Source organism: Pleuronectes platessa, chromosome 20 (genome assembly GCF_947347685.1).
Source record: "Pleuronectes platessa chromosome 20, fPlePla1.1, whole genome shotgun sequence".
NCBI classification, from domain to species: Eukaryota; Metazoa; Chordata; class Actinopteri; order Pleuronectiformes; family Pleuronectidae; genus Pleuronectes; species Pleuronectes platessa.
The window spans coordinates 15,499,479-15,571,567 of record NC_070645.1 but is presented as its reverse complement, the minus strand read 5'-3'; the positions used below and the strand labels follow the sequence as shown (position 1 = coordinate 15,571,567).

Here is a 72,089-nt window from a genome sequence, read left to right as displayed (position 1 = left end):
AAATAAACACTCATTAGTGGCAAAGGTGATGCTGTCCTTGATCTTGAATGGTTTTGTCAGGAGGAAGTTGAATGAGCAGCATTGAGAAGTAAAGTTAGATGGAGCAGCCTTGTCCATGTGGGACTGTACCTGCTATTGTTATGAAAACTGACTCCAACACAAAGCTACGAATCCAAATTCAACTCTCTAACCCTGCACGAGGTAATTTGACGATGTGAAAAGAAGAATTGTCTACAGGCACAAAGCCAATAAAATATAGAAGTGTAGAAAGTGAGCAAAACTAACAGCTACAGGGAGAATGTGCTTTATGCATAAACGTGAAAGGATTCATTTGCCTAACACACCTGTCACACTGTGCACCAGTCATAGTAGACAAGCCTGGACCATGAACCAATTCACCTCTACACCTGCCAACAACAGGACCACAGTTTAGCAGTGACTGCTAATAATTCAGTTTTACATGAACACATTCAGAGATGTGTTATTCCAACTTTGACCATGACTGGATTCATTAAATAAAAATCAAGAGCAAACTAATGTTTTAATAATGAATCATGAGATATGACATGCAGAATATCCGAGGTAAAATTCATGCACACCAAAAACATATTTGATTAAGTTTCTTGTTAGTGTTGAACCCAAAGTAAATTATGAAAAGCACAGAAATTTTGTGCAATATTAATATTTAGTTTTATTGTTGAAGAAACATTAGGTCTGAAACAACACGTCAGTGAATTATTTACCTTCTTACGGTTCATTTTCTACCTTTTTTCATCTGATTCAATTCTTCTATAGTATTGAAATATCTATGGTAGCTATAATGTCTTTTGTTTCTATTGCTGCACTAACCCAGCAATTTACATTTGGGGAAGAATAAAGTATCACATTTATCGATATCTCTCATATGCAAGAGTTTAATCACTATATGAATAAGTGGAAATAAAATGTGTGACTACAAGTGAATAAACAAATAAGAAGAACAATGTTGCTTATACACAAACATATGGAACCAGAAAGTTGTCAAAAATGGTTTAAATAGGAAACGATGAATAAGCCGATACATTAAAATGAAGTGACAGTGAGAAAGTCTGGTGTGATATTTGACAGCTATATCTGGAGAAGTGTAAATTACTACAGAGCTGAATGTGTTGAAACTTCACACATGACAACAAGCTCCTCTCATCCCCGCTGTGACGCAGCAACATCCTGCAAGTACTTTACATTTGATGCTTTTCATCGGTGTCACTTCTAGGAAAAGCTGATGTTAGAATAAGATGGAGAGAATAGAACGAAGCAGCTGAGGGGCTGAGATCTGTCTCATTAAGCTTCAGAGAAAGAAAATTACATTATTTCAAGATAAAATAAAATATTCCAAACTTTAAAGATGTGGCTCGTTCATATAAACAACTGCTGTAGACTTGATATATCATCTCAGGTTCAAACTAGGATAAGACTCAACGTTGGCTTGAACAATCAATTTTAATACATTTCTGGTCCTTTGTAATGATACTACACACTCATACCTGTTTTGGTGCCTTTACACTGACTATCAAACTCCTCACACACACACAAACAGAAGTTCTTTGTACTTTCTGGCTTTGCAATTATTGATAAAACCAGACAGAAGAAAAGTCTGCACAGACCAGATGAGAATCGACAAATCCACAGAGGCTAAAGCCAGAAAGTTAACAGAGTCTTGTTGAGGTGAGTGACAATTAAACAGTTGGTAACACACCGGTGAATCAAGCAAAAGCAGAATATTACTTTAAATGTCTGGAAGTCAGATGCACAGGGTGTATGTCAGTCAATTCTTTTTCACACAGCCGCCAAATTTGAGAAAATTCACCTAATGTATTTGAACTACACCGGTGCAACGCTGGCACAGATGTTGAAACTTGCTTTTCAAGAAGCTCAGATGATCTCACACACACACACACACACACAAGTCGTACAAACAGTAAAAAGTGCTTTGTATTCATAAAGTAAGTGTGAAGTAAAAAAAAAAAAAGAAGCTCTTCATAGAGAAAAGAAATTCTCAACCAGAGCCAGGACTGAAGCAAACTCCTCATTCATTGCCGCATGTGATCAAACGCCATGTTCCTGCCCTGCTAAATGTCTACTCCCCAACATGTTTTTAAAATATTCCGCACTAGATGCAAGAAAACCAAAGCTGCAGCAGGTCAAACTGCACAATCTGACACAAAAAAACAACTCCTCAACTCACACACACACACAAATATTTCCAGAAGTTGCTCAGACTCCCAACTTTCCTGCTGTCTCGGTGAAAACAGAAGCACTGAGGGGAGTTCCCTCACTTTCACCATCACCGAATCCTTCTTCCACCAAACTCTCAATCCTGCACTTCACATTACTCGTCATGGGCAAAGCAAATCTAAATAACTGCGGCACTATAAAGTCCATTCCACTGTGATTCAATTGTGTGTGCGTGCGTCTGCTGGGGGTTGCACACAACTGGCAGACACCAGCTCGGTTTCACAACTGTGGGATAAGTGAAGTGAGTGTGACATACAGAGGGCAGGTGGTGCCAGTCAAGTGAAAATACACCAGCGTACTCCCAATCTGCACTTTCTTAGCACCGTAATTGGTTATTTTTCCATCGCGATCACCAAATTATGTCATCAGGCCTTACAGAGTACTCATTATTCACTGCAACAAACAAGCTGGAAATAACACTCAATCCTATGGAGACCTGAGAACCAAGTTCCAGGGAGGGACTGGAGTCGCTGTGTGAAACCAACAAGAACCGACACGACACCTGGTATTTCCCAGCTAAAGGGGGCTGTTGCACACTGCTGAGCACCGTGGAGAGCCACGCTTCTTAATTGTGCAGGTTTCGAGTATAGTGAGAGAGAGTGATAGAAAGAAACAGATCACACTTATGACTGTCCTTAAAAAACATACAAAGATTGATAAACATGTGTAAAATCTGATCTCCACGTCAGTGCAGATCTGCAGATATTACTCATTTGGAGCAAATGGACAAAAGCATTTAGCAGGAAAACACACAAAAAAAGGAAATCAATAATGAAATGTGGAAACACTTAACAAAACAACAAAAACAAAGAAAGCAATGATTGTACAAAAATGGCAATTATTTCCCCAAAAGTCACTTGTGATTGTAAAGTGCATGTAGGGTGAAAATTCTTATTCTGAGAAAAAGTTATGAAAAAGTTCAGAAATAAAAATACTGAAAGGGACAGTTCTTATTTTATTTTTAATCACAAAACAAGCCACCATTATTTTGTACTTTGAGTTTAAAAACTTTATTAATGTTTCCAGGTGTATTGTTGCGAGTGTTTGGGGAAAACACTACGACAACTTTGATCTGCAAGTGTAGTGGAAAATAGAAACCTTGAGGATTACTGATGGCTGGTGGCTTCTTTTTAAAAACTCAACATATCTCAGCTGTTTATTTGAATAACTTCCTGTTGGACTTTTTCAAAATTTTTCCAAATAAATCATCATCATGCCTAACGCAGTTGCTTATTCAAAAGTTTAATAGTAAACAAACTGATCATAATATTGAGCTCAAACCAAACTCTGAATTAAGATAGGTAGTAAAGTAATGACCAATATCTATATCTTCATCTCTCTGTATACAAGTAGTTCATACAATTTCTGTGATTTGAGAAAATGTCAAATATTATTTATTTAAGTAAATACTTAAATAAAAAATTGCCACCCCTTCACTGCTCATAATGACTTTAGTTTCAAACCTGTTTTGATGATGAAATAAGTTTAAAGGAATTAATGACTAACTTATAGCTACAGTGTAAAAATCTGAAAATGTTACAGTCAGATCATTTCTTTCTTTCAGAAGTTGTATCATGTAAAAGATTTTCCAGTTTAATAATGTGGATTATAGCTAATGAGCAGCTGATTATAAGAAGCAATGAACAGGCTTCATCAGTCCAAAGAGAATTATTGATCATCAATAGACATTGATAACTCACAAAACAATTAAATCAATATTAACGGTTTAAATAAAAGCAATTTAAACTCATATATTTTTACTCAAATAAAATCCCTGTGAACTGCACGTTCCAACACCTGCACTTTAGAAATCCTGCAGCGTGTGCTCTTTAATGAAAGTGACATGTGCCCTGACTTAAAGTCAATGCAAACATTTTAATGAGGGTAATTAGTCAACGGTTAAAAGGCAGTAATCACCAAGTGATGAAGATGAAAAGGACTCAAAGGAAAACAAACTGGAAATGGGCTGGTACCATTCACTTGACAGTCGGATTCAAGAGGTCATGTGCTAAGTCCTGTTAAGAGCCTCAAAGGGCAAACGCTGAGCACTGAGCACTGTTGTGTGAGTGTTTAGAAACACAGCCAGATTTTAAGCACACAAACACCAAAAATATCAATTTCACATTTGGTTTAACGCTTTCACACTTTGTGTCACTGACACCCAGAGAGACGGGCTGTGGAAGACAAAACAGAGCTCCTGGATAAGGATCATGTTAATGCCTATCAATTAGGATCAAAAAGGGATTAACCGGCATGGTTGCAGCGGTGGGACGAGGGCCCATGCAAAGTCACTGAATACTAGGGGTCACACCCCCGACTTCATTAGGCCTGACCTTTCCACGCCATTGTGTGACACGAAAGAGACCCTGCAGTCTGAGGTTCCCATTTATCTACCTTGGCTTACGGAGAGTCAAATATGAAACTCAATGAAGGATGAAATATTCACTCTCAGTCCAGGGAGACTTGTTGGGTTTCTCAAACTCTGTGCAGGTGTTCTTTTTTTTGTCCTCATTAACACGTTCCCTCATTGCACAGAAAATACATTTTTTAACCTTAGAGAGAAGTGAGATTTACTATTTAGTCATGGCGCTGCCTCCCCTTGCTGTGATGTACCGCGGGGTTGATGAGCTCTACCTCCGCCCTGTCGTCTTAATTCACAAAAGGTCAAATGGCAAAGTGAAAACAGGTAGTCCAGGTGCGTTCAAATAAGCCCCAATTAGGGAAAAATGCAAGCACACCCTCAAGTCTCACATTTCTGACTTTAAAGGAAACTTGCAGTAAAGCCCTCGGAGCTGTGGAAATTCTAATGCTGAGCATCTTTACATATTCATTACATATACTGACATATACTGATATTTACACCACATTACTGCTCACATAAATACTGAGTCACCTGCGTTTACTCAACGCAGTCCACATCCACCGCCTACTGCTTCACAGGGCTGCTTCATCATTAAAAGTCTTTGCTGCAATATTTATTTTTTCCACCTGAGATTTGACTCAGCGAGTGTGTGTGGACAAAACCTGTGTAGTTTGGTAGTTTCTCTTTAGAGTGGATGCAACAAGTTTTTACTTTCGTTCAAGCATCTTTGAAAAGGAGAAAAGATTTTTAACAAGACAAGAAATTAACACTTAAATATAAGAAATAATATTCACATTTTAATTCTGGTATAGCCCGACCGATATGGATTTTTAGGAAGGTGATGTCAAAACAGACATTAGGGAGTAACATTTCCAATACAGATACATTGGCTGGTAAATATATATTCGAAAAAAATTGGCTACGATTCCCAATAATATTGTTATCAAACCGTAATGACAAGGGAATGTAACTGAAGGTTAAGGTTCATATTTTGTTCATAGTCTAACCATAAACTTTATTTCAAATGAAATAGAACCAAAACACATTTAAATGACCAGCATTTTAATTAAGATTTTGAATAAAGTTTTCATTCTGGAAAACATAAACGGAGTTACCGATATGTCTGCACCCTAATGATAAATTGGTCGAGCTCTAGCCAGAACAAAGTTGCAAGGACACAGTGTACTCAATGTTCCACCTCTGCTCAGTATCTGGCATGTGTAAAACCCGGGTGGTTAGCAGGGTGGAGCTGGGTCACAAGACGAATATCGACCCATTACCAAGAAGCAACCACAGGGTTTTTGTGTAAAAATGCCAAAATAAATTAAAAAACAAATCCAAACTTGCACACAGCTGATAATCTTGCAATAGATGAGTTAGTTAGTGAACGATTAATTATTAATCAAGCACAGTGCATATGACTTTCTCTCTTCATGTCACTCGCCTCTCGATCCAGCAGGATAGTTTCTACTTTACACGAGCTCAAGACTCAGTGAAAGTTAAGACTTGAGTAAAAAAAAAAAAGCAGAAGTTCATCTCGGGCCAAAAGTTTTCTTCCCAGTAACTAAGTACTTGTTCAGGCTGCTGTTGAATTTAAGCAGGCGTAAAGCCCTGCACTGCAGTCAAACAGTGGTCACCCAGGCCTACAGCCTTCTTTGTAGTGTTCATGAGAGTGTTATAGACGAGCACACTCCATTTAAAAGTCAGTGGTAGATTTGCAGTCAAATGAAAACAGGAAGTGTTGCTGAAGCTGTCAAGGCTACGCAGCTGAGTGGGAACGGACATGCTACATGTGCACATCTTAAGACCGGCTGAATCACAAACAGTGGAGACAAATGCAGGCAACGCACAACATTTACACTCCAGTCAACAAACGCAAGTTATTTATTTACCAGCTCGCACAGCCGAGAAATAAGAGTTTAACCGCTGACATTTAGAGTGTGGTCATAGGTAGACACCCCATTGCTAATGAGGATGTGATATTCATGAGCCGTTGGAACTGATGTTGTGGCTGAAGCTTAAATTCAGAATCCCTGCTTGCTCAGTGACTGGTGTGGTGACTGTTTGTTTTAATGATAAACAAAAGGTCCGCAGACTCCAGGCAGAGAGATCATTGTTGACCCAACATTCATTTCACGCACAAGAAACTGAAGACCAGATAGTTTGCAAAACCCACACGAGAAACAATCCCCTTATTAATGCATCGTTAAAACAGCAAAAGGAAATATAGTCAGAAGTAACAATCAACAGAAACATTAGATCTATAGAATTAAAAAGAATAAAGCGTTTGTCGAAACGCCCGAATACGACACAGATAATTAAATACAATCACGATTTCAATTCTAAATGTCACAACAGCTGAAAAAGTCAAATTTCAAGTGCTTGTTTACAACTGGAAAATGTCCATATTGAGTGAAATTTGCAATATGCTGGTGAAGTAAACTATACTTGTTTTGTTCCAACAACAAAAGGTCAACAGGTTTGCGTGTGGAAAGAATAGAAAATGCTCAATCTGACATTAATCTATAGGTTTGGTAATTCCATCCTCATAACCGCACAACACATGCATGAACCCACAGTGGCTTTTCTCCCTCCATGTTCGAGGCCACAGAGCAGAGGCCCAGCTTTATATGTTACTGACAGCCACTGTTGTGTTGGGTGGCATCAGAACACAGTCTGGCTTTCACGAGCTCTTTACAGTGCACGAAAACAAGCATTCAAGGGGGTTAGGGTCACCTAAACCTTTTAGCAGTTCTACATCACAATATACAATACTTTTAAATAACTGTTGCAATGGGTGGACTATTAATTTAAGGTGCATTCACAGCATTAACATGATAAAAAAGATATAAATATTACTTTTAATTTTAATTGAATGCAATAAAAGTAATAGTAAAGTAAATCGCTTGGATTTTCAGTCACTATAATGTACATCAAGATTTAAAATTTGAATTAATTACATTTATTTCATCTGCATGTACGTGTATTATAATTTTGGTAACAATTAAAATGGTATAGGGCGTAATTCAACAAATACTAGGAAACGGATATATAAATAAAACGATACTATTCTGAAACAAAATAGCGATCAAACATTTTAATGTTAATGACAGCGAAGAAATACAAAATAATCGTCTTAAAAAATGTCAGTGACTCGCAAGATATATACTGTATTTAAAGTGCTTATATCCTTTACATGTTTTTTTTTTTTATAATCCCCTTAAAATGCTTTCTAGTGAAATCCAGAACTAATGATTGTTTTAATATAAAACAAGATAAAACTTCCTCTTCACAGAACCAAAGCTCCAAACACACGAAAAACCATATGTCATAAATAGTTTTAATTGCTTTTCAATTCGTTTTAATCCAAACAAAAATACTCTTCATGACTTACTCTATTGATGAACTTTTGCCTTCGCTAATAAAGAATAAAAAAGCTAGTATACATCGCACACAATATAAAGCAGCATTAATTGTACAAATATTACATTAGTGTAGTATGCTATTATACCTGTGGAATTTATTTGATTCAAATCTTCGTCGATGTATGTTTTGAGAAAATCATATTAAATATTTCTTTAAAAACATTTGTAAAATGTCATAAAAACAGAGCAAAGTTTTACGATAAAATCACAAAGTACTTCCAAAATATATATTTTCACCGTGTTCGACAACAAGTAAAACTGTGAATCATAAACCAGAAATCAATAGAAGCATTTACACAGCATTCGTTCATTATCATCTTCATATCTCTTCCTTTGGAAAGTTTGTCTACCGCTCCGAAGTTGCACCTTTACTAGATTTCTGCTCAGATTCCTTTCTCCAAAAGCTACATTACAGTTCATCTCTTTCGCTACTGTCTAAAACACAAAATGGACGCTGCTGGCTGAGTTATCTGTGGCTAGGTCTGGCTAAGGGTCACAGCTGTGCAGCTATGCTCTTAGGAGAGAACAGGCAAATGGATCCATGTTTTGGCAGACTGCCAGGAGACTCCTTAAAAAGCAGGGAAGGCCTTGATTTCAAATATGCCACATCAATGTCAAAGGAAACCGCGTCATTACACAGCAGAAGCTGGTGAGGTAAACAACCCACCGTTTAATACAGACAATGGCAGGTGCTGCTGTCGTACTGAGCAATGCTTTGAAACATGCTCAAATTTTACTTTGTGTGTGCACAGAAATAACCCAGGAAATATGTTCATTGTAGCTCAAGACGCATTAGAGCCGAGATGAAAGCCTGTTTTCTCCAGACATCATCATAACGTTGGACCTCGTGACTGCACTGTGGGTGGAGACAATGAGCCAATGGAAGAACAGGATGGAGATCCACAGCCCTTCTTGCATCAGCATTTTTCCGGCTAAGCCTCAAGTGAAAGTTACTAGATCCATATCTATGATTATCTTATGAAGAGATCAAAAATCTGCGTTAATAAAAAATGATTGCTGCTGACGAGTGAATGACAGCGGTGAATCTGATTAGCCACTTCTCAGCATCACATCATGCAGAATTGGCATTGCAAGCCAGGGCTCGACCTCTGTAAATACTGGAGTGCAGCAGACTGATATTTCCCTCAGGCAATCTCATTCACTCACTGCAGCACCTTAAAGCATTCCTAGAATTGTTTTTCTCAACTTTAAACGGGCTTTAATGAACAGGTCAACACAGATCTTACCATTTGGGCCGACTGCACTCCAGCGTCAGAGACATGAAGGGGTGACAGGCTTCAAGAAACCATGGATCTCCTGAGAAAACAAATGAAAAATCTGAAATAAGTAACTTTACGGCTTAGAAATAATCAAATAGTCGCATAGATACACAGACACACATTATGTTGTTACACACAAATAGACTAGATTTTAATTAAACTGCTTTTTCATTAAGGCTTTGTCACAGATTTGGCTTGTAAATACATTACAACTAAATTTGAAGGCAATACTTTTAAATATACGAACAAACATTACGTTGCGTATGAATCAAGTGTCACTGAAATTATTTGAAAGCAGCTAATAATTCTTTAAAGTAGTTTACAAAAAATGTTTGAGCCGTACGCATGTTATAAAAGTTCCGATATTTAATTTGTCTATTTAATTAGACGTTGTTTTGAGGTAATATGGAGTACTGCATGACTTTAGTGATCACACTAATTCTCACCCATTTACAACTGCGATCACGATTATAAATACGGACGAGCGATCAATTTCCTAAAATAAACGAAAATAATGAAACGTACAACATAAAACAAAACAGCCGAATAATACTTGATATCTTGTTTGTGTTTTGTGCGCAGAAACGAGAAATCTAGACCGCGATAGACAATTGCAAAACTAAAACTGTTCTTTGCATGTCTCTCTTACCTTTCTCATTGCAAGACTCTGGATCAGGTTTGGGACAAGCCTGCAAAGACAGTGCATGTTTTCAAGTGTGGCTGCACGCTCAAGTGGAGACACAGAAAAATAATCTGAAAAATCAACAAGCACTCAAAAACCATTAAGGAATATGAAGAGATGAGACTAAAGGAGCTGTTTGACAGCAGACGAGTTTGTACTAAGTAGGTGATAATGAAGAGATCTGTCCAGGCTGGTCACTGATATGGCAAACAGATAAACATCACAGACTCACTGAGTGAGAGTAACTTGAAATGTCAAAAAATGAAGCTCGAGGTACTTTTCAAAGTCAGAGTTAATTTCGCCTCAATCCTCCCTCACTGAAAGAGGGCGGAAAAAAAAGGCTTCCTATGACTTTAAAAACATTCGCAGTAACGTTTCAAATGTAATATTGTAATTTACATTATCTACTTTTCTGAATGTAAAGGTTACGGTTTATAAATGATAATAAACCTGTAAAATAAGAGATTTGATCTAGATTCATCTTGTATAGCACATTATAATAGTAATAATGGACGTAAGATATGTTTTATTTGCAGTTAATACACAACTGAATGGCATCGAAGGCACAAATCTTAAACAATAAAAGCAACCTGATTCAGATTACATTTCCTTCTGCACTGAGGAGCCATGCAATCATAAATTTGAGACTGTGATTCTGTTATTTTTCAGTGTGACTCAGTCCACCATCAAACAGATATTATCTGTGTATAAAAACACAAACTTTACGTAATGAAGTGGCCGTTTTACATTCTCGTTCATGTTAAAACTATTTCAAGGCGTTAAGAAATATTGCCAAAATATCGCTGCCATCACAATGTTATGAAGCGCTAAAATGTTACAGGTATTATATCAGACTGCCTGTAAAATAAGGTGATTATCCAAGATAGAAAGAGATAGCTACAGTAAGTGTGTGTATATGTATATTCAACAGAGTCTTCATGAGAATACGTCTTTCCAACGATGCTTAGTAAAATGATATCCCTACTAAAACTGTACAAATCTCAATCAGAAGCCACCACTGACATTTGTATATCATTCAGAGAGATTATAATTGTTCAAAGCAGATTGTTGGATATGCCACAAGGCTTTGGCAGCGATGAATCAGACAAAATGGCTACCAGAGAGCCCCAATAACAGACGAGAGAGGCGACGGTGGAGAAACTATCCAGGCAAATACTTCCGTCAAGACAAGAATCGTGTGACAATACCTAGCTGGGTATAAACAGAAGGGACGGAGAATGGCGACTAAATATTCATCCAGCCCATTCAAAACATCGCGTTTATTTTAGAGATACCTGTGAAGAGTTAACATTCTCCGTCCCTTCTGCGTGCACTGTACAGTCAGACACATGACGCCTGTTTCATTTAAATCCAGCGTCACACTATATCCCTTCCCCTGGTGTGTTTTTTCCTCCCCTCACTTTAATTCATATACGTCATGAATAACAACAATGCTATAGCAGCCATCTTGCCCCAAAAAGCTAGACACTGGTAGGGCGGGGGGGAATGAAGCTCCCCCAAGTCATATGACCGCAGCGTCTGCAGACAACTGCAGTGACAGAGCTAAAGCGTCTAGACGAGTCACAGGCGGCAGCACATCAGGTGCACACACCTCACTTTTACTCCCACAATGCTTTTGGTCAAATAAAAAAACTTCTGCCCTTTCATTCTGTCCAATGAGATGCAAAAACGCTGTATTTAGGGTCCACGGATGAAACCATTAACCTCTTCTAATGTCAAAAGAAGTGTAGAACAACGCAGAGGGTTTCATCAATTCCCAATATACACAGTAAGTCAGACTTAAAATCAGATAAAGTCTAAAAAATACCTAATTTAAAGAGTGATGATGCTGCTACAAAATGCCATTTGAATAATTGTGTAATAGCAAGAGAGTAAATATAGTTACAAAGAAAGTACACATGCCTAGTTTTTGCACTTCGAAACTACTTATGAGAATTACAGAAAATTACTTAAAGCTACAACTGTTTTGAAAATGGCCGGAATGAGATTAACACACTTTAAACCTTAAAAAGGGAACATGCCGATTCGTGTCTCAACCTCCATAGGCCAAAACAGACATTTTAACTTGTCATACTAAAGCCTCAGGTGTTACGGATAATATAAACCAGGGCTTTTTTTCAGTTCAACTGTCCCTATAACACTCGTTTTTGAATATAGGACTAGATGGTGAACATCCCTTTCACGTTTGAAGGTCTCCTCCACATCTACCAGTAGATAACCGTCCCTACAGTAACAATAAACCTTATTTATATAGCACGTTTCAAATCACAGTTACAAGGTCCTTTACACGCTCAAACGAGTGATCCAAGAGGACACCAGACACATCACTTATTTGATCATTTACACCTGCTTTTCCTGCTTTGACATGGCAACATGTCTGCCATGGAGGGGGAAGAAAGGCCTGTAGTGTGCAGCAACCAACCTTTGTGTCCTGCTGCATGCTGGAAGCTGGAAGCTGGATGCACTCCTCTTGAACTCTGGGGGCTGAAGGGCTGATCCCCTGCGGAGCAAAGACAAGGAGAGGGAAAGAGTAAACACTTCATTACAGGGTTTGATTTGACCTCACCTGCAGGAAGGAGCGTGCGTCTCTGCGTTGTTAATAAACACATGCGCATTAAAACACACACACACACACACACACACACACACACGTATTGTGCCTGGGCTTTCAAATAAGACACGAGTGAATGAAGGGTACGTGAAAAGAGGAAATCGCAGTAACCTCACGCACACATCACGCGTGAGAGGGAACCCCCCCTCAGGTGTGTGTTTGAGGAACAGGTGCGTTCAAGAGCATCACGTCAGCACAGGTGCGTCACCTACGCATCAGGCTGAACTAGCGTGAATGGGTCAAGCACTGAAAACAAACCCGGCTACGCTGGAGTTTACGACACATTTTTTTAAATAGATACATATCACACGCAGTATTTTTCCCAATAAAACAAAGATATAGCAGGATTCTTAAATTTTCCGTTGTGGTAAAGCAGGAGAAATTCAATTCAGAGCAGAACCAGCACAGCTAGCACACACACAAACATTTATATTAGCGTAAATACAACGTACTGCGTGAGAGAAGTCCCGTGGACGCGCCTGTCTCACCTGCCCGAGCATAAAGACCTGTCTGCTGTCACACTGCGGGAGAAGAAACTTTCACTGCGTTTATCCCACAAATGTTTTTGTTTTGTTGGCTCAACGCGGGCGACCCCTCCGCAAGTCGTCCCCGGGCAGGAGAGAGAGGGTCCCCGGCTGCGGTCGTCACGTTTCACCCCCCCTCCCTGGTCCGAGCGGAGGGACGCGTTTAAAAAAAAAAGTCTCCATCTTCAATTTTATCAATTTCAGACAGACTCCAGACAGTCTCCGAGCGGGGGCGCGCCTGCGTTGGCTCGGCGCGTGCACGGGGAATGGCGCGGGAAGCAAGGCTGCCAGTGGAGGCGGGGAGCGACGGGGCAAGGGGCCAATGGCGGCGGGGAGTGGAGCGTGGTGGGCCAATCACAGCGGCCCGGTGAGCAAGGAGAGCCCGCCCCCTCCTCCTCCTCCTCCTCAGTGTTGACAGAGGAGGAAAAACAAGAGTCTGAGTTAAACAGTTCACTGCTTTGAGATGTGGGTCAGTGACTGCAGCACATTCGAGATGCTGATGCAGGGATCTTATTACAGAGAAATGATTCATAATTACACTAGACATGTGCAATCATTATTACATTAACATACAGGAAGCAATTCACTTTAACTGGAGATAAGGTAAGATGAGATATAAGATCAGATCAGATCAGATCAGATAAGATAAGATGGGATATCATAAGATAGGATATAAGATAAGATGAGATGAGATATAATAAGATAAGATAAGATAAGATGAGATGAGATACGGAATAAAAAAAGGCAGTAGCCCAGAGAGATTGCTTGAGGATGTGTACTGTATTCGTGCATTTGTATAAGGAGATGTGGAAATAGATACATGCATATATACTCTGTTTATACATATATAGGCAGGTATGGTGTGAAGAGTGCAAAATGCAATGAATATGTGTATAAATTGGTATAAATACACCAAAGTATACTAAATCGCAGTATATTTTATATCATACATCTGAAATATCTAGGTATAAACTCACAATAGTATGTAATATGATAAGCATGTAAAAAGGTATGCAGGTATATGTATGACTGGGTGAATTTCACAATATGAGGCAAACATGCAGAGTAATATAATATGATATAATTGGTAATTGTTATATGGATAATGTGCAGATGACAGTAATATCAAAAGGACAATTTCATTAAAAGTGTTCAAGTCATGGTAAGTAGTTGCAATGTGAAAAATATATTCATATACATTTTTAAATATATACAGTATTATACACCATAAAAGACTGTAAATAGAACTTTAGGTTATTAAGGCATAATACATATTTCCACATGACCCTGAAACTGATGATATTTGTTTTTAATTGAAGAGCACCAAATACAAATTTCCCTTCACATTTACTAAGTATTACTTTACTGTTCTTACATACAAATGTTCCCCATAGTGGGACTAATACGGGGTTTTCTTATCTTATCTTAATGTCTACAGATCTGTATTCACTGCAGCCACTGTGTGTCACTTAGATTCCAGCAATGTTCCTACAAATTAAACTGATCCCTGCTGCTCCATTTATCTGTGGGAATAGTAAAAGTTCAAAATGAAATTGGAATGCACATTATATTTTATCAGATAGTTAAACTAGAGTAACTGGATCTTCTGTGTGAAAGATGCAAAAACTTTAAGCCCAAATCCCTGACCAGTGTCCAGTGAAAGATACAGGATTCAAACCGCAGTCTCCCATGTGGGATTGAAGAAGACACTTACAAATCTGCCAAAAGCAAATCTTCCTGTTGGAGTGTATTAAGCTAATAGGTCTTGGATATGGCCACATGCTAATACATTCCTCTTACATGCTCTCAGTGAGAAAACTGCTCCAAATTGGACTCGAAATTGGTCTCAGAAGGTCTTAGACAGAGTTTGTCTGCAGCTAAACACAGTTCATAATAATTTTTTAAAAATTACATTTCTTTCATCGTTATTTAATAATCGGTTGCAGGCCTGTAAACTCCTACTCCACAACAGCTTCAGTATCACTTTCTCAAGACAGTTGCCGAGCCTTCTGAATCGACAGCAAAAACGTATTGTCTCGCACAAAACAACTTCCAAGTTGGCACGCTGTCAAAATCTACACAAGGCGTACAGACAAGTTTGTTGTAAAGAACCTCTGTCCTTTGGATGGAAACTAACAAGTCTTGTCTCTCTCCAGCTTTGCACCCTTTAATTTGCATTGTTATGGAAAACCGCTGGATTTGGGTAGGGCACAGAATCATTGAGGTCACCATAATAGAGTGTGACAGCTCCCCTTTTCACATCTATTTGGAAGTAAAATCAAAATTCCTGGGAAAGTGAGTCCAGGGAGCACAGAAATATCTCATACAGCTTTGGAAACAGCTGTTTGGAGTGAATATTTAGTATAGTGTAGAATACATTATTATCATTATTAAGTTGAACTGCACCTGTATTCATTTCAACTGACACATGAGCTTGTGCGTGTACGTACAATATGGACACTTTGAGCGTGGGAGGCTGACACCTAAGGATTTTAAATGGTTTTTAACTTTTTAAAGAAGCAGCAGCCCTGGGCGCTTTTTTTTTTTTTAGGGTTTTAAGAAACTTTTGTACACCTTAAACACAGAAGTAACTCTGCATGTCATAAGAGGAAGTGTACAATACTGAGGATAAATAGTATTCCATATAACTTTTATAAGAGAAAAAGGGGGAACATTTGCCAACTCGACATCTTGTCTGTACTATCCTCCCACTCTTATTATAATTCAACAGACTGTCTTTCACCAGGAAAGTCCCTTTACGCTTTCTCAAATTAAAAATCTCACGGCTGATCCCCTCCATCGCCCTGGCTTTCAGATATTGACCTTGTGGTGCTACAAAATAGCTTCTTCCTCACTGCGGGACACCATAATGAGCCAATACAATGAGGCTCCAGTTCACTGCTCACCTCTCTTTGGTGTCTCTCGGGGTCTTTGTTGACGTTTGTCAGCCCAGGAGGAATTTGGAGGGTTAGAATTTTGTGCTGTAGTCAAGCTGCATAGTCAGACAACAACTCTGACTCCCAGACCTGACCAGGAAAAGAGGAAAGAAAAAAAATGGGTCAGAGATAAAAAAAATAAAACAGGCTTTGACCTTACAGGCAAGAAAAATCAAAGGAGTGAGTTGAATAAAGATTAAGGAGCATTTTAAATTTCCGTCAAAGTGACCAAGACTTAAAAAGGGCACGCACATAAACATCTGGCACCTTTGCTGAAACAGTAAAAACGGAAACTAAGAATGGTTGTAATACTGTAAGTATGACCAATTATCAGGGTTTGATTAATACAATAACCAATGTGCAGTATATGGGAATTCTGATAATATGATCAGGATAATACTTCAGAGATAAATAAAGCCAAGATAGCAAATACAATTACAAATTCTATCATATGTGTGAAGTACAAACCTCTAAATCAGATAATTTTTACCAGAATCGATCATTTGAGAATAAGAAAGTGTTCAATCTGCCGCTTAAGAGGTTATGGTTTCACTGCCATTTGTTTTATATCAGTATTACGCATAAACTTCAGGATGGATTACCACGAAACTTGGTGGAAAGATGTGGTATGGGTCAGGAAAGAGCCTTTAATATGGGCTTGACTATTTTCTAAACAGCCTTGAGTGTCCCACATGTTGTTCATTCCAGCCGTACCAGCCGTACCAGCCCGACCCCTCACCAACTGATCATTTTACAGCCTTGACTTTTATGCATATCTCAGATCCACAGCAGCTCAGTCTGCATCACACTTTGCAACATTCTGTTCTCTGTGTTCTGTCTTTGTAAACTCTCAAAGGGACATTTCGGCTTCTCGGTTGTCATTATTTTTGGTTCCAGATTTCCACAAAACAACCTGGTGTCGGATGTGGGATATCTAATTTTTTCTCATCTTTTTGAGTCCTGGAGAGACGGTGAATGATCACCTTGGAGAGAAGTCCAGCCTCAACCTCCCATAAAGAGTGTGGAGACTTGAGGACCCGGATTCTGTCACCGCTGAGATCCAATAACCTTCTAAGGTGAGAATCTGACTCACAGATGCAACAATTAATCAAGACTTATCAAGTAAGGACTGAAGAAGTTACCTTACGACTGACGAGTCACAATTAATTCTGACACTTAGAAGAATAAAATGGGTTAATTAAGTCACTGGGTAACGAGATTAAGATGTTGGGGATAGGGGAAAGACTTACCGATAAACAAAGCAACTCTTGCTTGTGACTAAGGAAGAAGGAAATGGAGAACCCAAAATAACTCATATCTATATCAGGGGTTAGATCCAGGGCTATTTTTTATTCTTCAGCATTTTCATTGATTTCTTGCGTGTTGGTGTAAAGAATCTGTCATATTTAGAGGTTTGGTATTGACTGGGTGCAATTTTGTGTAGATCCAAATAAAAATGTGGTTTGAAAAGGGTGTGGGCTTTTGGCTGCTGTTAAGTAACAAATAGGTTTAGAAACCTGTCACTACCACTTATTTGTAGATAAGAAATGTAAAGCGTAATCAACTATGAAGCTTGATTTAATTAAATGGGATTATCTTATATAATAGGAAGGCCTATAAAACAAGTGCCGGGTAAGGATGATGTACATATCTAGACATAGAGACGTGAGTCGATGGGAGCAAATTCTAATTCGACATATCCAACAAATGCATTTTCCATATAGAGGTCTAATGCACCACATGCTCGGACACCGCATTCATTGACCTGTGTGTTTACAAGCCTGTGCTGCAGAACCCGGGGTGGAGGTTAAGAGAGAGAGGGGGGGTGGTGGTGTTTCCCTCCCACAATGCATCATCACAGCGCTGCCATGTTTGTGCTCCGGCCGCGGAAGGGAACCACTGTCGCATAGACGCTGCTCGGCGGCTCGGATCGAATCTCGTGTTGTCGCCCGAGTGAACCACGAAACATTAAATGCGACCCACACGCGTGTAGTCCAAGTGAGAGCGGGACGCGCGGTGCACGATGTCGGCCAACGCACAGGGTGAGTACCGTCAGCGGGCTTTTGTCGGCGATGCTACGTTAGCCTAGCTGGTGTAGCTAGAGCGGCTAGCAGCTGGAAACCGCATTAGGAAAAAAACACGGCTTTTTGTGCATATAGGCCACGGATTGAAGCCTGGTTATGGTTAGACAAATATTTGTATTTAAAATAAGTTGTGTATTTATGATTTCGGGATGGCTATGCGACTGGCTAGGTTAGCTAGCAGCTAGCTGTAGGCCTCAAGTCAGACCTCGGCCATGGTTAGCGTCACCCTGGAGCAACACTAGTGACCACCACTGGATGACTTAGCTGTTATTATTATCATTAGCACATCACTTGTATAAACTGTTTATTTTTTAGATTTGGGTTATATTAAGCAAATTAATTCAGCCCCCATTCCGCGGGATAACGCTGACGGGAGGATATCATTTTTCATCGGCCAGTGGTTGTTGGCAGCTGCGTTTGTTAGCATAAGAGCTAGCTGCTCAGCTAACATAAGGTAAAAACAAGCTCCATACATGAGTGACTGACTGAGTGTGTGTGTGCCAGTGTTTTGAATTGTGGAAACTGTGGCAGTGGCCTTTTTAAAGTCTATTGTGGCTACACAGCAAGCTAGCTAACTTTGATTCGTACATTGTTGTGAAAGAACACCCAGTTCTCTGGCAGCTTTGGTCTCGGTGTCCTGGTGTTTTGCTTGGTGGCTCAGTGTCATGGGTCAGTTTCTCTGCATGATCCCCTTATGGAAACCTGAGTGCCACCTCCTCTGTAGGTTCACATTTCCATCAACATGTTTGGCTGCATACTCACACAAGCCAAGTTGTCATTATGTGAAGATCCTCAGTCCTCCAGGTCATGGTGTCTTCAGAAGTTGGACAAGTGAACGTAGGAAAATTGACTTACTTGTGTTTCTGGAAGACCTCTCATCCAAGAGGCTTCTTCAGATGTGATCTGGCCAATGGGAGGTTTCAGGTTAAACACCTTCAACTTCTTCAGGAAACACAAGCAAGTCCTGTTGCCTACGCACACCTGTACAACTTCTGAAGACTGCAGCGAACACACAGGAGAAGAACACAGTTTGAAGAGCTGCGGTTATTTCCTTGTTAAAACATACAGTGGCTTTGTTTCACCATTGTACAAACTGTGTCGCTTGTTCTTGTCTTTACAAATACTTTGATTATCAGTGTATTTTGAAAGGAGGTGTCGTGAAAGTGACACGTGCCAGGTTTGCATGTCAATATATATATTGGCGCTGTTTTGCAGAAGTTGCCTTGCAGAATCGAGTAAAATCATTCTGGATTATTAGATTAAAACCAGTGTTTGGACCAATTTCAGACTGTGCCAAAAAACAAGTGGCCTCCGGGAATAAACTTGGCAATTAACTCACAAAATCTGTGTGGTAGTGATTGCACCTATCCTGGATTGAGACATTTTCAGTTTCTAATCATACATAGTTTGTATTGCATAATTTACTGTTTCAGGTGATTTTCCAAGGAGTAAATGCTTTGGTTGCCTTCTGCGTTTTTTTTCTTCAAGATGTGCGGCTCAAGAGTTTGGTTGATCTATTATTCCCTCTCTAGATCTGTGCTCCCTTTGGGGGAGACAGTGCCAAAAGTTGGGGTGGGAAAACCTGTCAAAATGAGCATGACATAAGCAGCAGCCAGTTTGGCAGACGGCCGTGAAAATAAATTCTTTTTTGAAATCAGGTGACACTAGAAACACATAAATACTGGGTGGGCAACAGGGTGAGCATATACATTTTCCAATTGTATGCAGTCGTGAAACGGTTTTCTGGTCTCTACTCTACTGCGAAGACATTGCATGTTGTTAACATAACCCATTGCTCTGATGTGAATAAGTTAGTGAAACGTACTTCCTGTTGCAGAATATGGCTTCGGCGAATATGACAAACCAGGTGCTGAGCGGTCACGCAGGAGGAGAGGAGAAGATGATGATCTAGAGAGGTAAATGGTTTTACTTATCTCTATGTTCTCATATTTACAACAAGGAGTACTGTACCGTATCAGTACTGTAGTGTTTGTAATTTTCAACCTACTTTTGTAGTCAGGTATTAAGCTGCAAACATAGAACATTCTAGGCCCCAAATAGTTAGGACAGAACCAAATATTAGTCGGTTTAAAATCGCTGAAGCAAGCTGTACTGATGCTTAAATGTTTACAGTGATTTATAGTCTCATGATCCAGAGTCAATGTTAATGAGTTAATCTTCAAACGGTCATCTGAGCTCCTGATTTCTTCTGTCACATCTGTCCAGTCAGAAGTCACAGAACAACAAGTATATTGAACTTATTGTTCGCATTATCATCACAACAAAATACAGATATGAAAGTTATTCCAACCTCCTGACTATGGAACAGACACAATACATTTTTACTCCACTTATATATATATTTCTCCTCATATATTCCTCACATTATATTATTTTGTAATGTCTGTTACAAATTAAGTGGATCCAGATTTTTTCTGTATGGTGGTTTTACTTTCTTATCTCCTTTCCTAACTGTCACTTCTTTCCTTGACCCTGTGATATATTTCACTTGGGTCAAGGAATAATGGTTGGGAAATGAGATTATTTGGACTTTCTGAATGCAGCTCCTGTGTTAAAAAAACAGGGCAGCAAATTTCTTCTTCATGGGAGATTAAGTGTGGTTTCGCTCATTGCTGCCTCTCACTGGTGTAGTTGCAACGCTGCCACTTGGGGCTATCATCAAAATCTATAACTGTACTGTTAATAGAGTACACTCCTTGCTGAAATCATATCTCATACTTTAAATAACTGCAGTGCTATCAGAAGTAAACATCTGCATGTTTTAATAAGTAAAAAAAAAAAAAACAAGCAGACCGTTTTAAATACTGAAATGCTTTGATATTGCAATATGTTTGGCAGCCAAATACTAAGAATTGTATAAGGCAGTGTAAACTGTAGAATTTCGAAGATAACACTCTGCTAACCTGTTATTTGTTGTTTTTCTCTTTAGTGATTTGGAAGAGGAATTGTTGGGGGATGATTGGCTCTCAGGTAAAAAGGTAAGATAAAACCAAATCTCTTAAGTAGATTTTTATTCTAGCCACATAAAGCACTTTCCTTCTCAGCATGGGCAGGAAGTAGAAAATAGCATCTACAACATTGTGTGCTACTGTTGGTAGAACATTTGAGAAAATAGACGTGAGCAGTGGACTTGTAGCAGGTGGCTCCTCCACAGGAGGAACTGTTGATGTGAACCAGGAGGAAGTACAGTGGACAAAAAAGAACTGTGTTGACCTGCCCAGATTGCCTGCACCACATGGGAATAAAGCATCCTTTGGGGTTGGAGGTGGTGCCCTGCCCCCACACCACAAACACACTCACACACACATATACACAGAAACCGAGGAAGAGAGTAATAACACATTTAAAAGAGCAGTAGCAATTATTTCTTTTTTTTGTTTCAGAATCCATCAGAAGTCTCAGACGAAGAGTTAAATGATGACCTCCTACAAAGTGATGAGGAAATGGGGTAAGCTGATACATCAGTGTTGTGTGTATTTTCTGTTGTATAGTAAACAGAGTGAAGCTCCACGTTTTGAACATGTTTCCTTCATACTTCATCTGTTGTTTTCCGGATGTGTAATGTTGTGTTTTGTTTTGTTTAGTGGTCAGGAGCTGAACGTCAATGCCACATACAACCTGGGCACAACCTATGGTCAGCAGGGAAACTTGCAGGCAGCAGACTACACAGATGACGTTGTGAACCTGGGTGCAGAGGGCTGTGAAGTAGGGGAGGAGGGGTACCAGGGGGAGGTGTACACAGGGGAATACAGCCAGGACAACAACGCTGGGATGCCTGAAGACCAGATGGATTACACTGGAGAACTCGCAGAAGATGGCTACCAGGATGAAGTGTTAGACATCCAAATCAATGAACCCTTAGATGGGGATTTTCAAGTGAGTTTTCACATTTGCCTTTTCGAATGTAAAAGCCAGCAGATGAAAACACACATGTCCTCCCACTTTTTCTGTCCAGCCTTTTTCATCTGTCCCCTTCCCGACACAAGAAAGCCGACAGTCAGGACTGAAAATCTATTCAGGGGAAGGAGATGTTGGTTGGGGTTTTTCTTGGCCAGGGGAGGCGGAGATTCACTATCACATCCTGCCAGTTAATTTCACCATCTTGCTGACGAAGTTTGTGTTGACGACTTGTTTGCCGTGAGGTAATTCTCTGCTGTCGGCTCCCAATACCTGTGCCATTGTGACCTTGGGCCGCGTATCTTTAGGGGAGTAAGAAGCTGCTTTGTGTCGAGGAGATGTGCTGCCAATCGGCGGAGGTTAATGTGGGGGGCTTTTATCTCAGGCTTTAGACTGGATCTGATAAAGTCTGTGCAGGTGAAAAGATTATTGACCTTCCTGGGGACACCCCATCCAGTTTTCTAATGATTGATGCGAGTTTCCCTTTCATTCGTTTCCCTTCCCTCTTAGCCCAGACTAAGAGGATCACAGATAAGACCAGATCCATGTGCAAATGTCCGTTATGGTCCATTTACCGAGGTGTGATGGTGTTTGGCACCTGACAGAGATATATTAGCCTGCCTCCTCTCTCCAAACAAAGATAAGATGTTGACCTTCTTACTAAGGGTGCACAGAACGAATGGATGTCTATTTTCAGTTTTGGCAAATGTCTGCAGGTGTGGATGTGTATTTATGTTATGGGCCATAACAGTTTACAAGGTCACTAAACTGCCTGGCCATGACATTTTGCTCACCATGGTATTCAATGAGTACTATGTGGAACAGTTTAAAGGATTATGCTGTTGTGTTCCCTTGGGGCAGCCTGTCCATCTATCAGGTTTACTGAGTGTTTTTTTTTCTTCTTCTTTTTCTGCATTAATGTGTGCCGCTTCTTTTCTGGTTAATGGAGCGCAACACCAAACACCATTGTGTGACCTACAGTCTGACCTTATTTAGCGATGGATTTTTGTCAGCGGGTGTTAAGCAGATAGGCTGTTTGAATAACTAGCAACTACTGTATGAGTTTTGCTGCCCCTTTGTTTACTGGTTCTTCTGAAATGACTCGGATGTGTACGTGGTTTTATATGAAGTGATTGTATCATGGCTGAAATCTTGTTATGGAGTAAGGGGGGGAAAAAGTGGTTTGTCATTTCCTGGAATGTTTGCATCTGTGTCATGTTTTGGGCACGGAGTCATGAACTCGCAGTGCAGCCAATAACGGGAGTGATTTGCGAAGGAGTCAGTCAATGATATTTTCACCATCACTGAAGCGGGGAGGAGTGTTTTTATCTGTGCCCATATTTCTGTATATCATGTCAAACATTTACATCTCATTGAATTTCAAATGGTGTCAGGAATAGTAATGAAGGCTTGCTCCCACTGTTATGGTAATTTGGGTTGGGGGGGGGGTTACTGGATGCCTCCCCAAAATCTTCTCCATAATAATTTAATGTTTGCTTGTGTGCCCTATGTTATTTGTCTTTATATTTCAATTTTCTCTTCATTAATATATGTATATTTTATTTAAGATAAATTATTCAATTTAGTCATCAAAAAAGGGTTAAAACCATAAGTCCATATTTCATGTGTTCGATTTTAATTTAACTAGTAATGCATTTTCTATGCTTGTATATATTTGCCATGCACTGAACAGCATTGCTCGGCAGACATGGATGTTTTTAATTTCAACAGAAACACAAGAAAAGATTGTTTTCCAGCAACGGCTGAAATGCACTGAGCCTTTGCTGATTCTTATCAGAGCATTGTTATTACTGAAAAAATCAATACTTATTATCCATTTGATCTTTTGAAGGGTAATGAATATCAAACCTCCTATGATGATGAACACGGAGTCCAACAGGAGGCGGCCCCCGAGGAGATGGGGGGAGAAGAGCAGCAGGAAGAGGAGGAGGAAGATGCTGCAGAGAGCTCGCAGGTCTTTGATTCAGAGGAGGTATGAGAAGACCCTCCAAACAAAAACATTCACTTGCTCTGGATTAATGCCATTTATTTTTTATTAAATCCCAGTGAAGGTGGTTCAGACAGTTAACCGCCACTTATTTCTTTAAACATAATTGCTCAAAGTACCAAGTATACACTTATGTGGTACATTCAAAGTAGTGTAGCTTCACGTTTTGAATCGATTTTAAGATAGATTATGGCTAAATGTATAGTCATTATTCAGTTGATCTGCGGTTTCATTATTGAGTTAATTGCTATTTCTCAATCAGTTTAACACTTGGTTTGTATAACTAAACAAAATTCACAATTCACAATTTCTGAAAACTCATCTTGTCAATGTCTTGTTCTGTCTCAGTGTGGAAAACGCCAAATTATTAGGTTTAAATTTATAGAAGACTGTATATTTACATTTTAGAAGTGGAACCAGAGATTGTAATGCAATTAAGCAAAATATGTGATGTAACATATTTTTTGATTATTAGAATTGTGGGAGAACAAAATAATTTCAGTAAGTAATGGATTATTGGCTAATTGTTTGGCTCTAGACAACAGGACAGGAGAAGAGATTTAGTTGCATAATGCAGGATCGAATGTAACAAACATCTGAATGTACACAGAGTTTAGCTCATAGTGGAAATGTTTTTAAATTAAATTGTTTTTAACCTCTAATATTTGTTCAGGTTGAAAACGAAACTATGCATGAAGACACAACAAAGGAAGAATCCGATGAGGAGGATGAGGAAGATGAAGAGTCCGGTCGCATACGGTTCAAATCGGAGAGAAAGGACGGCGCTGTTGTGCGGTTGGCTGATGCCGGCAGTAACAGGAGAAATATCCCTGAAACACTAGGTAGTAATGTTTCCTGCTGGGCATAATTTGTCCTTGATTCATGGACAACCATAGTGAATACTCTCATATTTTCTGACCTTGACTAATCTGTTATAGGTTTACTACAATATATGTTAACCTAAGTTCAAATTTGACCAGACACTTAATCTACAAATGCTAAATTTTTGTGTTTTACTATTCATCAGAACTGTCGGAGAAAGCAAAGCGGGATCTGATGGAGTTTGAGGAACAAGAAAGACAGAAGAGACAAAACCGCTACGGAGGTCGAGGTGGTAGAGGAGGAGGAGGAGGAGGAGGAGGAGGAGGCGGTCGAGGAAATAGAGGAAGAGGAGGATTCCAAGGCTTCGGAATGGGAGATTTTAGAGGAGGACACAGAGGAAGAATGAATGACCAGAGAATACCCCTCATGGGAAACATTGGCATGCAGGTAAACTACTGAACAACATTAAGTGGATAATACATAAAGCTAAGGGGAGCATATGGGTTTTACTGGTTAAGATGATTTTAGAATTACTTGATTTAGTTTTTCCCTTCTTCTATCCGTCACAGATACAAAGCTTGTTTGCTTTGTACCTGAAAGTGAAACATGTTTCGCTCACTGCTGATCCTTTAACTCTCTGAGTCCAGAGCAGTGGTTGTTGGCCCATGGAAAAAAGTCAAAACACTCTACTTCCCTGTATCAATGTTGATATTGGGATTATAGCAGAGTATGTGGCGGTAGTCTGCTCAGGCAGTCGGATACAAATTAAATTTGTTCATTGCCCAGGATTAAGTTCCTTGTAGGCTTTTATTATTTGATATCAATCCATCCACTAATCCTTGGGGTTACACGGCTCATCAGTTCATACAAGACCTGTGAAATCTAAGTCACTTCAAACATTTAACGGAAACAACAAAGACGATGATCCTCAGTAACAGAGGGGAGGGTATTTCAGAAGTGGCCCGAGACTTGTCATCATGTAAAGATACTTTTTCGTTTTTTTATATATTTGATCACTGAATAAAACCACATTTTAATAGGTTTGCATTATGTAAAAATGCAAATAAACTATGTTTTACATGAATAATTAAATACCAGTACACAGTTCCATTGAATTAAAGCGGTTCCTCTCAAGGTTGCGTGCCATTTCTCCAGTTCGCCATTACGTTAGCGCGTTAATAACGATAAGAGGCTTTAAAACTCAACATCAACATTGTAAATGACAATTTATAGGCAGATTGATTCTATGCCAATACCACAAAGAATGTTCTGGGTGCTGTTAAAGAACTTGGACTCTTTAGGACAAAGTGTTGTACTCGCGTTTTTATTACTTGACTTGGTCTCTGGCCTGTTTCTGCATCTGTTTGGGAAACTATCAAGTATCCACTTAAAACCTATATATTCCAGTTGTAGCATGACCATTTGCTTCAGGGGAGATGCATTTAAATTACTTTCGGATACCATCTTCAGTTTTACTGTTGAATTGACTTGTTGGCGTGTCATCGCATGGCTGCGAGCGATGATATCAGAATCTTCCTAGACAGAAATGTGTTTTGACAGGTTGTTTTGGTTTTTCCCCTCCTCTCCATTTCCCCATCTCCTTCCAATTAGCAGCAGTCTTCCCGAATGCCTCCTCCTCATCAGTCTCATCAGCAGCAACTGCACTCCCAGCAGCACCACCCTTCACGTCCAAGAGGACCACCTCCCTTCCAAGACCACGGGCGCCCACTGTCCCAGCAGCCCCTTCAGCCCCTCATCCCCCTGCACATGGCTCACCGCTCCCCGCCGATGCGGCCCCAGATGGAGCCGCCACCACGAATGATGAGCTCCCCGCCACCTAACTTCCCCCAGCATCACCAGCAGCCACCTCCTCAGTCCAAAAACATCCACATTAACCCCCATTTCAGAGGGCCCACGTCATCCTCTGTACAAGGTAACTTAATTAACTATCACTCAAATGCCTTTCTCATTTAACTGCAGTGTGTCTCTGGATCCACCACAGCACTCTCTGTTATTAAAGCTGTGATCTTTTAATCTCAATCAACAATTCTGCTACCTCTGTATCACCAAGGTGATTCTATTTAATAAACCAAGCTCTCTTTATTATAACCACAATTTGTCTCAACCAAACTGAATTTACACAATGCGATGAACTATACAAAGACATAACGTCAGAGAGGGATAGAAGATAAAAAGACAAATCTGCTATTTGGAACTTTTTGGATTCAAAGATGAAGTACATTGATAAAATAATTGATTGAATAGAGAGCAACTCAAGATTTTGACATTTAGAGTGATGTGACTTAAAGCTGCACAGTTAAATTAAAATTACATTTCACATAACTGCATTACCTATTTTCTTCAGGAAGATGGAATAATTATGTGATCATTTCTGAAATTTGAGCAAGTTTGCAAAGCCAGGATACCTGATTCTCACAATGTAAACATTAAATGTAAATTACATTTAGACATTGTAAGCCTTACACATAATCATCTTATAGTATCCAACCGTAACACTGAAAGAAAAACAGAGGTATCCTAATCCATCTGACTCATTTTACTTGCACGACACGCATGATAGATCTACTTTGTGACACATGAGTCTTTACCGTCGTCTTGTGTACAGATCAACACAGGTTGTAACACATTTTATTTGATGTGATGATGTAGAGAGAAAAGGGAGCAGGGAGGTTCAAGAGAGTTGTGTATTGCGATTAAAAAAGAAATCATTATTATTTGAGTGAAGTGCATGATAGTGGGCAGGCTATGTAATGCCAGTCTCAAATACTTGGCCAAATATAAATCCAAAAAATAATTTCACTTAAAAAAAAAAAAAGTATTCCGAGTATTAAAAATCATAGTTTTTCATTTTATCCAAAATTATGCAGCCTTAGTTTATCAGCACAATCCTCAGTTGAGGTGTATGATGCTGTTTTGGCAGATATCCTTACCCTGTCCCTAAAGGTGTCTGGATTAGAATGTCATTTTGTTGTTTGGTTGAATGACAAGTGAATAGCTCTCTCAGCCAGTAATGGGTTTATCCTCCCTTTTCTCCCTCCTGGCAGCATCACCATTTCGTTCCCTGAGATAGGTTTATCTAGCCTGTCTGTCCTGGCCAAGATTGAAATTTTGTTAACAAATTGTGTGTTTGTGTGTGTATCACTGTGTGTATCATTGTGTGCCAGTGCGCATGCGTGGGTTTGGGTTGTGCTCCTGAGAGTCAGACGTGTTCTGAAAGATCAGGGATTGCCTCTGGTTATGATTAAGTGAGTGTGTGTACGTGCATCTGTTTGTATATGTCTCTGTTTTGTTGTTTATATATTTATTTTATTGAATGTTTTCCAGTTGTAGACGCTGACGTACATCAACAGCAACCCTTATTTTGAAGCAAATGAAATTGGATTCACTGAATAACATTTTGCCAGATGATGTAAAGCATTTTTATTCATGTTAATTTGTCTTATTTGGCAAATAATTATAATGTATTTCATATTTTCTTTGAGCTCCCCAGTCTTCACCCGCAGTGTAAAGACACAAGGAGCAACTCTGAGATCCTATTTAAGATGAAGCATGAAGATGTCTAACGTTCTCCTCCCTTTCTACTTTTACCCTCTCTCTACCTACTGCCCCTCATTTTCATTTCTCTCCCCCTCCCCCCCCCCCCTCTCTCTTTCTCTCCCTCTCTCATTGCAGTGCCCTTGATGCCTCCTGCTCAGAGCCAGCCCAGACCTGCTGTGGGTCCTCAGAGGTTCCCTGTGAGTAGCAGCTGCTCCTCTCTCCCTCCCTCTTGCCTCACTTTCTCTCCCCCTCCACACGGTTAGCATCCCCTTTTTGTGAGGGTAATATCACTACGGCAATTAGACTGTCCTGCCCTGGCCAAATACTGTTAAAGCAAATCTGTAAACACTGATATGAGTCAGGCTGCACAACTGGAAATGCGTGATAGGGGCTTTAGGCGAGTAGACTTTTGGAGGTCGAGGCTGCAGTGGCGGGACTTAGTTAGCAACACTTCATGGATGGGCTGGGGCTCAGACTACACCAAGCTTGGCACATAATGGAATTGTTAAACCGGGATATATTGCCAGTTAAAATTCACTTTCCACAAGTTTGTGTCCTGAAGGCATGGGGACCTTTTTGGACGGTATTTGAATTAATGAAACATCGTGGTGGTTTGATAGGGCTGTGCTGTGAGCCCCTTGCCTTTTTGCACTATACATTTCGAAGTCTGAATTTAATGTCAGAGAAAGGGGATCACAAGTCAGTGATTTCTTGCAAGAAAAGGTCCTTTTTTTTTCACTAACAAAGAACCCATCTGAGAGATGACAGAAATGCCTATAAAGTAATTACTGTATTGAGGGAAATGGCTCGCCGGCAAGTCAGCCAAAGTGCCTGAAGTTACTCTGTCCTCTAGTTAATGATGCCCGGGCATCAGGTGGTGCTGGTACTGACTGACATTTTCCTGGAAAGAACATTTTATATGGATTTATGCAAATTAGCCATAGCAAAATAGCTGCAACCAATTGCAATCATGTGGATTTACAACCCCGTTGCCAACTGAGCCAGAAGTCAATCTTTAAAAAAAAAAAAAAAATTATATATTTTTATTTACCCCTTTTCATCCTTCTGTATCAATATTGGGCAATTCCTCTTCCCTGAGACCTGTGATGGTGCTAGATATCGATAGTGTGGAAGCAGGGGGCTGTTTGGGCTCTTATCACCCAGTAGAAGGTGGGGTTGTAAAGGTTTGGGCTGATGAACAACATAGTGTTGGATCCCCCAGCTGTCAATTGCATTTAGGCTGCTGTTGCCAAGGACACAATTTGAAATGCAGGTGACAGACCAGGCCACATCATTCCATTTACCAGTGGGCACCTGATTACTCACGATTATCATACATTATCATCCCATCAAATTTAATTGTTAAACGGCCAGGAGGAAGGGGGGTTGGGTCATTGCCTCTAGTATTAATGCATTGAATTTTTTTCTAGTGGAGTCTGGGTTTTTAAATATTAATCTCGGTGCCAATTAAAGTTATTATAATATTTAATCCGTTTGGATGAGGACATTCAGTTTAACCATGAAACAGAGAGGCCACCCTTTACGCTGTTTGGACATATATTTTTTTACGGACTGTAATTTAGTATATTACAATATTAAATTTTTATAATTAAATTCTTCCTTTATAGTCGATGGGATCAGTCACAGACCCTTATTCTTACGAACCATTATCACATACTTAAAACAAAGGAAAAATCTTTTAAGTTTCCACAAAACCCCCAAAACAAAGCCCACTTTTCCATTCTTTATTAATTATATGGCAATTGCCCCCTCTATTATATGTGTCGTTGTTATCCCTTCACTGCAAAGAGCTTTGCCTGCATCAGTTACATGATGATCACCTGCAGCCTTCTTATCAAGGATTAGAAGTGAGGGGATGAGCCGTGTTATTTTCGCGGTGTGTCTGGACACCAGAGTCCTCATTGTGCAAACCTGCCTGTCTTGACCTTATAAGAGCGGTTTGATTGTGGCCCCCATTGTGATCCCCCCTGTCTTAGTAAGCCCCTTTGATTAACTTTCTGTTAAGCAAGTTTTTGGGACTGTGGCTTCCAGCTTTCGAACACCTCTTCTCTCTAAATACCGCCACACAGCAGTGGGATAAAGATGGATTAAGCCTTGATAGCATCTTAAGTAATTTACAATAGGCTTGGAGGAGGCAAGCAGCCCATTTGTGGAAATGCCACTTGTTGAATAGCAGGTTAATTTTTTAACAGAGATGGATATTTGAAAGAATAAAGGAGACAGTTATGAGGGGGATTTGAATTCCAAGGAGGGATTAAAAGGTTGTTATCTACTTTTCCTTGTAAGATGGATAGGGAGTAATGTGTATGCAGTGAAAGCTGTCGAACATGCTAACGGAAAAATAAGTGGAAACAAAGATGAGGGCACTTATCCCCTCCTGAAATAGCCTTTCCTTGTTAGAGATGGGCTTTCAGAATGTTCGAAAGCAAAGCATTAATTCAGGTTCGCTCACAAATTCCTGCTAAAGGGTTTCTTTAATATTGGCATACATATTGATGTTTACAACTCAAGATTCTGTGTCTTTTTAATGACCCTGGCCCTTTTTAATTATAAGCGCTTCCTGCCCAATGCAATACTCCACGGCAAATTCTTCATTGCTTTAATTTGTTAGCGATTATTGAGTACCCAGTATTGCCTCTAATTCATGAGTTTTGTGTTTTCCCAGGGACCGGGAGACTTCCAGCAGCACATGCCTGGTAATTTTGGTCAGCCCCAGCGGCCCCCTCATCACATGGAGCCCTTCAGAAACCAGGATAGGGAGCCCCTCTTTATGACAGGTGAGTCTAACACCCACCAATGACGAGGATTACAACGCTCTCTTACTATTATGTTTAACCCAATTCGACATTAGCTCAGGCGGTATACCTAGCGGGTATGCTGCAAGCTTTCTGCTGCTGCTCTATAAGAGGCAGCACTCATGTTAAATGCATGTGTATATATATACATTTGAATGAGCCTCGGTGACTTGAAACATGCATTAAACATATATATATTTGAGGTTTCTCATTCAGTGTTGATGTAGAATTAAATACAACCCACTTTGTTATCTACCATTTCACCTTGATAGAGTTGTCTCGTTTCGTTTTTCCTTTTTGTAACACTATACATCCGGAGAGGGAGCTGCTGATGTTTTGAAATTTGCTCACAACCCAAAAAACTTGACATCTCTGTTTGGTGTTGTTGTTTGGTCTTTCTTGCGTGGGCACAGAGCGTACAGAGTCAACACGGTTTCCAGGGCAGCACATGTTTGATCACCAGGGCCCCAGCCCTCTGATGAACAGCGGCAACAACCTCCACCACCAGCACCAGCAGCAGCAGCAGCAGCAGCAGTTGCCCGGACCGGGCCACATGGGTTTTGGCCCACCAGGGCCAGCCTTCAACCAGCCGGGCCAGGGCCAGCTAGGACTGTTTCCAAGAGAACCCCCAAGAAACAACCACCCTCCCCACCAAGGTCACCAAGGGATGGTCGGCATGAATCAACAAGGTGGCCCCCCTAACCAGCCCAGACCTTTCATGGGCCCTCGTCAGCCGTTTGGCCAGCAGGGGAGCCTTTTCCCCCCGCCACCGGTTCCGTTTGGAATGCAGGTACGAATGAGAGTAAGTGTTTTTTTATATCTAATAGAAGTCAATGTAGTTTAGTCTGTTCGTTGTACAGCAATTGGGTGTTGTTTTATCTTTTTCTTCTCGAATTGTGATCCGTGTATCATGATTCTTTTTTTTTTTTTGTATCTTTCCATTTTTGTAAATGAGTCTGGCATAAAACCCACATGCTTTCTTTGCTGTGAATGTATGAATTTCTGTTTGGCTTTTCTCTAGATTATTAAAATGGATTTGGCAACAGCGATAACTAGCGTACTGTACACATGAATAAGCCAGACTAGTTATCATATTCATGGCCACTGAAGCGTTACAGAAAAAGACTCATGTCTGTTTGGCATCTCAGCATTTTGTCGAGACATAGACACGAGCTCCCTCTACTGACCGAATCAGCATTGTAGTAGAAGCCATGTGGATGTATGTGGGCACCCGTCTCGGAGGTTAATTATATGCAGATAATGCCTGATATTGTGTTGAAAATAGTGTTAATAAGAACTGATAGTGTTACTGTTGTTAGGGGAAAATGGGGAAAGGGGGGAAAAAGGCCACTCAAAGGGACTCGGCTTCAATGTGACAGGTATTGATTCTTCAAGTCCCTGGAAACTGGAGGGATTTGATCACCATTCTTTCAAATCGTATTCTCTCATTTGGTGTGTTGATGGTGGCGGATGGCTTTAGCATGCCAGTCCAGTTTAGGTTTGGTGACTGCAAAGGCCATAGCATATGTAAATATATATGAATGGCAGCCTTGTCATTCTGTCTTTGATTTTATATATAAACAAAATTATGTGGGATATTAATTTCCTCGTGTTATAGCTCATAATCTTTCCTGTGATTTCAGGGCTTGATGCACGCTCCTCCCGTCTCCCAACTTCCCCACCACGACTCGCTGCCAACCCATCAGCCCATGCACCACCAGCAGCAGCAGCAGCAACATCATAGGCAGGACCTACCCCATCATCACCAGCAGCAACAGCTAAATCTCGGTGAACCTCGCCCCATGATGCACCACGGCCAGATTCCCTTCCATCAACAGCAGGCACACGGCAGCCCCAGGCAGATGACTCCCCGTCCTCTGAACCCCCAACAGCGCAACATGCCCAACAGGCAGAGGATGGTGAGAGATTAACATATCAGTTTATTACACTATTTGCATATTATGTATATTATGCTCAACCTGATGTAAAGCAGGGCTCCACATTTCAATACGAGGTCATTCTAATAATGTTTTTTTTGTATTGCTCTGTCAGCATCTTTCCCAGCATGGGGAAAATGGAAAGAAGTAAAAGTGCATTAACCTGAATGTTTACATTTGGCCCTCTTTAGAACGCACCTGGCCCCAAACAAATGCAGCAGCGCAACAGCAACCTACGGGAGCTCCCTGTAGCACCTGGCAACACAAACATGAACAGTGCCCGCATCGCCTCCTCCCCCGCCGCCAACGTCAGGCCTGTTGCCAAGGCAACGCAGGGGGTGCGTCCTGGGCAGAACACTCAGCCAGTGTCTGACCGCGGCAGAGGAAGAGGCCAAGTTGCTGCCAGGACTGAATTTCAGCTTGGGGGGGGAGGCAGGACAGTTGTTCGCAAGGAGATCCCTACCTCGGCACCGCAGGTCAGTTTTTTAACACATGAGTAGAAAGACAAACAAATGATAAAATGGTGAGCTTTTTTTGCATAATGCACAAACTTTCATGTAATTGCTTATGTTGTGTGAAATGTTCCCCTGAAATTGTTCTACAAATCTAGTCACTTTTAGTGTTTTCCCAAGTTAAATTCAGTGGACCCCCGAAGTTGTGAGCTCATCTTATCAGTGTGCTGAGAAGGACCCCCCATTTATTAAAACCCAATCATAAGGTTGTTAATGACAATAGTCTCCTTTCATTGGAAAGAACAGATCGATACCATTGCATTTTTCTCTTGGGTCCTGACTTTAATTACATCTCAGTGTTAGGCCATGTAATGTGGTTCAAAAAGGACACAGTGGCTCAGGGGGGGCCCTTCACAAAAGTGAGGATAGGCAGTCATATTGTCAGCTTGTGTTTTGCGCCACAGGACCCCAACGAGGACGAGGAGACGCGACAGTATCGCCTGAAGATTGAGGAGCAGAAGCGTCTGAGAGAGGAAATCCTGAAGAGGAAGGAGATGCGACGGCAAATGCAAGCTGGCGTCAGGAAGAAGGAGCTGCTGGAAAGACTTAATTCCCAGACAAACGCTCCATTGGAAGGACCCCCACCTACACTGATCCAACCTGCACAGCAAAATCAGCAGATACCACACCCTGTGCCACAACGGCAACTTCCACCACCACCGCAGCAGCAACAACAGCCAGAACAGAGACAACTGCAGCAGCTACCGCCACAACAGCAAAGACAGTTTCCTCCGAGAACTCCACAACCATTTAATCAGTCATTAAATAAAGTCAATCCCATTCCTCCTAATGGAGCCGCTCAGCCCCTTACGCCACGTCCCAATGTGAAGACACGGCTGCAGATGGCGAAAGGCGGCGCCCCGCAGCCACAGATACCCGGGCCTGTTCCCGACCAGCAGTGGAACCAGCCCCCGCAGAATCAGTTGCAGCTGCAACAACAGAGGAGCAGCGGTCCACAGAACGTCAACAGGCCGGGCGCTCAGATCCAGAAGAACATACCTGTAATTCCTGTAGTGGGGTCTGGCCAGGCTCTGAGTCAAGGACCAAAACCCGGAGCTAAAAGAACTGTGATGCAGCGAGCCAGGACTTCTATCGACGAAGGTCAGCCGGTGCCGCAGAAAGTCAGAGTCGTCAAACTTTCAGGAGCGGTGAGCAGATCATTTTTTTTTTTTTTTATATCTGTCATCCTTAAGTGTTCTGGTCCGACATTTATTTTATCTTCTACCACTGACTTACTCGCTTGGGAAGGTACATAGTTTTGAAATGTAACCGTTTGAAAGGCCACTGATTCCCCTCACACTGTCCATTTTGTTATCCAAAAGATTTCTAACCTATGGGAATGACAAGATGATGTCTGTGTCATTTTGACAAAATTGATCTGTTAAGAGTTGCCTCTCTCAAGCTTTGGTGTCTGGTATTTGAGCCACGGTGCCTTAACATACATTTTACCCGGGAACACAGAAAGGCTGTAGACATTAAAGAGAGCGGTATGACATTTATCTGTAGAGATGGGGACGCCTCATCGCTGCTCTTAAAGGTTGGCATCCTCTTTAAGGGCACAAGTGTTCTTTTAATAAAAAGATGGAGGATAAAACAAGATTGACAGTAACACCAACAGTCCAGAATTACCACTGCCTCCTATTTCATACTCCCTTGATTCTGCCGTGGCCTTAATTACCCAGTAATCTTTATTGAAAACCTACAAAAGCATGCATGTTAAACATTCATACTTGTCACTGATGAGACACGTTGGTGGGATGTGATAGTACTTGGAATAAGCCGCTTTCTGACTCCATCCCGGAGGATCAAGCGGCAGAGCCAAAAATCGCGGGCTGGCTGCAGATGAAGATAACTGGGTGTCAGTGCCGTAATGGAAACCTGCGCAGAGCTATCTGATGTGCGGCATCACGGAGAGAAAAGGGGAGCGGGATGTGAGGTGGGGAAAGAGAGATGGAAACACAAGGACACAGCTAAGGCCTGTAGCCACAGTGAAAACAAGATTCTCTAGATGCTCCCTCTCCCACATTGTTCCGCTGTCATCAACGGGGGCTCTACAATGTTATCTCCTCTCTCTCTCTCTTTTTCGTCTTGCTAGCTCTCTTCTCGTGTCATCCCTGACTTGCTTTTCCCCCCGATCAACCCATCTCTCAGGTGCAAGGCAACAAAAGAATGCCAATCCAAGAGCTTTGTAATTAATCTTTCTTGGTTGAAGGGAGAGCAACATAATACCTGTGTAAGAAAGTTGCCACTTTTGAGGATTTGGATTTGTATGGCTTAGGCACACAGATAAGAGGCAAATTATATTTTCATCAGGGATAATACAAAGCAGCGCAAGACACAAAAGCTGGGGAGAAGGGGGTGCAAGGGGGGTGGGGTACACATCGAGCTGCTGTCGTTCCAGTGTAATGCAGCTTAGCATTTGATGGGTGCAATCAGGAGCTGTGATTTCTATAGGAGGGATTAATCCATTTACTCTCAACTGGGGACAGGTCAGAGATATCGTCTCTTTTCTTCTCCCGTATTGATCTGTCACATCTCTCCGCAGAGTCAGGAAAGAGACGACCTTCAATTCCTCCCCGCATGTCAACAGAGTCGAGCTGTGACTTTATTTGATAATGAGAACATCACCTTGTTGGGCTGATCTTTATTCCCCACAGCCGGTGTGTGATAGGGATCCAGCTTCAATGATGGCACATTTTCACTCTGAAGAAATGGCTGCGCATTTCTGCATTTCTTCCATAAACGTGATATTTTTCGTAAAAGCTTCGTGTTAGCTTGAGCTTGTGAAGCCTGCGAACTAAGATAGAGGCTGTGAATGCTATTAGTTTTTTAATTAGCGTTGTCCTTCATCCTCACCCAGAGTGAAAAGGGGCCTGAGGCCACCGGCGGCCCAGCGCAGCAACAAGGCACCTGGCCGGCCACTGCTCCCAACCCGGGCGTCCAAAGGAAGGTTACCATGGCAGGACAGCAGCAACCGGGACCAGGCGGAACACCGCAGGCCGGCCGAGGGGGCATAGGCAACCAGCAGCAAAACAGGGTAAGTCGTAGAGGAGCTCTCGCGGCCCTCTGTGCTGTGGACATCAGTAACCCCTTTCACCTGAAATATATATATATATTAACAGAGCAGACAGTGAAGGTAATGGCAGCTCTGCTATAAAGGGAGCCAAAGTGTCTCCTGTAAAGTTGTCCTGAGCCGCTGGCACTACCCTGGCATTCAGTAGACATACCAATCGAGCAGTCGTGGTAATAAGACAGGACAGTATGCCAGGTGCAGCAGTATTGACAAGCTGAAAGCAGTGTAACACGGGGGGCTACATAAGGTCCCCTGGCCTCTCTGCACGCCTGTCACCACCAGGCTGCTGTCACAGTTACCATACTCACTGATGCTGACAGGGTAAGGCTGCCACCATAACGCATGCATGGCTCCTCTCCCTTAGTGTTCCCCCACCCCCAACACACACACACACACACACTCCCTTCACCTCCTCTCTTTTCGGGGTCTCTGCCTCCTCCTCTTCCTCCGCAGCTGAAGAAACATACCTCTCACGCACAAGCTCTTATGAAGATATGCCATGTATCCTGTTGTGAAGTTGATGTTCAATGTGCAAAAATGATAAGTCAATCATGTGAAAGCGTGGCATGTCTGGGAGGTGCGAGAGGAAAACAAAGCAATTTAAAATGTTCCTTTGTGCTGAGAAGGAGAATAGCTCCTCTCCACGCGGTTGAACGCAGGATTAAAACATCAGCGGGCCTGTTTAAGCAGGATAAGATGTAGTCAGTGTTATCTCCGCCTTCCTCCCGCCTCCCCCCATATATTGTTTTATCTCATATCGGCAATTTTCTCCTCACGACCTGGCGCTGGTGTAGGTCGTTGTGTCGGGCCGGGGCCGAGGTAGAGGGGCTGGTCTGGCGGGTCGAGGTCGTGCGGTGCCCACCAGACAGAGCCAAAGAGTCGCACAGGGCGAACGCTGCACTGTGTCCATAGAGGGCCTCTCCTCCTCCACTACTGATGCTCAGCTGCAGAACCTCCTCAGATCCATCGGGCCCATAGAGGTTTGTACAAGACGCTGTTTAACTTAATACTTACTGGGGTGAAAACGTATTATATATCTGTGTTCCAGGTTCTTTAACAAATAACAATATTGTCGGCAGTAATTGCTGTTACTAAAACCAGATGTACCAACATGTCATTTTCAACCTATGTGACCTGTGTGGAAAACATTTATTTGCACCCACCACAGCGGCAGTAATAGTGTGATCCCACAGCGCCCTCTGTCGTTGTGATTAGGTATTTTACTGAGCGTGAACGGGCTTATCAATTCTCCCTCACCACCCTCACTCCCTCTTGTGGACGAGACGAGCACGGAGTCGTATTCATTTTGGTGCTTTTTCTGCTTCTGTCTTTTGCAGATGTTCAACATGATGCCGCACCAGAGGAAAGCAGTCGCCACGTTCTCCAGCGCCCAGCACGCAGAAAGTTTTCAAATAAGCTTCCATCGGTAATCAATGTTTCCTTTTTCTCCATCACGTTTACACATTCAGTTAAATGCTTCACATATTATGGAATATTTACACATGATGATCTTGAAATGTAGCTCTTGTATAGTGTTTAAAAAGTATCTCTTCCTCCGAGACGATGGCTCAAACATTACTATCACAATTACCACACAGGCACATGATTGATTTGTCCCACATTGACGTGTCGCTGATTGATGGATGAGGGGGGACGTCACTTTCTGCTGACGTGGGCACCTCTCGTGCGCGGCTCCAACTTGACACAGGAGTATTTCTTCACCTCCCTCTCAATCTGCGCAGAAGCATCGCTCGCCGCTCATCTCTCATCAACTTGGAACAATGAACCTAAAGACATTTTGCCGCGAGGCCGCCTCCGTGCGACGCTGTCTACCGATTGTCCGTTGTTGTAAAGTGGCACCGGAGAGACACTGGACAGTAAATCCTTCTCTGACGTTAGTGTGTGAAGACCCTTTTTGTGCATCCTACACTAAGTTGAACAAATCATGATAATGGTTGCGCCCCTCCTCAGTGAGATTCACGTCAGCAAAATGCAGAACGACACTTGCAATTCTAATGTGAAAAATCCATACGTTATTTTATTTGTAGCTCAGTGTTTACATGCGGCGGATGGTTGTGATAGATTGTGCCCGGCTTATTCACATTGCAGTGTTTCTCTTCTCCTGTAGATGGCAGTATTTCAACACTAGTGGGCCATATTTTTTTTTTTGGTACCCAACCGGCTTCTTTAGTAAAGATGAGTCTTAGAGCAGCTTTGGGGTGAATGGCGCTACCTTGTGGAGAAGTTACGTACAGGCACAGTGGTGGCCTGGGTGGATAATTGAACAGAGGACGTGTTGGAGCGTCAGAAGCTGAATTAGCCCAGAATCTAACAATAACAATTATTTTCTGAATTCCCAGCAGTCCTGGGGGTTGTGGTTGTATATTTTGCGGTGCGTTAAGCTTCAGTGCTGCTTGTTCATATCATATCTCTGGTTTAAGTTAGTACATTTGGTCATTTGGCTGCTTCTCTCTGTTATAAGATATTTTAACTGTTAACACCTGGAGTGCATCCTGGAAAATGCACATTTTAGTTGTATGTCTGGATTTTTTCGAGTTGAAGTGAGCTTTGTAATTTGTGCTGAGTGTGCGTTGAGGGAGTGTGCTTGAAAGTAATTTTTTTTTTTTTTTTAGGTTTTTTTATAGTGACGAGTTTAAATATATTGTTGGTGAATTAAATATTTGTCTTATTTGGTCGATCAGAGAGAATTGCTCGCGGCTCTTTTCGGGATATACACACATTTCTTTACATTATTTCAGCTTGGATATATATTTGTATTTCTCCTTTCGGAAGCAACTGATCCGAATCTGCGTCAGGCGATAATTTGAGGCTTTATCGACGAATGGGATAATGAACTTGGAATAGCACTTTGAACAAAAACACTGAACAGGTCATGAAGAGTTTTGACACAAGAGCACACAAGAGAAAAGGAAATGCATTAACCAAGAACAAACCTACACAACACGTTGAATGTTCTCCTCAATATAACAGGCATTCACTGCAGATCCTGGACTCTGAAGAATAATAATGGTTATCTTCTAAAGGGTCAATTTAGTTTTAAAATGCGTGAGAAAGTGTAAAGTAACAGGCGATTTCTCAGAGCATGTTTAGGAAGCACTAGCACATTGCTAAATTCTTTAATTTCCTTATCAACCAAGTTACACTCATTTACTTTTCACCATATTTTTCCTTTGTGACACAAAGTTTCGTGTTTAAGATTCGTCAAACTGGAACAGGTCCTCTTAATATTCAAATATTCCTCATCCTCGTTTACAAATAGCTGAAATCCGGAAAGTGAACTCTGTAGTTGAATCGATCGGGACGTGACGCAGGAGGGTGAGGGGGCAACCATTATCTCCACAGTGATCATGTACACCAGTAGAACAGAACTTGAATTCAATATTTATCCTGTTAGAATTTTTTTGGTTTTGTTAATTTCTCCTTCACTCATGTTGTAACGAGTTAAAAACCTTTTTATATGTAAGGATAAGCTGATGTGTCCAGGCATAGATCATTTTACAAGTGTTTTGTTTTTTTTTAATTTTGAGCCAAACATGACTGGACCACATTTTCTGTTTATAAGACATTTGACTACAAGTTAAAGGGAAAACAAGAAAAATAAAAATATGGCCAATATACCGTGAACATGCAGGTATGTCAAGCCGGTCAAACTTTAGCCCAAAGACGTGTGATTGTGTGTGATGTCCATGAAGTATCTCTTATTTGTGCCACATTTTAATCATTTATATTCACAGTTTCCTCTAAGTACATAGGTTTTCACCTTACAACACATCACATACATACTTTTAAAAACAGTTAACTAATTGGGATCAATGCACAAATATTTTTGAGGACTTATTGTTCTTAATTTTTTAAGGTTTAGGTTTTTAAGAAATAATACCGGGTAAGAAATGCTACCTCATGGAGATTAAGGGGAATGCCACAGAATTCTGCTTTATCGTCACCTGCAAATTTAACCTTGGTGTCACACTGATGTGCAGCTGCTGGACATGAGAACGACACAGGAGGAAGTTCAGAAGAGCCTGGAAATATAGTTTTGGGTAAAATTGGTTGGTTTTTAAATTTACCGTCATTAGATCAACTCCTGGCTGCGCATCTGGGTGACATCACAGATTAAATTTTGGGAGATTTACAAGATGATGGTTTACAAGTTTTATTTGCCTTTTGTCTTCCCTGCTTGTGTGAATTAACATTCATACAGTAGGTGGTATTTCCCTTAAAAATAGTTGTTACTTGAAATAATAAAAAAAAAAAAATCTATTCAGGTTTGAAAATAAGCTGCACTTACTGACTCCTGCCAGTGGGGGTCACTAGATTCTCAAAATGCTGTGAAGCACAGAGGGTATTCGGACCAACGGGGTCTGAGAAATGTCGAAGCCCCTAAAGTTTCTCTTTACGGCTTGAAAAGCTGCTGGTCGGACGGTTTTCAAGTCTCCTGTATGTTGTGCTTTTGTTCTAAACTGCCTTCTTTATGTTTTAATCCTCTTTGTTTTGAGTTGATCTGCTGTAGAAGTGTTTGTTCTCTTGCGGTGTGTTTTTTACTGTCTTTAATGTTGTGGGGTTATGCTTGATCTCTTTCTAGTGTTGTGGTAAATCCTGTGGATTTTTTAAAAACGTATTGGGCTATGCCCGTCGTAGTGATATATCCTATAAGACACTGGGTCTTGTAATGCAGAACAGATTCACATTGGATCTTATTTGTATCCTAACTTTTAAGGATTTATGAAAAACTTAGAACTTTAGTTTTAGGATGTGATGCAGTTTCCTGTGCTCACTGATTTTATAGTAGGTTGTTTAATTATCAAGGTGTTTTTACAGTCACCTCACCTCCATTGTTACAGTAGATTATTCAGTTATTTGATTCAGAAAAGCTCGTCTGTCAGATGTTTTCTGTTCTTACATAAGAAACCTTAATACAGAATGTTTATACTGCCTCTTGGTCAAATGTACAACAGTAACAGGGTTAGGATTTACACAAGGTACAACTAACTTCACACGTTTTCTTTTCTTACAGGTGATTTTGCAGACAGGCAGATTTAATAATCTCATTTGTTTTTCTTCAGGTCACAGTTTTGTCTACAGAGTCACGAGCAGTCTTCAGTGTAGTGGGAGTTAAGGGGCCATACCAAGGGCTTGGCATGTTTTATATCAAATCAACAAAGTAGGCTGTGAATAATTAATTTCACATTCTCTTATCACGGTAATGCTCTTCAATGTAATTTGGTCCTGGTGAAATTTGAGTTTGTTGATGTGCTGAAACTAGCTCCAGCTCTCGTGTACTCGTCTTTAAAAGGTCATTGAACAACACTTACTGCTTTATGGAAAACTTTTCTATCCTGCTGGTGTAAAAGATATTTTATCTGATGCATGTTTAATACAACAAGTCACCAAAGCTGCTAAAGGCCTTCAGGAGACACAGGATGTCATTGATCCTTTTATCCATATTTTTTTAACAAAGATATAAAACCTTTAGACAAATAGAATATTTTTTGCACCAGTAAATTTTGGGATTATGTGTTTTCAAATAACCTATAGTTTTGTTTTCACTACTAAAGTATTGATTACATGAGAGCTATAGCCAGGTTGAGCAGCAGCATGTCAAACCGCTGGTATGGTCCAACACGTGAGGTGCTGCACTTTGGGCTGTTGGAGGTTGAAGCTTCACAATATTTGTTTGATGAAAACTCGTCTTCATCATTCGAACACAATGACCTCTCGGATTAACACGTTCATTTTTTCAGCAGCGTATCGGCGGGAGGAGACAATCACCAGCTCTCTCTCTCCATGAATCTGCTTTGTCACTTTTCCTGCTTTCTCTCCCTCACTTCACGCTCTGGATTCCTTCACAGCGACGCGGCCTCGGGGTGAAGACTTCACTCAAACTTCCTTCCCTAACCAAATACACGTTGCTACAGTCCGAGTATTGGGGGGGGGGGGCCTCACCCTCATTTCCTCCCATTACTGCTTCTCCTGTCATCGCTCTTCTTCCAGCTTGCATATTGATTTGTTTTGTTTCACAGTTGCTCATCTTTCCCCCCCCCGATGCTGCCGTTGTTCAATGAACTTAAGACTCCTGTATCAAGCAGGGGAAGGGTGGGGGGGGCCCCACCTGGATTACCAGTGTTTGTCAGCCCAGTGGCTGGAGGTTTCCATCTCTGTGACGACTGCCGGGTTCACAGAGCAGAGCCTGTAACTCTGTCACTGCACCAGGGGTCATCCCAGCTTCTTGACTTTCATTGTTTGGTGGGATTCTTTTGAAGAACAAAAAAACGAGACCCTGCAGTGGTTTCCTCGTCTTGTACAATATGATGTACCGAGCGATGACCCCAGCCTTTTGAGATGTGACTGAAACTGTTGAGCAAAGCACCGTGTTGTGTGTTTCCACCCGTCGCACTGATGTCGTGTCATAAGAAGTCACCATGTTTGTGTTGGAATATTCTGAAGTCACTGTGAAAGCTCTTCTGATACTGTAAACTGTTTTTGTAAAGAAGAAACATGATTTTTTTTTTTGCAAAGAAACTCGATATTTAAAAAAAGATGAAATGTGAAAAACTTGAATCCAGAAACTGAAGGAAAATAAATATTTTTCACACAATGGCCTTGTGTTGGTTTTCATTGTGTTTTTAATGTTTCAATTTATTGAGTTTCAGACCAAAACTAACAAGGAAGATTAGTTGGAAGTAAATTGTTAGACTTTAATCTGAAGTAGCTTCTTCTTTCTACTGGTTTCATTATTACAAGTGTTTCTACAATTTTCTGTTTTTGGTTTGTTTTCTTTTCCTTAAGTAACTTAAAGGAAAATAAGTTGAGAGAACGATAAGCTGACGGTCAGCAGGATTCATTTGGGCACCTTCCCTAGTCCGATGCCGAAGTGTCCTTGGGCAAGATACTGAACTCCAAATCGCCCTTCTCATAGAGTAAGTGCTGCACATAGATGTCCTGTTTGAATGTGTGCTAGAGTAAATGTTATTTATTTTACAAGAGTAATTGTTCATAACTATCCAGGGAAGAAAGATCTTTACTTGAACAGATCCGTGTTTTCCTCCTTTCCAGTCCCGTTAATTATGTGACGACCCTTTCAAAGTGTGGGAACCTCTAATCTGAAGCATTATCAAAAATCAAAAAATAGTATACATATTTGTAGACTTACTAATGTTACTCGTGTGATTCTCCACATTTAGTTGGAGGCAAATGTCAGACAAAAATCAAAATGGCTGAGCGGTTCACTGTTTGGTGGTTGTTGTGATGTTGGTCAAATCAGTAATGTAGAGATCTCCCATCGTGTTTTAACTTGAGCATCCAACAAGTTTCCAGACCCAGAGACATCAGACGGGGTCTTGAGATGTTGGTCACCCTGGTTTTTCTCTTATTTTGGCAAGAAATGTTTAATAATGTTCATAATGTCTCCGGATCCCTCTCATCGATCTAGTCATTGGTTGGTCCACCATGAATTAATCTGGAAAATCTCCCATGTGTATAATTTATCTGTTTTAAATAGTTCTCTGTTTCAGTGAGTTGATTGTAATGGAGGAAGTGGTTGTAAATGGTTGAGGCCTCGTAAAGGATCCGATCCTCCAGGGTTTTCTTTTCCCTCCAACTCAACCAGTTGCGTTCTTGAACTCTGCCACAGACCAGTCACTGTTACCTGGAAAGAACCAAACGCTGCCTCCTGCAGAACTCTCTTAGAAACGTTGTGGAGGTGGGGGGGATTTTTTGTTTTCCAGAATGCCACAGACCGCTCGTGTTTGCAAATGTCAACGTTTGTAAAAGCCGTTGTTGAGCTGCGGCAGACTGAGGGGACCCTGAGGGATTAGAGGAGGCTCTGTTTACCTGCTCTGAGGAATGCTGCCCTGCGCCGACGCTTTTGTATCTGTCAGGGACCCAAGGTCACCGGGAGAGATGGGCCCGCTTTGTCCCCCCTCAAAGTTTCCACCTCACAATATCAACAACTAAACACAATGTGGGAGAGGGAGACGGAATTCCTGCTCGTGTTGCAACAGTGTTCAGAGACTCCAGGTTCAACCCTTTCTTTTTTAGCCTTTACCTTTTGATACGTCTGGGTGAATTATGGCTTTAATCAGTTTCTGTGATTTTTAAGATTTGAAAACCGAAAGATTTACCTGATCCAGAAGCCTTCTCACATTATTAGGTTTCTCTCTAAACCTGCACAGTGGATTTGAAACATTACACCAAAACCTTTAAAAACAACTAATGCAAGACCCTGTAGAGTTGTGCTCTATAACTCATCTCTCAATATATAGGCATAAATTAATTTAGTATGGCTGCTCCTAGTTTATTTGTATGTTTGTTGGTTTATTTGTGTGTTTGTTGTTGGTTTTGTTTGCAGGATTACACAAAAACTACTTCCTCCGAACTTGGTAAAGAGATCTGAGAAGAACCCATTCAATTTAGGCGCGGATGCGGATTAAGGGGCAAGTCCACTAATTATGTTTTTCACTTTCTTTACAATTGCCTCAAAGGGCATTTCCCAACATTCTATTGTTAATTTCTCAAGGAGTAATCCTAGGATCTTGATCTCCTAAAGTTAAGGAATATGTTTTACGACAAATGGACAAACTACTTGTAGATTTGTTGGGCCCAGCTGGACGTGTACGCTCTACTGACTCCAGTTCTGGAACTTGAATGTTATGTTCTGCTGCTTTCTCATGATTATAGTCAGTTTTCTTTATTTGCTGAGGGATGGTTGGAACAACTCGGCAGCAGTGTGGCTAACTGGCCGCGTGGTGTCGCACTTGCACAACTTAACAAGGCACCTGGGGGCGACTGATTATCAATATGTAGCCTATCAAAATAAAAGCCCACTTCATTAAGACAAAAAAAGAAACACCAATGAAAGCTCCCTGTTAGGTTCCACATGCGTCCCTGTTTTACTCCCTCACTGTATCTCCTCTGGTCTCTGGTGCAGCAGCCTGACTCCGACCTGCAGGAACTGATCCCACAAACACACACACTGTGTTTCATTTGTCCGCGACTCCCGAGTTATTTGCGGAGGGAAAAGCTCGTTAAATTTGACAGGGACTCTCAACATTTCGCAAGCACGCAAAAGGTGCTTCAAAGCGCGATGCTGCGGCCATTTGCTAAAAAGATTGGAGAAGAAACTCCTTCAGTTATTCCAGCAAGTGAAAACTTCATTCGTAAACTCAATTTTTAGTTCAATTTAAAATATAATTGAACCAGTGGAAATAATTAAATCGAGCATGTATTCCATCGATTAACTCTAATTAACTAATTAAAGGCTTGGACGTGATATCGTCGTGTGTTTCCTGTGAAGCTCATTCAGACAAAGACATGTAACAACTGCAAGTTTGAAGATTTTCTTTATCTCATTTTGTAATAAACATATAAATAATAAACTCTAGACATTTTTTGACACATCGCCCTGTTATGAAAGTTAACTGGTATGGTCTGGCTATATATATATAGACTATCCAAACTGTGCATCTGCCGCAGGTCATTTCTATAAAACTATTTCCCTATTACAAAATATGAAAAGAAAAATACATTTTTAGTACATTTACAGGGGTTACTTATTAATTTATTCAACGAAACCGTCTCGGTTCTACTTTAACTGTCACGGAATTGTCAGGATCTGCATTTTAATATTTTTCTCAGAGGAAAACAGGGAGGACAAAAATAAAAATAGAAAACACACACAAAAGAAAAATGCAAGAGAATGCAGACACGAGGCAGAATATCTGTCCCTCTCCGACAACTTAAACCAACAGTTTCTCCAAAAGAATAAAAATCTCAATGAACCAAAGCAGTACAAGATTTTTTTTCCAATACTTTTCCCCCCAACTACTGTATTTAAATTAAAATATATTCTCATATCTTACACTATTTCAAATAACGAAATGTGATTCGGTAGCGATCTGTCAAAATCTAATTTACAATTCTGTGTATAAAAAATATAATTTATGGAACCCCGCGAAGTTTGTTCTCCCCCGAAATATAACAGTCAGTTGCACATCAATGCACAATATGAACATTACAACCTGTCAACGTTAGCTCCTTTCTACATGGTTCTTCTTTCTCTTTGCGCTGTTTCTCTCTTTTTCCGTATTTTTACTTTTTTTTTGTTCTTCATTTTTTGTTTTTTTCCTGTCTTTTCACTTTTTTTTCTGTTTTGCATTTGAGATATACAAAAATAGATTATGCACAATGCGCCGCTCACACCGTTTCAGAATCCATTTGTGAGACAGCAGCGAGTTCACATGAGAATAAATTATTCAAAGAGAAACTTTTTAAGGCTCCATTCATTCTTTGAAAGGGGACACGTCTTGGAGAAGTCACTGAAATAAATATCCCAACTCCGCTGGGGCCTTTTTGTCTTGTTTGTCTTGTTTGTTCGTTTGTTGTTGTTTTTTATAATAATAATTATTTGTTTTAACTTTTTAATCTACTGAATAGTTCGTGCGTCCTACATCTGAGTCCCACTCGGCTCCTGTGGTGGAGGTTCAACTCGGGTATACTGACATCCCAAGTGGATGGATCGAGTGGCTGTCCAAGAGCCATGTTCCTAATTGATAAAGGACCTTGGAGTACCAGTGCACCCCGTCCGTCTGCGCACTGGCCTGAGGCTGGGAGCTGAAAAGCAACGAGGACACCCAGTGGGCGAGCCGGACCGGTGCCAGGGCCCAGTGCGCCAGCTCGTGGTCTTGGATCACTGCGTAACAGGACGCGAGCACCTGGTCCACCACCACGGTGCCCTGCGCGGTCACCGGCGCAAACGAGCCCTCGTGCTCCTGCGTGTAAATCCGTGTTACGGTCACCGGCTGGAGTCGCTCTGCGTCGAGCACGAATACCGTGTGTCCGGGTCGCACTTGGCTGGCGAACACCGCCGACATCCGCCTGTGCGCGCGCTCCGTGGAGTTGCTGGGGCCGACGAAGAGGAGGTGCGCGGCGGTGAGGGCGATTTTCTGGCCCGAGTCAGTCTCGATGACGTAGAAGAGCCTCCGGGTCGTCGAGTCTTGGTCTATGAACATGATGAAGTCGGTGTAGACCGGTTGTCCGTGCGCGTCCGCCGCCAGCACCCTGTCGCCGGTCTGCAGGGCTTTAACCGGCTTCGTGGTTCCGTCCTGCAGGGTGACGGTGGAGGAGCCCGGGAAGCAGCCACCTGACTTTGCTGCCACTGAGTTCTCTGTCAAATAGAAGATTAATAGTGTTAAGAAATAAAATCTTGGCCAAATATAAACTTTTTACACCATCAAAAAACGATCATAAAGTCGTATCACTATATTTTACGCATCGAGGCACAGCAAAAACCATTAAAAAAACATCTCAACAGACACACACACAGTTCCCTTAAAAGTTTTTAATCACTTTACAGACTTATAAACCTAATAAATCCCTCGTGTTGTGATTCACCGCACTTAAGAACCACTGGCTCATTCAAAAGCTCATTCAAGACCCTTTCTCTTTTCTTACTGGTATTTGTTTTTTCCCCCCTGCCTCCTCACATCTCGGGAGGCACATATACATTTTGCATAATGGTGCCTGTCTGCTCCTCGGTGCCAAATGCGTATTGGCTTGGCCCACGTTGTCTGAGGCGATAAAACTCAAAGCCTTGGCTCATCTATTCTTAATTAAAAAACCCAATAAAGAGCAGCCATTGATATTCTAAATCAGCCTGTGGATCGAGCGACTCTCGGTAAAGAACACTTACGCCTTTCCCAGCTCCTCTCCCCATATTTACTCAGGTGCAGAAACCTCCATGTGACAATTCACACAAATAGGCGACTCACAACTACTATTTACCCAGTGGAGCCACTTTTCCAAGCCTCTCGAGTCGTAGATTTGAATTTAAATGAGGGCCCGGACTCTTAAATGCTTTCTGTTGTGCAACATCAATGTGCCCTCTCTCCAGCACCTCTCCCCGCTTTGTTGTCAGTCCTGATGACAATAATTTTGGCCTTGGTGGAAGCTCTCCACATACCAGTGCCCGGGATCACACTGTCCTGCACAGAGAAGCCGGTTTCCTGTTCACAATCCGGGGCTTTTAATCTTCTTTAAAGATTCCCGAGCATGAAATAAGGTGACAACTGAAAACCAGATTTACCCCGAGCGATTCCACATTGTTCGGGCCAAATCCCTTTGGTAAAGTCGCATGACCCCCAGTGACACGTCGGCCTGGGCCCGTACTGTGATCTCAAAACGAGTGTTCTGAATGATAAATGAGGGATTTATCAATGAAGTCCGAGCTGAGGGAAAGTGCCAGGATTCACCAATCAGTGCGGAGGGATATTCTCTGAGCCCCTGGAGGTGTCCTGTGGCTCAGTGGAGGCCTGAGAGGAAGACCAATTTAACCCAATTCCTCCATTAAAACTCTTAGAAATAAAATAAATGTTAGATGCGTTGATATATGAAGTTAACATTTTATCCATATGACCAAATTAAAAATATATAATTTAGTGCAACCTAAACACTACATCTTATTATGTCGCAGCTGCGTGTGCAGGAGTCCACAAGACAAAACCATTTGCTTTTCTAGGTCACAGCGAGCAGCCGTGTGAGCCTGTGGCCGTGGTTCCCACCAGGAGACAGAGTGGGGCGATGTAAGATCAACAAACGAGCTGCTATGCGAAACGCTCCCAACGCCACAGGCTGGGATGTGCCCATAGACGTCACTCCTGGAAATATGCATTTAATATTTCCTATAGTGTTCACAAAAAATAAAGAGCTAATGACACTTAACTGGTTTATCTGCTCCAATCACCTATATTTTGTTAATAATCCTGCTATTATTGATTCATTCTTATGTTAGTTTGCACTTTATGATTATTAGGTAAATTATATACCTGAAATATGAAGGAATGAGCTGATTTTGAATTTTTTTTATGTCTGTGCACGTGACAGGTGATTCACTCTGAATTTCAATGAGAAATCAGCTTATTTTTTCAGTTTTGTTTACCCTTTTAACTTCATCACATCCAATCTAATCTACTTTTTACGCACAAGCAGCTGCTGAAAGTCTGAATTTTTTGTTTTGTGTGAAACTTCTGCAGAGGACGCAGCAGCTGTAGAATCCCTGAGCTGCACCTGCTCTTTATCAGACGTCTACCAGCAACCGGATGGACACTGAGCACATCAGGTGATAGACCTGGTCATTATCCTGCAGCCAGCGCCACTGTGCGCATGGCAGGTTTTGTAAAGGTGCAACAAAGGTGGTGTGTCCCCTCCCGTCTCTCACCTGCTTTCACAGAGCAGTGGATGTGGGCTTTGGACTCATAATAGACCCAGTCAAATCCGGCTTCCACCGCCAGCCTGGACAGAGTGCCGTACTTGCTCTTGTCCCTGTCCGAGGTGGTGATGTCCACGGCCCGGCCCTCGTAGTGGAGAGACTCCTCGAAGTGGTGGCCGTCCTCGTCCCAGCCCTCGGTGACCCGCAGCTTCACCCCGGGCCACTGGTTCATCACTGAGATGGCCAGCGAGTTCAGCTTGTCTTTACATCTCTGCGGGAGGGAGAGATGGATCAATTAGTCACCTGTTGTGCCATTAGACTGGGTCATAGCGTGCACACACGAGCTGACCTGGCGCGTAAAGTGCGAGAATATCTGAGTTAAAGAGAGCACCTGCCACCAAAGCCTCTTTTCAATGACACATTTTTTGTTGCTAAGACTCTTAAGTGTCTGAAACCACATCATCTTTTAAGCAGAGAAATTCATTATCAGGATACAACGCATGCACTATACAAGTTTAGCAATGAAAATACCTTCCAGGCACATCTATGGGATAATAGCAGGACCTCTGATGCCTGTTTTATAACAACGACTATTAAAATCATATTTGGAATCACTGAGGCCTCACCCCTCTCATCCCCAACCCCAACCTGACGCCCCCTGCCTCCTCCTGTGAAACACCGGCAGTGAACTGCAGCCCCTGATCCTCGGATGTGAGCTTGCATTTCTCAGTGTGAGCAGAGCAGCAGCGTCAGAGGGCACATGTCGGATAAGAAAGCTGCTGATGAAATATTGATAAGGCACCGCATTCGCTTCACTGGCCTATAACATATGGGTCTCTGGTCTTAGGGAGGTGTGAGCATGCGTCCCGTTCTATCACAAATACGCGTTGGATTGAACGAAACATGCGTCCATTACGCATTCATGAGTTTATATTAGGCCACGGAAAAGAGCGGCTCCTTTTGTTGGTCGCAACTTGTCTGTTTCCTTTAAATAAATAATTGATATGCAGATGATATGAAGATGATCTTCAGGAGCAGCTGGAGCCTTAAAATATCTGGAGTTCGTCCCTATAAATAAATCGTGGCACCCCAACCTCTCCGCGCTCCCTCAATGAAGATGCTTGGCCTTCTCCAAGACAACTATTCTCAACACTCGAGCAATATGTCAAATAAAACATCACAAAGAGCCTTTTCACTCGAGCCGCGGAGGGAAACGTTCATTCTTCCTCTCCTGCAAAGTCTTGGGGAACGTGACATGCCTCCTTAAGACGCTGCGTTTCGCCTGCTGACTGACAGACTTGTGAAATATCCAGGGATGCTGTGGGAGAAGCACAGAGGAGCGACTATGTGTGACCCAGTGTCCTTTTTCCTTATGGACAAGACCGTGCGTCCTGAAGCAGGAATGTTCACACAGTGACTCGTATAACGACAAAAGAGGAAATAACCGAGTTTCCTCGTTTGCCAGTGGTTGTTTCATAAGGAAATCACACTTGTAGAATGTGTTGGATAAGAAACAGATCCATATAAATAGAAAAAACACACATTCTGAGTGGGTTTGTCGGAGTCAAGAGCCGTAAAGCTTAACCTATTTATTAATTCATTAGGTCGTGTGCCGCAAATCAAGCCAAATTCTGCTCAGCCACCGTGAAGCCCAGCAGGGCGCCCCGGACCGGCGCTTTGTGCTCGGGGTAAAGTTGTTCAACAGCCGCCCCTCTTAATCTGTTCACAAATGATTTGGTTAGAGGAAACACTTATCAGCTACCTGTCAGTGCAAACAAGCCGCCAGCTCATCTCTTCCCCCGACACCGTGGGCTCGGGACTGCAGGCTCCTGCTGCACTGCCAAAACAATCACCTTCTTCAAAAAGCCATTTAATCTGGTGCTGGAACTTTTCTTTAGTTCAGATTAACGTGTGTCACCGCGGAAAGGCGTGATTTCACAGGTCAGATCAAGTATTTACCTCGTTCTTGAGTCATTTATCATCACGTTTCACTCAACACCTTATTCTGCTTTCTCTGCTAAATAGGGGGAAACTTCCTTGGAAATAAATGGAATTTAGGAGATTAAGCAGCGCCACTGCTCCTCAAGAGGGCATTTCCTCTTCTTTCGAGTGAAATAACTCGCATGTGCAGCTGGGATGCGTGGATAAGACGGGCACTTTTACAGCTCAGCCTCCAAACTGATGATCCGGCTCACTTTAGGCCCCGTCACTCAATGAAACACCGTCTGTAAAACGCCTCTATTGGCAGCTTTCCACGAGACTGAGCCGTGTCTTAGCAGAAAGAGCTGCTTGTTCAGCCTCTCCTTCATGTGCGGGGAATTGATTGATTATTTCATTTACTGCACACACCTCGGGGAGCTACAGCAGACACGTGCCTCGTCCCATGTACGAATACAACATCAATTTCCCACAACGTAAGATAACGAGGGAAGTTCGCTGTATTCGTGCGTAAAAGCCAGTGCGTAAATCCCACTGGATTCATGCGGAAAGCCGTGGAACAGCGCTTAGACTGTTGGCACAGCGTAAATCCCCATGTGATAACGCTTATGCCTTTGTCAGAGTATATTCTACATAACAGCTACAGCCACGCTTCACATTTTGCTTTAATTTTGGGTGTTTTGCAGTGGTACGAACGATAAGGACAATCTCACCTGTTTCAACTTACTCTGGCCTCCCGCTGACCAGAGGTCGTAAGTTCAAATTGCGTCTCAGGCCCAGCCAGGGGTGCGTAAAAGCCCTTTCATGTATATTTCACACTTAGGGTCGGTTACTGTGTTTTCTATAAACGCTCGGATGCTGAATGGGAAACGGATGATGAAGCAGGAGCCACAGCTATAGGGATATTTAAAAATATATAAATCTGTACAATAGATAGCTGCTGCTAAAGTATAAGATACTAAAGCAACCATCTCCCGTGTGGCTCTTGACTTGGAAACTCAGCTGTGCTGATCTACAGCCGGTGGGGCATTTTGCTCAGATTAAAAGACTTAATGAAGATACGTTTCTCTGTTTTCTCAGACGTACAAGTGACATTAAGCCGTTTCTCCTTTTCCCGGAGACCCTGAACCCTCTATGGGGAAACCTCTGCGGGGTCCCTGCACCCCACTTTACGCATAAAGTCCCCACGCACCTGTGATTTCCTCATCTGTGCGTATGAGAACCTATAGGTCCATGAGGAGATGTAGGGGGTGGGGGGGCTGAGAGGGACGCCGAGACCGCACGCACAGTGAATATTTCATCGGAGCTCGTGCTCATGCATGGTGCGAGGCACGGGTTCAGGGACTCCGGCGCGCGCCTGGCGTCCTCACAACCACCAGCACCACCACCACCACCGGCATTTTATTATTACTGAGCCAATATCACCCAAGCGCCTTTAATAATTCACCAGCATCTGAGTGCTAAAAGTCATGCTGGAGAGACGCGGCATCCTGCAGCCTGGAGAGAAACCAAGGCTCCAGCTCTGCCATGCACTGCGAGCCTCATCCTCTCTGCACCGACCGAGCTGCGAGCTCTAGTAACTACCTGCCTGCTTGAGGATGGAGTGATTCAAAAAGATGTCATCCTTCTTGCGAGTGCGTTTGGTAGCCAAACAAATAATAATAAAAAAAGAGGCACCATCACCTCTGTGCGCCTTTTAATTAACCCACCGACTTCCAGCCATTTCTGAAGTAGCCGGACACTCTCAGAGAAACGCCACATTTTTCACGCGCCGGTGCACACCCTGCGAAAAGCTAAATTACAGGAGCCTGTGCGAGAAAATGTCTGAATGAGCCACGCCATGCCTGAATGAGCCCGGCTGGTGGAAGCGGTGCGCATCCCCAGAGCCGGAATAAAGAAAAGGCGCCTGAAACAAGCTGTAATGTCAAAACCTGAAATATGCAACAAACACTGGATGTCTTCATGAAATATAAGGCAGCATGTGATGTGCGCCTATAAGGCAACAAATACTGTTTCACAGGGATACAAATATAGATGTGAGGAGAGGGGCACATTAATATTTTAAATACACTGTCACAACCATGAAGGCCGAGTGTCCTGACTGTCCGCCTGCACATTACTTCTCCAGCTGGATCTGTACGTTCGCCCTCGAGCCCTGCATGCAGCCGCTGAAAACTCCCCATTGCTGGAGCTTTAACGCGCATCTGGCATCTACCGTGAAGTTAAAAAAGCTCAGTGTGAAGAGTTCAGCAGCGGGTAAAACACACTTCACTTAAGGTGCGCAATCGGTCTGACAGGGAGGCTGTGGCCGTGCGCAGTGATGGTGCGTCAGGAGACGGCCAGTGGAGGAGGAAAAACGCTCATTCTGTCTCCTTACCTGAGTCATGAGCCTGTCGGCGCCGGTGTTCTCCTCATCCTTGAATATGATGTCTGTGTTATAATTGGGAGTCAGCTCTTTAAATCGCTCGGAGTTTCTCGTGATCTTGCCTTCGTATCTGCCGCTTGCCCCGAGGGTCTTCTCCGCCACGTTGGGGATGAACTGCTTGTACGCGAGAGGTGTCAGCTTCTTCGGGTGCCTTCTCCGGCCGTAGCCCCTGCCCGGTCCGCATCCCATCCCCGAGGACACCAAGGACAAGCCGATGACAGCGGCCAATGCGATTCTGGTCCAGAGCAGCATTTTGTGTGTGTGTGTCCTTTAAAGATCTCAGTCGAGTCGCCGCTGCTGCCCGTCTCTACCGTGTGCCTCTCCCCGGCTCTCGCAATGTCCTTGTCTCCTCCTCGACTTCGCCTTCGCCTGGTCTCTACCGTGGCAGGTGCGGAAATGAGCGCCTCAGACAAACGCTAATAACGGGGCACATCGAAGGAGGGTGAAAAAAAAAAAGTAGTGAGGGAATTAAAAACCACGGGATCTGGTCGAGCTGCAGCCGCTTGTGTGAGGCGACCGCTTTTACTGCTTTGTATTATAGGAGCCGATCTATAGCAGGGGAGGGACTTGATTGGCTCGCCTAGACAAACCCTCCTGATGTTATCCCACCAAAAAAATCTTAAAAGATTTCTTCCACCTGAGGGTGAGCCCTGCGTTGCGGGGAGGAGGGGCAGCTCCATGGGAAAACATCAATTATATACCGCTTTTTCCCCCCCTCGCCCTCCCATTTCGCACATTTCACAGGGAAGGGGAGATAGACAGGAGCGGTGGCACAGCGCGGAGCTCCAATCTGAGCCGGCGAAGTGGTTTCTGTGTGTGTGCGGTAATTGAAGTGCGTCTGGAGGAACTTTCCGCACATAACGCATTTCCCAGGAGAATAAAACTGTCCGTGCATGGACGCGCTACTGCGCACGCATGCGCCGGATGATTTTTTTCACTGAGACCCCGTATCTATCGAATAAATAATTTACACAATGTCTGTTTGACTTACTGCGCTAATTTTTAGATTGTAGTGGATTTCATTTCTGAATTGATTTCAACCTTTTCCTTATTAACAGCCTCGTGCCAACATGAATACGCACGATCCCTCTGGAGACGTTTCATTATATCCAAGATTAAACAAAGCTGAACAAATATAACGGAACTCAACTCGTTACTTCCACATTATACCTAAACTCTGTCGAACTTAAGAAAACTTAAAACTTCAATCTGCTCGAGTGTCTGTGCAGTGCGCGTACTGTGCGCACTTTGGCACATCCTCCATTTTTACGCATCAAAGCATCCATTTGTACCTTTAATGATTCTTCTTTCCAATTCGTTTTTAATCTCCCTCTGTACTAAAGTTATAAGTTACAGCAGATTTCTGACTTGCATTGTAAACTTGGCTCTTGTAGAATGAGGAAGGGAACGGGACGTCTATAAGAACAGATGAGACTTTAGGGCCAATTCTTATTGAAATCTGCCATTAGACTGATCTGTGTCCATCAGCTTTGGGTCCAGAGTCCCCGAGAGGGTCTCATTCTCCCTTTTCCCTGTCCACCGGACACTGGCCCTAGTTGTGGCAGACGTGTTTGTGCGTGACTCCTGATCTCTGTTTGAAGGAGAGGAGCTTCCTACAACACTCAGCACTTCAGTAATGAATTCTCCTCACGTATCATGATTTAGCTTGGATGTAAAAATGCATCCTATTTCAATCACCAACTTCCCTGAGTTGTTTTTACCCCAAACACACACACACACACACACACACACACACACACACACACACACACACACACAATTCCTGTGATCAGAGCCAATTAAGAAAAATTTTGTGATGTTGATTAAACCTGCTCGGTACCATGACACATGAAACATTGTTGTATCCACACATTAGTTCAGAACAGAGGGGATATCTGAAATGATTCAGGAAGGGAAATTATTTGTGTGCTAACAAAGAGTAATTACAGGAAGAGCGAGTGTTTTGATGCAGCTTCAGCTCTCATCGCACTGACAGTGTGGCACAGGTGCTCGGAAGTGAGGACAGATATGCCAGCCTTTGGTGTGGCTTCAGTCTCATTATAACCTCTCTCTGGCTGACCTCCAGTCTGGTGGTGTTCAGTGTGTGCCAGGCTTCTGGCACCTCCACCAGGGCAGGTGAGACGACCTGCCGCTCACTGAGACCATGCACGTCAAGTCTTGGCCAAAAGGTGGCTTGTGCACTTGGCACGCTGCTGTGTGACCCCCAACCAACATCCTCGACTACCAGTGATGAGGGCTCTCGGTCTGCATATCGCTGAATCCCTTCTGTTTTTGCTAAATGTCATGAAGATTCTCAAGGTGTCTTGGTTTAGACCTCAGCAGCAGCTGTCTGTGCAGAGAGGTGCTGTTCAAACACCGAGCTGACAGCAGTTGCGGAGCCCTGAGGGACACCGGAGGTGCAGCTTGGCCCCAGGTCAGAGTCTTGGTTCAGGTGTCACCGCTCTGAGATAAAACCTGGCATGCCACACGAACGCCTCAAAACCACAGAGAGAGCGAGGGGAGGCAGCGACCGTCCTCAGAGGTCACACAGTGTCCTCACATTCCAAACAGTCTGAGCATGCAGCACCAGCAATAACGATGATAATAATAATAATAATAATAATGATAATGGAGACTGTAAGGGCTTCTTTGTAAATGTACCAAGTGACAAAATGTGATGCTAAGTGAAATGAATAATGCAGAGATTGTGATGAATAATGCAGCCTAAAGAGCAAGGTGTGCTGATGTGACAGACTGGATTTGAGCTTGAGTTTCTCCAGCAGAGGAAACCAACCATGTATCAGCCAGACCTGGGGCAAATAGTATTTGCAAACATTGCACTTGGCTGTTTGGCTCCTCCTGTGCCAGATGGGTGGAGTCTGCAACTCAAGGCAATGGAAATCACAGCCGACAGTTTAGACAATAAATCTGAAAGTGTCTATTCAGTCTGTGAACTTTGGATCGTGAACTCATCTGATACTTTCTTAAAGAAAACTACTCAAACACCTCAAAACAAACATCCAAATACTTTGTGTACTGCAAGATTCAAACACAGCATTACTAATGTTTGCAGTGATTTCATGCTGAGATATCAACGGTACAACAAATGGTCAAGACGGATGTATTCACACCTGTACGGACATTTTATAACTTCCCCTTTTTTGCTTGAGAGAAGCTGTTTTCCCGTTTGCCAAATGGGGTTTGAAAGGATTTCATAAACCCAACAGCTCAACCACAAAGGAGCACGTAATCCTGTGATTGAGGTTAGAACCAGCAAACTGGAAATGTTTCACCTGACAACAAGTATTTAGTTATTTAAATCTGTTTGTTGTAAAAGCTCCCAAACACAAAGAATTACACCAGAATAAAACAGCTTCCGCAGAGCAAAGACTTTTCTCGCCGTGTCACACTGTCCCCGTTTGATTTTTCCACTTTCCATTTGGAAGGTGACACAGCAAAAACTGAGGCCGCTTTTATGAAATGATTCTGGAGGGATTGAGGCCGTTACACAACTCACATTAAGATGCCTGTTGCATGTGATGGCTAATCCAGTGTGAGGCGTGAAAACGGCCAATGAGTCACCGGTTTCTGGCTCCTGCGTCCCTCCGAGACCATTTCCCCCCCCGAACCTCGTAAGTCACGTCCACTCACTTCGGTCTCACACTCAAAGCTCCGTCTTCATCTCGACGTTCGAGGGAATTAAGAGATATGCTTCGAATCAGACTAAATCCACACCCACGTTTGATTTTGTTGTTTTTACGCCACGGTCTCGATCAAGCACGAGCGAGATGCAACTAGATGTGGTTGAGTGGAGTTTTAGCAGTCTAAGTCCCCCAATTACTGCTTTAAAGCCTCCTCCTGTCTGAATGTTTTGTAACATTGTTAGACGGATTAGGACTACAGAATAATCACGCACAAACATATAAGTAGTGTCAGGCTTTTTGTGTTGTTTTCCCCTTCGCTGTGAATAGGGTGTCCTTTCTTTCAGCCCGGCAGAAAGCTGCCTTGCACCACGGTTCGCTGTGGTTTTCCCCCTCACAGGTGGAGTCTGCCTTCAAACCTTTATCCTGTTCTGAACTCTCGACAAAGACCTTTAACGGAGCCGACACGTTGCCCGTCCATCCCGGGAACATGTGTACTCTTTTGTCAGCCCAATAAAGTTTGAATAATCTTCTTTTAAATGGTTTATTTAAGTCCTCATGCATCAAGAATTAAAGAGCCAAAAAATTCAGCTGAACACTTTTAGGTGCCCCGAGGCTTCACGCTGTCAAGCACAATGGGAATTTCACAATACAGTATCTGGAATCACAGCCCTCAGCGTGCCCCAGAGTCTGTAAAGGCATTTTATTTGCACTCTCCAGCCGCTCCCAATACTTAAACATTAAACGCCAAGGCTAGACAGGCAAAACCACTTTGAACTGCAGTGCAGGGTGAACTCAGTGGGAGGGGAAGGAGGTGAGTGAGTGGAGAGCGGGGGGCCGGTGTGTGTGTGTGCACGTGGGCTAGTTTGTGTGTGTGTGCGTGTGCGAGATACTCCACCAGGTGAGTCAGTGCTGGCCGTCATGCAACACCATTGCAGTCTTAAGCAACGGTGACGGAGAAGGGAAGGGCTCAGTGGTATTGACAAGTATGTGTAGCTGTTTACCTTCAGACAGAACTGAGCTCAGAGTTCCTGAAAGAATTTATATCCAGACAAAAAAACTGTTTTCTGTTTATGAGCCGCAGAATTGTCTTTAACTCCTGTAAATAAAACAAAAAACAGTGACTATTTCCATTTTGGTTTAACTTTCTTTCAGAAATGTTCCGATTTTATCTTCCTTAGAAAAAAAACTATTATTTACCTCTTCGCCAAGAGTTAGAGCAGAAGATCGATATGACTCTCACATCTGGACGCTTAGCTTAGCTTAGCATAAAGGCTGGAAACAGAGGGAAACAGCTAGCCTGGCTGGCTAAAATCGTGTCGTCATTTCGAGGTTGAAAGGCACCTGGGTTTGTTTTTCCACTTATTTGTGTGAACTAGACAATCAAAAATGAATGTGTTTTCTAATCTTGTTCTTTGCAGGAACCTCCAATACAAATTTCCAAATTTCCTTAATGTAATAGAAATATTTTTTTCTGTTCATTATACTCCCATCACAATATTTCCTTTCATGATTGATTGTTTCGAAGGAGACAAATTTCTAAAATATTCCCATAATGCAACTCAACAGTGTTCTTTGTGAGACACAGAATCTCTGATCAGAATTTAAAGTTTTAAAATGACCTTGATGACATCATCATGACATCATCAGGGTTATTCTCATAGGTCTTATTGGAGATTTCTGTTTTATCAGCTGATCTTCATGCATTAGAAAAAAAAATATAAGCAAAATAGTGAGATTACGTCATTGCTTCTTGTGACTCTGTTGAATCTACAGAGGAGAAACCTGTCACAGCTCAGCACCTCTCAGAAAAAAAAACATGTTCATCAACACATTGACAAGAAACAGTTTTGATCCAAACACAAACTGGAAGATGTAACATGGTCCACGTCTGTCTGAGGAATCACACCTGATCAACCCGGTGTGAGAATATCGACACAGCCAACGGGCAAATCTGCTTCAACACGAACCCTTATATGTTTGCTCTCATTAAAGTGAGGACACTGATTCTATCTCTCTAATGAGCCCTGAGTGCTTCCAGTGTGTGCCAGTTCACCCCGGGCGGCAAAAAATGCAGGTTATAATTCCCTCCTGACTGAAATGAGGTGTAGGAACACAACAAACAGCAGGGGAGCTCGATCACGCCCCGTTAGCAGGCTACTACCCTACCCATGCTAACCACACTAACCACCTGTGTGTCTGATAGTCGGTTATCATAGGTGAACATGCTGCTCAGGCATTCCTCTCCTCAATCAGCTCCTTCTCATCTGCCTCGATGAAGACTGCTAAGCGCGGCCTGTCATCAGATTGACGCCCGGTTGCTTTTTTTTTTTGCTTAAATATAGATTCCCTGCGTTTTCACATCAATAAATGCTTCTATCAAATTTTAAAGTTAATTTGCCTTAAATGTATCCATCAGCAGGAGGAAGCTCTTGCATGTGTCGCAGCTTGTGTTGAATCGAGGCCGACAGCGATCGGCTCCACAGCAAACGATATCTTTCCTGCCCCGCGCCTCCATTCAAACTTTACCAATCCAGGAAATTGCTGCCACTGCTCCCAGTTATTGCCCGGAAGGAACCAGGAAGCTGAACAAAAGTGATACTGGCCTCATATCGTGATGAGTTGTGGCTCTGGATGGACATGAATCTTATTTGATGACGTTTGAAGGTGAAAGTGGAGACTTACATCAAAAGTGATGACCGTTCCAAATATTCAAGTATATTGTACATTTAGCCATTTATTTACCATTTAAGAGGACAATGAGTTTTAATGATGCAGTTCAACATGAACCTTAAGATGAAGGCTACTCCACTGATGGCAGAATTAAGAAGTAGATAATCCAAATAGATGCAACACAACCAGAGATGTTGCCTTTTATTTATTCCAAACATTGCTCTTCCTCATCATAACCTTGTGCCTACATTACCCACAATGCAACGCAACCACAGACAGAGATTAGGTTGTGAGTGGCAGCTAATTTACCCTCAAGCTGCTTCAAGTGGTGCGGAGCGGGCTGCAGAGGTCTAGTGACCTCATTTGTTTCCTAGTGCTCACCTACACATCACAGGAGGCAATTATCAGATTACACAGAGCTCCTTTTTGACTTGTTTCACATCTGCATTATTACATAAGACCCGTAAACACACCTCTGGAGAAATATCTCAAATGTTATTCAAATAAATATTTTCTTCACATAGCCACCAATTTTGGTAGCAGTCCAATTAGCAGAGATATATACATATATTCTTTATTTGACTTTTTCTGTGTTTTGTTTTAAATCACGTATTTATATTTTTATGGCACATTTCAATGAACTGTATGATATGAGCCACTTTACACTCCGATCAACATGAACAAAATGAAAATGAAAGAAAAAGACATTGTCCAGCCTTCCCTGGAATCGTTTCCATGCAGTCCCTGATGTGTGTGAGCTCTAATCTGAACCGACTTGGAGAAACGTGCACACTTATCCTGTCAGCGCTGCAAAAATCAATTCGTCTGATCGGATGTTAACGGACAGAGACTGAACCCTGCAGCCGCGGTAATTCACACGAGAAGCACGACGTCAAAACATGTCAAATCGAGCAAACTGACAAACACTCCACTGCCTCCGAGCGGGAAACTTCGACCTTGTGGATGTACGTGTGTGTGTGTGTGTGTGTGTGTGTGTGTGTGTGTGTGTGTGTGTGTGTCCACGACTGCAGCAGTGGGAGTAGCAGCCCAACAGGGGTTAATGAGGCGAGCGACTGACGGAGCAGCCTGGCTGTGTCGGCCCAGTATGGGAGACAAGTCTGGTTGGGAGCTGAGCGTCTGAGAGAGCCCAGGTGAGGAGAGAGAGAGAGCGAGCTGGGAGCCGGCGTTGATGGGAAATGTCAAGCGCCGCTCTGGAGGATGAGTCTGATTAGCACCCAGACTGCACTGCAGCTCTCCACCGCACCTTGGCGATGACCCCTGCCTGTGACACCCTGAATAACAAAATCCACCTCCAGATATCTTCACTCTGTTTTTTTCTTTCTCTTCTTCAAATATTCAGGAACTCCCCTGAGAAACTTCAAATGAATCGTGGACGGACAAAAATCCTTTTATGGCGGCTTCGTAAAAAAGCCGCCAAACGATCCGCCGCTCGTTCCGGGTTTTATGATTTGTTTAGCCAGCGTGGTTGTGAGGGCGCCGGGTTAAATGTCTTACACAGCAGAGGCTTCTGTTTTTGTCCCCTGAGAGAAAATGTGGGGCACTGACCTGCATTAAAACCCTTTTGATGTCTCATCACAGACAGACAGACAGACAGACAGACAGACAGACAGACAGGTGTGATAGGTACGTCTGTTGTCAGGGTGGAGCATACACAGGCCGGACATGACGCAAAGATTCTGCTGCAATAGTCGCATGTTCTCTGATTTGTCCAGAATCTGCTCGTCTTTCCAAGTTGACGTCTTTGTCAGTGTGTTCTACATTGATCACGCAAAAAAAAATGATTTCCATGAGAATTGGTGGAAGGAGGGGACATGGTTCAAAAAAGAAAACATTGCCTTTGGGCCCAGTTTCTGCAAAAAGGACAAATCCACATTCTTCTTTCTTTAACATTGGAAGGTAGAGAGTCTTTTAACATTTGCACCAACTTTCTAGGGGCATAATTCCAGATCCTCATGGATTTAAATGCATTTTCTTAAGGGGACTGTTGGGCCTTGATGGATCTAAGCACTCTATAAAATGCCTTTAGTAGTAAATGTGTCATTCTTCATGGGTTTGTAACTACAAGTAACACAAATTTGTGATTAGTGCCTGACATGATGTTATATATACATATATATGGATACGTATATGTATCTGTATAAACGTGTCCCTGTTGGGTCACATTCTTTCACATTCCACCAGGGTTCAAGCAGTCTAAAGAGCGACTGCTTCTCCTTCTCCATGTGTCTGTGTCGGTAAGCCGGGGCTAATCCTGCAGTGCCACTGCAACCGCTAAATACGTTCCCACAATACAAACAAGGAACTGGAACATAGCTCTAGGTGGAGTATACTGTATGGGAGGAGAAGGGGCTGCTTGGGCACGTCAGAGCGCGTCCCGCACGTCGTGTTTCTTCGTGTTATCGCGGGAGGTCAGAACCTTATCGTTGGCCACCCGGTCGCTCTGGACGCAGGCCTCTCATTGCACACCAGACAGGTTGAAGGTCTAAGAGGTGAAAGTACGATCGAGCTCCGGTGTCTGGCTGCTCTGCCTGTCGAGTGAACTTCTCCCTGGTTCCTGTCCACAGGTGGGAAACTCCTCATCCTTTATCTTTATTGCCTCGGAGAATGGCCGCCCCCGTCAGGAGCAGAGGGGGAGGAGTTTAGGGGTTGAAAGTTTTTCCTACTGCAGGGTGCAGAGGTTTATAAAAGGCTTAGATCACAGGTGAGGGGATCACAGAGGAGACCGTGCAGGTGTTCGAGGAGTGTACCGAGGGCTGTTTTAGTGCCGTGTACACATATATACGATTGAGCAGCATATCGTATGTTATCTCTCAAGCTTTGTGAGGACGTGTTCTACCTGCAGATCAAAAGCACAGGAAAGGGACTTGCTCACAGCGGGGACGGTGCTTAGACCCCGCAGTGCAGAGATTATCATCCTCAAGCCTCTTATTTTCTGATAGTAGCACATATTGATTATTGTTTGGTGCTGCTCAAATTGGTGTTTACACTGTGGTCTCACAGAAAAAAGGTGTTTCCCCACCTGAAATCCTCCTTTGTTTCTCTAATAACCCCGCCTCACCTCTATTTCTCATGCGGAAATTCCACATTATTATCACATTATGGGATATTTTTCAGCAGTTCCATGGGTTTCATTGCTGTTTTTGCCTCTTGTGAAGTGTTTTCCCCCGAGTTTAGACGCTCTTCTCTTCCTCTATAATCTCACCAAACTATCAGAGGCCCGCTTCCACCGCTGGAGGTTTTCTTTTTTTGTCGAAGGTCGGGGCCGGTGTGAGACTTTGCCACATCCTCCGCTTGCGTAGCTCCCTGAAAACTGACAGGGCGGTGTGCAAAAGCTCACCCACTCGCTACATTATCGGGTAAGCTGCCGACCAGACTGGAGCTCGCCGCCCAAAAATGTGTTGAATTTACTGCCTTGAATCCTTTTTTCTTCAAATACAAAAAACCCTGAGACACAAAGCGAGGGGTCATTATTCAAGCAGGCAGTGAGTTTTAGAACTGATCGAGGTTTTCTTATTATTTAATGTCATAGAGCAACGAGACGTGCATAGAAATAAGAAAAAATGAATTGCATTCACTTTATCTCGGGGTCGTGTCAGTGTGTGTGTCTGTCTGCATGTCTGGGTTGAAACAACGTGCGGTGTGACTCACAACAGGCCGATCGACACACACTGCAGATACAGGCTGAGGAGAGGTGTCTGTTAAACTGTTCATAGCAATGATCCCGACCTGTCACAGATCTGTTTGGTCATTTGAATTTTAACAAGAAGAACATCAGTCTCCTCCTGAAATCTATTCTAATCAAAATGACAAAGCTTTTACTCCCAAAATCTGTAGATTCTCACAACAACAGACATTTTCAGTCTTATCTTATCGCACTCTGTACTTTAAGCTTTGGCTGTTAAAACCATAAAACATAATCATGTCCTCTTTTATTTTTTCTCATGCACAAGCACAGTCTAGAGTCAAATGTACTAGAATGACACCTATTGGAGAGCGTGCTCCACGAATGCCGCTCGTGAAACCACATTTACATCCCCCTGTAAATCCAGATTACAGGTCCTGATTCTCTATATTTAAAGGTCCATAAATATACATTGCTGGAAATCAAACTTGAAAATCAATAAAACAAAGTACAGGGCTCTCTCACGTCGGCGATGAATAATAATAATAATGTGAAAGTCTGATCCCTGAGCTATGTTAAGAGCCTTATCTTGCATTGAAAAAGACATTTAAGACCCTAATACAACAGGAGCAAGTGAATAAAAGTGGAGGTAAGGGATCGATCTCCTGAGAAGTTTGCATTAAATCGTCTTCTGATGGTCGTGTCATTGTGTGAAAAAAAACGTGGTTTGTTAATGGCCTCGGAGACAGACTCTTACCGAGGCAACCGCCGCAGAGCCTCGAGCACTTAAAGAGCGGTGAGTGCGTCAAAGAAGGAGAGGAACGAGTGAGAAAGGACAAAGTGAACAACTTTAATGAGGGTATGATCAGCGTGCAGCTGCTGTTCCTGTCACAGAGCGAGTGAGGAAGGTGGCAAAGGCTGGAACACGGACGTGTCTCCCTGCTGGTGGACGCTTTTCTTCCCCTTCAGAGCACCGTGCCTCATTTCTACACCGACATATCACTACATCAGAAAAACTGGGAGAAAGAAAGAAGTAACAAGCAAGAAAAGACACCAAAAGAAGAGGATGAAGGAGGAAAACCATGAAGATACTTAAAATGTTTCTCAAATTGTCTTATCTTAACATTAAATCTCACGGTTCATTCACACATTTCCTCGGAGTGAGGCTGTTTGAATGTGAAGGATCAAGTGTGTGAGAGGATCTACAGATGATTTGGGGGCCAATAGGGGGCACTGGGGGCCTAATCCACAAGTGTTCTCTGAGCAGCACACATGCTTTGTCCCTTTTTTATACTTCATCGCCGTCCGTTACACTGAACCTTGTGTGCGGGAGATGACAACTTCACAACTCCCGTGTTATTTGCCGTGATTAATCTGGGTTAAAGCGGCCTCCTGCAATCAGCCTTCAGCCTGGAGAGAGCTCGGCCCGCGACGCCCCGGCTGCCGCCGTCTGAACCATCATCAGCGAGTCGGTGCTGTCTAATCAGGGCCTGATTGGCACCCTGGGTAGAAACGGCCTGTAAATCAATCTGATGTCAAGAGCTGTGTCAAGGGCTCCGGCTGAGCGTCGATGCTGCTGTGGTGCTTCCACCGGGAATCACACGCAGTCAATCCTCCTCATTTCTCTACATCAATGTAGATTTGTGCCGATTTTAAAGAAAATCTCCTCCTGGTGAGATTGTGTTTACCCCGTCCATCGACCTAGAGGAGCGTTCCGTCCAATTATAACCATCCTCTGCTTCTGCGATGCATTGGCTGTGGTGAATTATGATAGAAGTCCATTGTTGCCGCCAATTATCCTGCAGAGGGAGACTGACCCGCTCTCCTCCTCTAGCTCCTGAGCCGTCGTTACCAATGGAAACAGTGCAAGACTAACATTTACCCTCACTCCTTTGTGTGATGTGTTGCAGTAAAAAAAAAAAAAAAAAGATGAACAAAGCATAGTAGCATACAGTGTGTGTGTGTGGTGTGTGTGTGTGAGAGATAGAGAGAGAGAGAGAGAGGGAGAGGGAGGGAGACGAGGCTCTGCAGAGACTGAACTTTCTCAACTAATGTACCTCGTGAGCCGGGCGGTGACAAAGACAAATTAGCCAAAGAAAGAGCGGGTGACGCTTCAGCTGCAGCCGACCCTCCGACACCAATTAGCAGATTGATTACGCGCCTGAGAGAAGCGGACGCTTGTCAATCAGCGCCACACAAGGGGAGCGACAGGAAGGAGCTGGTGTGGATGTACCTGGAATGTTAAGGGAACAAGAGGCTGCTCCAGGGGATCCATACAGAGGCACTGATCCATGGGACTGTGTAGCGCTCAACACTGACACACTAAAAACAGCAAAGGTGCAAATACCACTATGCCACATGGAGGCCTGAATACCTTCACAGGCTGCGGATGCCTGTATGGCTGCAGGCTCGCGGGCCTGTTGTGATGGCTGCCCCTGCACACCAGCTTCCTGTACTGTATAATCTGAGTGGATTACTGCAAACAGTAATTGTGCAAAAAGGAGGTCTGTCTTGTGTGCAAGTGTGCATGCATAGATTATTCACACACATGTATGTTCTTGTTTCTGTCCATGCACACACACACATACACACACCCACACACACACACACACACACTGAGGCGTGCACATCCCTGCATTATCCATCAACTCCCGAGGGGCTGAGCAGCGCTGTCCTCTGGACGGTGACAGTCCTGTTCGCCTTCATTTAGCAAGGACACACCGGCAAGGACAGAAAGTAAATAAACACCAGCCGCTAAATTTAGTGACTGCCTGACAGATGCAAAGGCCCAGAGAAGAAGAGAGAGTTCATCTTGTCGTCAGACACAGGAAGACGCCGCGGCTGTTAGTGCAGGTTCACACCAGATCACCTGTCAGAAAATACCAAAGGAAAACTGGTGGTTAACTCTGTAAGAACACACACAGGCAATTCAACAGTTAAAGTCCAGACAGCTCAATCCTCTTCAATGGTGCAGTTCAATTTGAAGATGATAAGGGCACAATTAGATTTGGCTGGAGGAGGAGAGACCATTAGGTCCTGATTCTCTGCCCCCCCCTCAGAATATACGGTGCAAAGTCAGTCTTGAAAGGATGAGATGGTGACATCACCTACATTTTGAGAAGACGTACCGCATGAAAGAATGAAAAAGAGGAGAGGAAACAGAAACCAATTTGTTAGATTAAACGTTTCTCCTGCAGCCGCATGATTTAGAAGGTCTGCTGACCGCAGCCGCACAAGGTTTTACCTCCCCTAAGACGCAGCATTCTGTCAATCTGGCCCGGCCAGAAATTCTAATTATAGGCTGCAGACGTAAGAAGGTCAAAAGCTTATTAAAAGTCAAGATTAAAATTCCCAATGCATATTACAGGCTACCTCCTCCCCTGACTAGCAATTATTTGCTAACTCATACCAGTACAGTGAGCAATATCTTGTTATGTGTGTGTGTGTGGACATCTGCTTACACCTGTCTGCTTCCTTCCTTCCTCATTTACACATTCACTTACAGGCTATTTGTACGTTCATGCCCTAGACTGTACATACAGATGGTATTATGTGATTGACAGTTCCCCAAAAGTGAAGCCAAAGCATCACAAGCGAGTCTCAACAGCCCCCTGGTGGCTGACTCCAGTCATTAACCACACCGCCTCCATGTTTATGGATGAGACATGGACAAAACTAAAATGTCAAAATAAAGATTCAATTAATTTCTATCAAAAAGGGTTTCTGTCATTTCAGGTCGTTCTTATCTTGTCACGCTGATGCTGCTCCTGTTCATTTTCAGATATCTTTGGTTTTATTTTTCTTATTTGATCGTATAAAAATGGGATGAAAAGTTATGATTGACAGCTGGGACCTGCTTGACAGATGTCAGTGTTCATGTTTTTGCTCCATTTTTGGATAGAAGGAGGATCTTATCTTTATATACAATCTATAGACTCACTGGTAAACACACACAGCACTACTCGTGGTCAAAACGTCCATGTTTTGTAGTCTGAAAGGGATTTGTTGATATGATTAGAATAAGTTAATCCCTTAACATGGTTTTAAATTAAATTTTAATAGTTTGAGATGTATTTTGCACTTGACAGATGCCACTTAGAGGACACACTTTTCAACATCCTCTGTCTAAAGGTTATTTCTTTGAGCACAAATTGAAGAACTCAAGGAGAATCTGACTGTAATGGAGGAAAGTCATTCAAAGACATTTCTCAACGAGTTCAAATCACTAAAATCCGGCCATGTTCTCCGTGCCACGTTGATAGTATATTTTCCTGGGGTCTTGTCTGAAAGTCTAGCTCTGGTGTAGCATGTTATTGCACCATGGAAGCAGCCTGACAGTGTCAAGCAGGGTCATCACAATAAACATCTTTTCCTCCCTCCTGCTCCGAGCGCCTGCTTTACTCACCTTCTTTAAAGAAGCTCCCAAAAGACGTGTGGACAGACGCCTCAGTGGACCAGCTAAGCTGTTGCTAGCAGACATGGTCTGTTATGAACCGAGGCCGTTTCAGTCAGCAGGATCGATCTGGAGAAAAAGAGGCTCTCCTTCTTTTTTCTACCCCCCCCCCCCCCCCCCCCCCTTTCTTCTCTGGAAAGCTTCCAGCAACATCTAATCACCTCGCTGCTCCTGTATAGATCCGGGTTCACCTTCCATTACGGCGTTATAGAGCCTGGATCATAATTGAAAAAATTGATTACAAAATAATGACATGACACTTGTTTAATCAGCTCCCTCCAAGCCAAGCAAATAAACTTATACATGCACACACACCAGCACTTACACACAAACACACACAAACACACACACACACACACAAGCACACACGCACACACACACACACTGTCTGGTGTGCGGGTAATGAAAGCTGCAAGGTGAAAAGCACTTTATCAAATGAATGGCTGAAACACTGTAGACCATAGTTATTATAGTCCAGGCTGGAGGCTCCTGTGAAAATCGGGATGCAGCAGAGAGTAATCTCTAACTCAATTTAATTGCTAGGTGCACAACATGTGTGTCTGTGTGTGTGTGTGTGTGGGGGTGTGTGTGTGTGTGGGGGGGGGGGGGGGGGGGGGATGCCATATTTATGAAAGTAAACATGATACCTTGCACCCATGCTGCCTCCTCACATGTGGTTTCCCAATTTCAGGTCATCTTCCCTGCATCTGCTCCTCACGGCTGAGGAATCAAGTATTAATTATGGCAGTGTGGTTGAATGGTGTCTGGGGTTGGGGGGGGGGGGGGGGTTATCGGCGTGGCAAGAAACTTTAAAGTTTTTTGCCCTTCACCATTCCTGTATGTTTGTCGCTCAGACGCAGGACCGGGCACGTTTACGGCCTGAATTGATGCATTCAGGGTCTAATGAAAACCCCCGGAGGAAGCCTTACATCTGTATTCATTTATTCACGCTGCAACAATGACCCTGTCTGTGGCTCCGGAGGGGGATAACAGCATCTAGGTGACATCCACACAGTGATCAATTTACTCCGCCACACAAACATGTTGCTGCTGACCCTCCTGCCCTGGCTCCTCTCTGATCTCCTGGGTTGTGGGTGACATGGCGTTGCACCACAGACACACATCCTTCCCTGAATGCCGTACGTTATCTACGTGGTAATAATAGGGTCACTTGATATTTCGTGGTCGTCCACATGGCAGCATTTTGTGGCACCTGCAGAATGCTGGAGAAAAAAAACAACCCTCTTCACCTCACTCTGGTTTTGGTACATTTCCATTCTGGTAATTTTCAAGTCTCGGTTTTTGTTTTTCGAATTTCCGGACCGAGCTTATCATCTCTAGACTTAACCATACATCGGCTCACCGTGTTTTAATTTTAATCTCCTTTTGATGTGTTCCTCCGCGCAGGAGAGGTAACTTAATGCACAGGTATCAGTGAGAATTACAGGCAGGCTCCTGCACACTGTCAGCCACACTTTCTTGTGGCTTTCTAAGTAGAGCTGGCTGCTGTCGGAGATGAAGGGCCACTGTGAAGTTTTACATAGATGATCATGCCTGATTTTTTTTATGTCCTCTGCTCCAACCTTTGAACACAGGATGTGTTTCCAAGTCGAGTAATTAACTCTGTCAAAACGCGTCGGGGAAAAGTTACCAAATAATGAAAATGAAAGATCAATACTTTGCATTCCCGCTTGCATTATCCTAAATGTGTGTGTGACTCAGTTGCAGTGATTACTTAAATTGTGTAATGATGTCATCGACGCAAACTTAATTCAAGCCAAGATCTAAAACCTTTCTTGCTCAGCTCATAATTCAGAAATGCCTCAGTTGAACTCATTGCTCTGCGTTTCCAGAGAGGAAATTATATTAAGGATTATAAATTGTGGAAATAACAAATGACAAAGCAGTTTTTGCACAGGAATACGTCTGAGTGTGAGGCTGTGTGTGTGTGTGGGGGGTTTTGTGTGTGTGTGTGTGTGTGTGTGTGTGTGCGTTCACATTTAAAAATGTGTCCTTATTCCTTGCCTGCATAGTAAATGTGATTGAGTGCATGACACCGACAGGAAGAGGAGTAAGGACGTCTCTCCTGTCGTCCTCCTCATAAACGCCAAGTGCACAAGTTGTGTCATTTTGTGACTTTGTCAACTCGTCTCATAAGTTGCAGAGAAACTTTTGAGCTTCTCAGCACAAAAGTTAAGTAAATTATTCCAAAAGGAACTGATGGATATCCACTTCCAGTGTTTAGTGGAAAATAGACAGAGAATAAAACAAGACTCAGACTCTCACCACAAAATAACTTAAAGTAAAACACAAGAACACAACAGTGTAGCGTCTGAATTCCTTTAATAATGTGAAAGTACTGAAACCCCATCATTTTAGAGCTGTACAGCATTTCATTTGTTAATAGAAAAAATATAAACATATATTAGCCACTATTTGATTATAGGTACCATTTTATGGTCGTATTCAGATTTATAATTTTGATTTGCTGCAGCTCCTCTGTTCATCCTCTGGCTTTAGCTTGTGTCTCTTTAAGGTCCCCGCCCTCCCGATAAACTCCACTCTGATTGGTCAGGTGGCACGCCCTGTTTTGATTGGTCGACCACTTACAGCACGTGTAGGAAATGTCGGCCTCCGCTCTTACCTGACCTCGTTTGGGGGGGTGTCATGCTAGGCGCTAGATGTACGTTGTGCAAATGTGGGGCATCGCGATGTGATGACATCGTGTGTAGTGTCGGCCCGGCTGCTGATACCGGTACTACAGAGTGGAGCCTTGAACCTCCTGTTAACTTTGCAAAGCTTTTACTTTTCCAAAAAAACATCTTACTCCTTTCAAGGAAACAAAAAACAACCAATGCGTCACATTTCATTTTAAATTTCTCTGGGTGACATCACGTCCTTGTCTGCTGCTGCAGCTCAGCATCGTGTGGAAACTGGAAGCTCAGTGTTTCTGTGTGAGCTGCAGACTGAACGGCTTCTGCTGCAGCCTCCACTGTCTCAGCATCTCCGCCTCGCTGGCAGCCAGAGGTAATGATGTAATGCTCACCCAGAGACAAATACAGATATATGATATTACATCATCGCCACTAAACCTGGGTAGAGAGCTTACACACACACACACACACACACACACACACGCACACACACCCATGCTCACATTTTGGATAATTAAGCTTTTGCTGCTCAGCTGGCATTGTTGACATTCAGCAGCCTTTCAGAACTTTTGAATGTGGTGCTAATTTGGCAACGTC

At 42.7% G+C, this 72,089-nt stretch overlaps 2 protein-coding genes across 4 annotated transcripts; one reads left to right on the top strand and one right to left on the bottom strand.

Moving 5' to 3' along the window:
• Positions 1 to 17,974: 17,974 nt before the first annotated feature.
• Positions 17,975 to 40,519, top strand: rbm33a (RNA binding motif protein 33a). Of its 3 annotated transcripts, none has more exons than XM_053412151.1 (19): positions 17,975 to 18,157; positions 20,037 to 20,115; positions 21,150 to 21,198; positions 21,604 to 21,668; positions 21,805 to 22,096; positions 23,970 to 24,110; positions 24,799 to 24,967; positions 25,153 to 25,394; positions 26,562 to 26,880; positions 28,641 to 28,702; positions 31,192 to 31,303; positions 31,735 to 32,123; positions 32,965 to 33,240; positions 33,450 to 33,734; positions 34,175 to 34,918; positions 36,631 to 36,807; positions 37,638 to 37,823; positions 38,181 to 38,269; positions 38,442 to 40,519. In XM_053412151.1, the coding sequence occupies exons 1-19, from the start codon at positions 18,139 to 18,141 to the stop codon at positions 38,488 to 38,490; spliced, it is 3,744 nt and encodes a 1,247-aa protein (XP_053268126.1). In that variant the 5' UTR covers positions 17,975 to 18,138; the 3' UTR covers positions 38,491 to 40,519. The 3 variants fall into 3 exon arrangements, with proteins under 3 accessions (XP_053268126.1, XP_053268128.1, XP_053268125.1); XM_053412153.1 differs by having other exon boundaries at positions 26,559 to 26,880; positions 31,735 to 32,111; XM_053412150.1 differs by having other exon boundaries at positions 26,559 to 26,880.
• Positions 40,520 to 46,183: 5,664 nt separating this feature from the next.
• shha (sonic hedgehog signaling molecule a) lies at positions 46,184 to 54,919 on the bottom strand. Its single transcript, XM_053412521.1, has 3 exons — positions 54,381 to 54,919; positions 50,075 to 50,336; positions 46,184 to 48,025 (listed from the first exon to the last, which is right to left on the bottom strand). Exons 1-3 carry the CDS (start codon positions 54,678 to 54,680, stop codon positions 47,343 to 47,345), a joined length of 1,245 nt encoding a protein of 414 aa, XP_053268496.1. The 5' UTR covers positions 54,681 to 54,919; the 3' UTR covers positions 46,184 to 47,342.
• Between the last annotated feature and the right edge of the window lie 17,170 nt (positions 54,920 to 72,089).

Coding starts and splice junctions, on each gene's coding strand:
- rbm33a (XM_053412150.1), top strand. Junction 25,395..26,558: donor TGGGAAACATTGGCATGCAG/GTAAACTACTGA, acceptor CCTTCCAATTAG/CAGCAGTCTTCCCGAATGCC. Junction 32,124..32,964: donor GAATGCAGGTACGAATGAGA/GTAAGTGTTTTT, acceptor CTGTGATTTCAG/GGCTTGATGCACGCTCCTCC.
- shha (XM_053412521.1), bottom strand. CDS start 54,680: ATGCTGCTCTGGACCAGAATCGCATTGGCCGCTGTCATCGGCTTGTCC. Junction 50,337..54,380: donor CCGACAGGCTCATGACTCAG/GTAAGGAGACAG, acceptor TCCCTCCCGCAG/AGATGTAAAGACAAGCTGAA. Junction 48,026..50,074: donor CCACTGCTCTGTGAAAGCAG/GTGAGAGACGGG, acceptor TCTATTTGACAG/AGAACTCAGTGGCAGCAAAG.